Source organism: Microtus pennsylvanicus, chromosome 9 (genome assembly GCF_037038515.1).
Source record: "Microtus pennsylvanicus isolate mMicPen1 chromosome 9, mMicPen1.hap1, whole genome shotgun sequence".
In the NCBI taxonomy this organism is placed as follows: Eukaryota; Metazoa; Chordata; class Mammalia; order Rodentia; family Cricetidae; genus Microtus; species Microtus pennsylvanicus.
Window position 1 is genome coordinate 76,135,008 of NC_134587.1, and position 72,089 is coordinate 76,207,096.

Sequence of the window (72,089 nt, forward strand, 5' to 3'; positions counted from 1 at the left end):
ACTATGGCAGCAATGATGCTCTGTGACTTCCGAAGTTAAGTCAACAAAGGTGCCATAGCTTCTACCGAGTTGGTTTTTATAACTGTTCTCTTTACAGTTACAGCATAGAGAAGCTGTGGATTTCACAGTCCAAGAAAGCTAGAGGCAGGCTAGGTACCAGGGTAGTGTCCCTGAGAGGAGAGGCTGAGCCTTCTCTTGCTCACTCTCACCTCCTACAGTCTAGCCCCTTCCTTTGGCAGTTGGGTTGACCTCCAGGCCACCTGACCACATTCTCTTTGAGGCACAATACTGAATAACTGAGAAGTGAACCATACACTTGGACAATGCTCCTGTCATTGCCTCCCTTAGTGGCAGTTGCCCTGCAGCAGGGAGAATGTTGTCCTGATACCAGGCCCTCCCACCCGTACTCTCAAGAATCCTGGTCACCTGAGAGCCAGAGAAGAACCTCTGCCCTTGATCTGACCCATGTTCACAGCACAGACATCAGTCCCCGAGAAAAGACATCTGGCTCTTCGTTGTAGATCAGCTTTTATGTCTCAGCAGAACCCTGTGACATTCCAATCCAGAGAGGCAAAGGCTGAGATATGACAGGGGCAGAAATGAGGTCACTGGGCCAGCATCTGCTGCTGGGATACTCTGAGTTCTGCATTGGGAAGCGGACAAGGGGACCCTAGCCTACCAGCTGGACACACACACAGCAATAAAGTCAGACCTACAAGGTGGGTATACTCATTCTATCAAACCACAACTAAGAACGAGGTAAAAAGAGATGCTACTTACCAAGTACCCACTACTGGAAAAGTTCAGACCCAAGGTTTGTACTGGGCCTCCCCTTGGTCCTGTTGACCTACAGTCCCTCCGGACAATGTCATGGAAGAAAGGGTCAGAGAATGCCTGAGATGCCATCGGTATCCGGTTCTCTTTCTGGCCAGACCCTTTAGAGCCTACGAGTACTTACTGAAGATGGGATTCCAGGTCCCTCCTTGGAGAGTCTGATTTCCAAGACAATGGGGGATGCAGCTGGACTTTTCTTACTTTGAGACTCAAGGGTTTCTATGGCTACACACCGCCTTCATCCCATGATATTTCAGATGGAAGCAACTAAGAGGAGTTAAGAGGTAGGCCAGAACCGCATAGATGGTTCCGGCACCACATGTCCCACGTCATGCTAGCCACAGAAGAGACTCTGACTCTGTCAGCTCACTCCAACACCCACCTACTATCCTATGAGTTCTTGCCAAGAAAGGACCTACAAGAGGAGCTCTGTGAACATCTGTTTCCCTGTACTGGCTCTGGGGTAAAGCTGAAACCCATTGCTTAAATTCATCCATTTGTTGTCTAAGTGGTCCAACGTCTGCTGAGTCCACAGGTGTAGGCTGTGAACACACAGGTCACACCTACATCTGTGATGTCAAGCACTCTAGGAGACACGTCTCTCCACCATCTTGCTTCACCACAAGTCTGAAGTTCGCCGGGTTTGATTTGCTCTTGGGGCATCCAAGAAGGGACTACATTTCAGAAGGCTTGCTCGGAAATAATAGAATGCTAACACAGCAGAGAGAACCTTCGCCCTTTGACAATTTCATACTTTAAAAGTTTAAAGATCAGAGAATAGCACGCTTCAATAGTGAAGCCAGGCAAGAAGATGCAAGTGTGAACTGAGTGTCCCAGGGGAAATGGAAGCGGATGGAAACTGGGTTGGGTTTCTGTGGTAGGGAGGCAGAGAGAGGCTATCAAGGACAGACTTTGTCTCTCGCACCTGGGCCTTGCACTAGCGGGAATCACCCCTCCTCACCCCAGCCGCAGTGCCAAAGGGGGCATTTACATACTGCTGTAGCTTGGATCTTCATCATCCCCCCGAGGCCCATGTGTTAAAGGCTTGAGCACTGGCTTGGCACTGTTGGAAGCTGGTGGAGCCCAGTGGGAGGTCTTAAGTCACTAGAGGAAATATCTGCCCTAAAAGCAGATATTAAGGTTTCAGATCCTTTTCCTTCTCTCTGTTGTATCCCAGACATGAGGTGACCAGTCTTGTCACCTTCTCCCACCATTGTCCTCTGCCACATGTTCCATGGGTCCCTGAGAGGAACCCGTAAAATTTTGAGTCAAAAGAAACCTTTTCTTTCTATAAGCTGGCTGCCTCAGGTGTTCGTTGCAGTCATGAGAACTGACCATCACACATACAACACACTTATGCCACCACCGGTCCCTCTGACGGTGATGGGGAGGGGGGGATAGTGAATGATGGGACCCAGCACACCAGCCAGCCCTGGGAAATGGAATCTGGAGACTAATGTCAAAGGGAAAGGGAATGCTTGGGATCTTATTAGGAACAGTAGCAGCAACAAAGATTGGTTAACTGGGTGCTTATTGATTCTCTGGAAATGAATCCCCTTGGGCATGATAGCGCTGCTGCATCTCACATAGACTTCTCCACTGCCGGGGCTAATACTGGGGATTTCCTTGAAGAACATTCAGCCTTGGAGACAGGCCAGCTCCAGAGGTTGTTTTATGTTGTTTCTGGTGCAAAACTTGAATGCAGTTCCAGCCAGCCAGCCATGCCTCACACTCAGATGGTAGTGACCCAGTGATACAGCGACCCCACTGCAGGCTTGGTTATTTGGCTTGGGGGGTGGGCATTTTCCTTACAAGCATTCAACGTCATATTCCGGAATCATATTCTCCCACCCTCTGTGAAGAGTGAAGAAAAGAAATCCAGCCAGCATGCCATTGTTTTCATTTCTCTGCTTAAGGAAAACAAAACAACAAAACACTGGCGTGTACAGCTCTAAAGATGACATCATGCTGAACCTCAGAATGGAATTCTTTCTATCCTCTGCGGTAAAAGTTTAAAGGACACCCTGCTTAAAGGATGGTAGATTGCATCACTTTGAAAGATGCCCCCCAAGATTTGGACTAATAGCCTACCAGCCTCACCTTTACCCAAACTCTAGGATGGCAAAGATGGAGATGACTTAGAGAATCATGTCACTCAGAGGACCAAACCACGATGCTCATAGAAGCAGATAAAGCAATAAGTGATTCAACCCAGATGGGGACTCTTGTGACTCAGAGTTTGCAATTCATCCAAGAAATAACATTCAAACAGTTTAAGACTTTGTGCAGTTGAACTCCAAATCCCTAGGCCTTTCCTCCCAAGTCAAGTGGATTCGTTTCCTCGAGCCTCCATAACACGTGGCCTCCAATTTGGTGGCTGAAAGCAATGAAAATGTATTCTTTCCTAGTTCTAGAGGTCAAAAGTCCAAGCTCAAAGAATGCAACAGGGCCATGGCTCCCCGGAAGGCTCAAAGGAAGACTCCTTCCTTGTCTCTTTTGATTTCGGATAGTTCTGTGTCCTGTGGGCTGTGGTCATGTCACTTCAGTCTGTCCTGCTGCCCCCGTGTCACCTTCTGCCTGTCTTAGGAGGATGATTGTCATTCTATGTAGGATTCTGCATAATCCAGAATGACCTCATCAGGTACCACTCTTGACTATCTTTGCAATGCCCCGTCTTTCTGATTAAGGCCACATTACCTGATTAGGACATAAGCAAACCATTTGAGGGTCAGCAGACAAACCGGTCCACTAGGACAGAGTCAGAAGTGAGCAAGGAACCACACTGGGCCCTGCAGGTGGATCTCAGCAAAGTGATTTCCCTTTGTCTGATGTCTAAGGGGGATTCACATCAATGCTTGTTCTTTGCCTTTGTGGGCTAAGATGCTCCTTAAGTCTTGGGGATAGGCAACTATCAGGAATTCTCGCTGTTTTAATCTGTTATAGTACTGACTTGCATTCCGGCTTTGAATGGAGTAGAAACTCATCTATTTTTGATGGAGTTGAACCTCTTTCTGATTATTTAAGCCCCTCCCCCTGCCCAGCTGTGTTCCTGGCTGTCATCTCTCCCCCCACAACGTTCTGAATTCTGCAGACTCTTGGCACCTCCTTCGGGATTCTCTAACGCCTGTTTCTCAAGCTTCTGTCTTCGTCTGCACCATCCATCGAGAGGCCTTGTTCGAGCAGAGACCACTGGGCTCCGTGTTCAGTTTCTGATGCAGTAGGCTTGGAGGTGGGGCTAAAAGCTGACATTTTGATCAGAAAAAGTGATGATACAGTTGGTCCAGAGGCACAGTGAAAACCACCACTCCAACCCCATTCTTTGTGCTCTCCCAGGGGACTTCTTATTGTTCTCCCATCACACCCGGCTCAACTTCCACCTTTCTCTAGCCCTTTGGAGGGCCACTTACCAGCTATCCTGCATATCATATGTTTGCATTGTGATTCACAATAGTAGAAAAATTGCAGTAATGAAGTAGCAATGAAATAACTTTACAGTTGGGGGGACACCACAGCATGAGGAACTGCATTAAAGGGTCCCAGCATCAGGAAGGTTGAGAACCAATGCTGATTTAGTTCAGTCTTACACCTACAGAGTCCCACCTACTCATTCCATCCCTTGATGTCCATCTAAAACCTTTCCTCCTTTTCTCCACCCTCCTACTTCTCTAAATCAAAGCCAAGGACACCCAAATCACCAGGTTCACTCAGGCACTCTCAAAAAACAGGAAAATCCAGTCCCAAGTTGGGGAAATGGTGGGCACAGTGACAAGCCTGACTTTACTTGGAGAGTCCCACTTGACTCCTAACGTGGGTAGTCTGGGGCTGGCTCCAGTGTGGTCAGGGAGATTACAGAGAAAGCATCCAACCCCGCTTCCACCTACCTGAATGCCCATGCTCTGTCCTCACCAGCCCCACGTGCCCCCGTGTAGAGCAACCCCCCTCAAGGGCGAGCCTCCAGATGCCAGCAGACCGTTCTCCCAGGACATTGAGCAACATTTGGTGAAGGATTTCCAGCATTCATGTGCTCCCCAACAGCCTGCAAGACATTTTCTCTAAGGAATTTCAACACACATAACTAGCGCTTTGTTCCACTGTGAATGAGGGCTTGTCTGGGTGCCAGGGTTGCACCACACGGGAGATTAACAAACAGGAGCTCAACCTCTTAGCGGGCGCAGTTCAGTCTCTATGATCTTTCTTAATACTATGCACAAATGTCAAGCCACTCTAGAAAAAAAAACATGGGGGGGGGGTGTCGGGCCCATTCACAGACCTAATTAATGTAGATGATCTGACCTTGGAGATCCTCTTAATGTCAAGTGCCCATTGTCAATTTTGCTAAAGACGATCTGAGTGAAGAGTGGCTGTCGTCACCGCTCTGTTAATGATGTATTGATACTCAGGAGTTCCTCGCACATTTCCCTGATATCCCTCATACATGGAAATTTCTTAAATACGATGTCAAGTGGTTGCAGTAATAGTTCACATAAAGCTCGTGTGTGCCAAGAGAACAATTGACTTCTATGCGAATGGCTTGGGGAGTCAACTGGAAAAGAAGGGCTAACCTAGTACCGAGTTCACTGCACACAAAGACCCAGTTAAGGATGGCACAGAGGGCTTCCTTCTGTCACAGGCTCGCCCCACATATTGCCATATGGTCCTAGACAGTTTTAATAAGATAATCTGCATGTGTTTTCGAAGACTGTCAAAGAAAGAATCTTCTTTCTTATGGATCTTGGTGGCATAAACAACAACAAGAGTATTTCCTCAGAGTTCCAGAAATGAAAAGTAAAAAGTGTATGAACAGCCAGGATGGATCCTTCCTGAGGCCTCTCTCCACAGCTTCATGACGGCTCCCTTACCTTCATCCTCACGTGGTCTCCCTTGTACTTATCTGTGCTCTAACCCTCTCTTCTCTTAGGGGCACTGGTTACACTGGATCAACTGTAGAAACTTATTACATTGAGATTTCCTTTGTAAAGATGCTATGCCCAAATATAGCTGCATTTAGTACTGAGGGTTAGGACTTCAGCATACAAATCGGGGATCCAATTGAGCACACAGCAATATTCATGTAATCCATTGACCACATTTCCCTGAATTTTAGACACATTCAGATTTTTCTTTTAACATTTGTGGAATCAGGCCCTATTTGACAGTAGTATTCCGTTTGATTTTCAGGCATTTTTCTTTGTTAGCATTCCAGAAAGTAATGAATAATGTTTGAGATTTAATAAATTACAATAATCCTCATATTTCCTTTATACTGCATTAGATAATATCTTGATTCCCATTTTATAAACTAGAAAGCTGAGGTAGACAGGCTGGGCAGTAAGAGAGTCAAGTTTTACCACTATGTTGCTATAAAAATCATTAATTATTACTGCTTATTGAGTAAACTCACAAGTGACATGTATGTACCTGAAGAACACAGTGCCCTAAGCAAGTACTCCTAACGGCAGGACCATTCCCGCAGTAGTGTGTGACCCTGACACTTCCCTCATTATGAGCATATATTTTTAGTCTAGCAAAATATAATGGAAGCGTACCCATTTCTCATCTCACTACATGTAGGGTTCCCAGTTGTCTGCCAAGCATGCACTTGGAAGGATAACTAGTCTCCTTGCTTGAACGATGCTTTGTCAAGTACAGCAAGAATTCACTGTTGAGTGAATCACTTCCATAGCCAAACAGAAAGAAGTGGCTAAAGGTAGAAAATAAGTCTGTACCAAGGTATGGAACATTTGTGCAACTCTTGTCACTGGGGTGATATGAAGGAGGAGATGAGAGATTTGAAAAGGTAGAATTGTTTCTGTCTGTGGTGTGGGGGTTAGCATGTAAGAGGTGGCGGCCCTGAGCCAACTTGAATGTGTCTAAGCTTATTTTGTTGTTGGTCCTGTTGTTGCTATAACTGAATACCCAAGACTACTTAACTTACAGTAGGTAGTTATTTAACGAGGGTTATTATAAACCCCAGCTGGAGGGATTGTCTCCCTTTCTTCCTGGCCCCTACAGTCCTGGATACACCTGATACCCTTCCCTCCCATTTACAAATGACTGACAGCAGCATCCTTCCTTCCTTCCAATCTTCCTTCCTCAGCTCCCGCCACCCTCCACCCAGCACCAACCTTGTGTGCATCCTGGAGTTTATCCAGGGATTCATTGTAACCTTAGCTAAAGAATTCTGTGATGTTATATAGCCAGGACACTGTTGCGTCAACCACGTCCATTACAGCGGCCAAACAGAGAAGTGGGTACACACGGAAGAATTACTCCTCAGCAGTTTTCTAACCTAAGTGGTCAGATCAAAAACGGGTTACTGACCAACTCAGATCCTTCACTAGCCCCCTAGAGCCAGCCAGTCTATACCTGCCATTTAGACACTATCATGATATCTATTCTCCTACTGCAGAAGAGGACCGAGTGGAGGGTGTGAGCATTGGAGATTACTCCAAACACAGAGCCATAATCCTACCTATGATAGCACAGTGCTCAGCATCCTACTGGGCATACAGTAATAGTCATGTAAGAGCCTACAGCACGGTAAGGCTCAAGGATAACACGGCTCGGTGTTTGCAATGAATATAAAGTAAGGCGCTAAGCCCACCCCTTACTACTGATCTTGCGGTTAAGTTCATTCCACTTTGAGAATCACATATGCTTTCCTACTTACAGACATTACATTAATACGCTCGTGTTCAGGACCTTACTCCTCATGACTTCATGCCACTCTGTTCACTACCAAGAGATGACGGTGATCACCAAATAGGTTACTTTGCCCCCTGAGAGTGGTTCAGGCCACTGTGATTCATTTGCTTGTTTCATTCATTGAACAATGATGCTTGAAGTATTCACTTTATGCCAGAGTCTATTCTGGGAGCATGGGAAACAATAATCCAAATAAAATCCCTGCCATTGTGGAGGTTCTAGACTATCTAGGCAAGGTTGAAAGTGAAAATGGAAAGACAAAGAATAATCAATCTGATAAAGAACTATACAAAATATTAAAAGGAGAGAAGGGCTATGGAAACAAAACAGACAAGAAAGGAGATGGTGTGGATTTAGAGTCCATATAATTTTAAGTAGTGTGGTAGGAGTGGCATCGTGGGAAGCTATTTGAGCAAGACTTGACATTCTGTGGCGCGAGCCACTGGACAGTTGAAGCTGCAGCCAACTGAGGAGCAGGGGCTCAGAGCGAAGGGTCGAGAGCTCCAGCTGGGGACACGCTTCACACAGTGGAAAAGCCAAGAAGGCTCTCGGAGTCTGGAGTCCTGGGGGAGACCTGGGACAAAGTTAAGCATTTGGGTGCCTTCAATGTATAGATGGTATTTGTTTTGATATCAGTGATGTCAAAGGAGGAAAGGAGGAAAAATTAAAGCCACCAGAAGGAAGCAAGAAGAGAGGGAAGGAGACACCTATGAGAGAGGAGGCTGGAAAAAAAAAAGATTATGATAGAGACAGAAAGGCAATTAAGAGTTAGTGTTTCTGGAGCTAGCGGAGGAGATTGTTCCTGGGGTAGGGAATGACTTGTCTAAGTAATGTTGGCAACAAATGTTCAACTAAGATATGAGAAGAAGCAACGTCTCTTTATCAGATGCGCTGATGTGACTTCAGCATGGTCTCCCTGCGCAATGAGTACTGGGCACGAAAGCCTGTTTAGAAAGTTTCAGAGGTCGGCACTTACAGAGAATGGGTGCAGGAAATAACAATCAATGCTTTCAAAATATTGTCTTGCAAGGGGGCCGGTCAATGACCAGAGCAGGAGCTGCTGGGGAAAGGGGGGGGGGTTAGAAGGTTTTTGCTAATTATTTTTAAAATGGAAAATGTTGATACGAAAGGGGAAAGTTCTAGAATAATGGTCTCTAAAAAGAAAAGGGTGGTGGTGGGGTAACACTTGGTCAGTAAGCTAAAGAAGTGATGTGGTAGGGAGTCAGAGCCCGTGGTTGGAGAGGTTGGGGACAAAAAGCTCAGATGTGGGAGGGGTCAGAGAGGAGGGGGCGGGCATGTGACTTGACGACTCCACAACCAAGCTTTTCTACTTCCTCAGGGAGTCTCTGGTGGGAAGAAGCTGAGATGAGACTGGAGCCTCTGAAGAAAGAAGAAGCCGGTAACCAATTGGTTAAGATTGTGGGCGTGCCTGGGCGTGTCCAGGGTTCCCTGCATCCTGTTTCAGTGACAGCAATGAAGATCCAGATGAGGATTTAGGAGGCTTTAAAGGGAACCTAGTAAGTGGCTCTGAGTGCTTGTAGGAAAAGCAAGAAGGTCGAAGCAGGTCAATGACTTTGTTGAACAAAGACTATGCCCAAAAGATCCAAGGAGAGCCAAAGGTTTTTTTTTTTACCAAGAAGCAATCATAAAGATCAGCCATGGCGTATCATTTTTATTGTGTTTTTACTTATTTGCTTAGTGATGAGAGGCACACTTGTAGAAGCCAGGGGACAATTTGAAGAAGTCATTTCTCTGTTTCCACTGTGTGGGTTCTGGGGCTCCACTCAGACGGTCAGGCTCATTGGCAAGTGCCTTCACTCACTCAACCTCCGCCCACCCAGCATGGGAATATAAACTAAATATGGAGGGATGTGGGAGAGAGAGAGGTGGGAACCGCAAACAAGAGGCGGGAAAAAGTGATGGGAGGTTCTGGTAGGCCATGTACTCTTGGATTTGGGCTCCTACAGTGACGGAACAGGAAAAAAAGTGGAGGCGGTGATCTGAGGTTCTGAACTCAAAATAGAGAGGAATCATGGTCCGGTGCCGTGCACCTGTAATACCAGCATTACAGAAACAGAGGGGAAGAGTGAATTTGAAGCCAGCCTGACCTGTACAGTTAGAATGTCTCTTAGAATAAAAGGAGAAAGGAAAGGAAGAGAAGGAAGGATGGGAAAGACAGAAATACGGAAGTGTTGTGGTTATCAGTGTCTGGTTTGATCTGGAATGTGACATGGAAGGCAGCGGCTGTGTATTAGGAGTCAAGGCATTAGGAGCCCAGAGCTTTAGAATGAGCATCCGCTGGAATCCTAAAATCCCCAAATATTAAAATAGGAAAAAAACTAACGAGACTAATAGCAAACCAGGAGCTAAAGATTTTTAATAATAACAATTTTAATGAAACCAAAGAGAAGAAAGGAGGGAGAGCGAGTGCCATCATACTTTAATATTTGCAAGTGACAGCGGAGGTTAACGATTAGGTGAAATTAGCAGCTGACCGAACACATAACCAACTGGGAGACAAGCCTCTGGCCATGCTGTGAAAAATGTTCTCAGCTGGGTTAGGTGAGATAGGATGGCCCAGCCTACAGGGCAGCTCCTTTCCCTAGGCTCGGAGTCCCGAACTGAACAAAAGGTGGGAAGGAGCCAACCACATTTGTTCGTTACCCCGGCTTTCGGATGTGGAAGAACTGTGACGTGCCGCTTCAAGCTGCCATTGCCTCAACTCCGCTGCTGTGATGCCTGGAACCGGGAGCTGAAATGAACGCTTTCCCACTTATGCTGGTTTTCCTCAGAGTAGTTTATCATGCATCCAGAAATGCAACTAAGATACGGACTGAGATAACAGGAGCAAGCTGGTAGTTGATTCCAAGCTGACAGTGTTTGTGGAGAGACACTCTTTCACCTCCGGAGAGACCTCACCATCCACCAGGCAGGCTTCACTGGGTACAAAGGCTTTGCGGGGCAAATAGAGACCCTTTGATGGGTAGACGGGAGAGCACTGTCCCTGGAGGAGACTTGGTTCCAAGAGAAGACCCGGTCGTTGTGAGCATACGCCGCTGCTGCTGGCCAGGGATGCCAGAAGTCCGACGGAAGAGTTTAGAAAGGAAGATGTGTGAACATACTAGTGAACATACTAGGAAACATACTAGTGAATATGGGGCAGCGTGGAAAGGAGAGGGTAGGAGACGAGGGTTACAAATGAGCCTGGGCCTCTTACAGCAGCTGAAATAAACAGAGTGGCTAATGAAACCAATCCTGCTGGCCCAGCGAAAGCATTGGTGATGAAGCTGTAAGTACAGAAACAGAGTTCAGCTAACTCCTGAACTCAGAGACGGTTCCCAAAGTCTTGATGGAACTTTCAATTCCAAGTTGTCCCTTGAGCTTTGAGTTGGAAAAAAAAAAATCTAGAACAAGTTGTTAAAGTTAAATTCCCATTGCTGTGACCAAATAGCCGAGATAATCAGCTTAGAAGAAAGATTCGACTGGGCTCATGGTTTCAGAGATCCCCTTTGGTCTATGGGAAGGCAAGAGCCTCTGCTCACCTTATGTCAATCAGAAAGCAAAGGAAGAAATGGGGGCCCCAGTCCCCCATCTCTTCAAGATTATGACCTCCAATAATTTAACCTCTTTCCACTAGGCCCAGCTTCCAAAGGTCTCAGTCTCCCAACGGTGCCACAGGCTGCCAGCCAAGCTTTTGATAGAGTCTTTGTATGGCACCAAGGTTAAAAACCCTGCACCGGTATGGCTCTAAGACCTCCACGAAAGGTGGATGTTTTGTGTGAGCTTCATTTTGACTAATATAAAGGAAAATATCGAGTATTGAAGATGGTAAGGAGAATGAACCGCTATCAAAGCAGACACAGAACTCACAAAGAAGCCTGATGATACTGCTTGGTGATACAGTAGAGATCTCCCAAAGCACTGCCCAAAATAAATTAATTTTTAAAAATGACAGTGGTGAGAAAATGCTAAATGTTGCTTGTCTGATGGCATTTGAAACTTCCACGTGCTAAGATTTAGGAACAAACTTAAGAGACTCACATTTTAAAAGCAAAGGAGTGGCAACATGCTCCACACATGTGCCAGGCGATATCCTGAACGCTGTGTGCATATAGGCTGCAGAGCGCGCCAGTCGATGTCCTGAGTGGTGTGTGTGAATAAGGCACATGCTAGCACATGGCATTGTACAGACCTGATCTCTAACAGAACTGCTGCTATGCAATCAAAGGAAGAGAAGAAAATCTACATAGATGACAAAATTCTTAGCTCACCACACTTGTCAGAGTCACAGAATGACAGATCTGACAACCAGGGGCCTGGGAAATCATGTGGTCCAAACGGGCTCACTACTGCATTCACAGGTGGTTGACCTCTCGCTTACATCATGGTGTCACACGGAGAGTGCCCCCAAGTTGCTAATTCCTTTCGAGTGTATTTACGCCTCATTGTTAGACTACCTTGTAAGTTCCTGGGGAAAGGTTGGCCTTTGTACAACTCATGGTGCATGCAAACACCCAGGGTCAATAACACCCCGCGTCTGACCCCAGTCTGTGAACACGCAGCAATGCCTGGTTTTTTTTTACACTGAGTGTCTTCCAGGGTTCTCTCGAGAACCCACACTGCTAGCTGTTCAGCCTGCTTTCCTTGAGAGTTTTCCCCATAGCCTCTGCTGGTCATTTGGAGCCTTTTGTCTTCTGGTCATGTGAGATGACCTTTACTGGGTTCCTAGAAACCAGAAGGAGCTGAGGCAGTTGAGAGTCTTGGGCAGTTTCTGGAAGCCTAGGGCAGGTGGTGGCTCAGGAGACTCACTAGCCGCAATGATTTGACTTTGCTGTTGACATAGTATCCCTAATTTATAATGAGAACCCCTAAAAGTCCACACCTCACTTTGCTCAATGACTCACCAAGCAAGGGCCTTCAGTTCAGTGCATCCACAAACTCTGCTCTGAGAAGAATCCATGACTCCTTTTAACTCCAAATCACATTCTTAGCCACAGCCCAGGCCTCACTGTACACTGCCCCTTGCCTCTTGCTGGCCCTGTGTTTTGTATGTTGTATCTTAGAGCCAATGGAATTCCAGTGTTAGGAGCAGACACAGGAGGATCTGGGGAGCTTGCTAATTACCCAGCTTTTGGCAGTCAGTGAGTTCCAGGTTCAATAAGAACTCCTCTCTCAAAAACTCAGGTGATGAATTTTAAAAGAAAAAGATACCTGTCTTGACTTCTGGCCTCTGTACACGCATGCGTAGGTACATGCACACACATGCACAACACACTCAAATGCACATGAGTAGGGGGAAAGGGTTGCCTAGGGAGTCTGAGGAAAGCAATGATGATTTGAAAAAGAAGTGAATGGGAGGATTCCCACAAGGTCTCCAGGACAGCAGCGACATGGCCACTAACCAGTAACAGAGCTACCTAGGAGACAGTACTGTGCAAGGTTGTAGGATGCAGGATGCTTCAAATGATCAACAAATAAACTGTGGTGTTTGTCCCATAGCCAAAATGCCAAACCACGGGACCAAGCTGTACAATCTGGCCCACTCCTACATCTGATGACCTATTTGAAAAATATTTGCTTCCTCTTCCTGGGACCTTAAGCTCTAAAGCCGTAGAAGTCATGATTCCTCAGTAGACAAAATAATGGTCCCATTGAAGTAGAAGTTGAGTCGGCCATCTAGCTACTTTAGGCTCTTTGTGGTTATGAAACAATAGAATATAGAGAGGTGATTGTTACACATTGAAGGCAGAGAGCAATAGGTCCAGAATGCTGGGGACCCCGCGGGGCATCTCTTAAATGGATACCTCTGTGGTGACAATGACTGTACAACTTTGCACAAACAAAACCATCAAGAGCTAAGTCTGCAGTTTAACTCATCCACTGCATTACTGATTTTCCTTGTTGCTGCAGCAAAACACCGGCCAAAGTCAACTTCAGGGAGAAAGGGCTTATTCTGGCTGATGGTCGGAGGGGATGCTGTCTGTCACCTGCGGGAAATCAGGGTGGCAGGAGGGTGAGGTGGGTAGTCACATTGTATCCACAGTCAGGAAGGAAAGAGACAAATGGTGATCACACTTGGTCCTTTTCCCCCCTTTAATCTATCCCCAGCCCATGGGATGTTGTCACCCACATTCAGAATGGTCTCTCTGGAAATATAAGTGTGCCCAGAAGTATGTTGCCTAGGTGATTCTATATCCAGTTGACAAGGAAAATTGACTATCGTATTTACCAAGTAAGAACTTTATCCAACATGAAGCAGTAGCTGAGAACAGAGAAACTGGAAGAAGGAGGAGAGTGCTAGACTCTACATCTTGGTGACAAGTGCCTGAAAGGTAGAACTTAAGGAAGAGGGATTTATTCTGCCATTTCAAAACTTTCAGCCCATCATGGTCAGGAGAGTGTGTTGGAGCAGAGCAGCTGGTGGCTATGAATCTGTAAAACAGATTAATCCATTCATGAGTCAGTGACATCACAAGCCAGTCTCTTCCAAAAACCCACCTCTGACCACTGCTGTGTTAGGGACCAAGCCAGCTCTCGTTGGGGTAGTATTTATGATGCATTGCTCAGTATCTGTCATTCAACTGCACTTGTACCAGAATTTACAATGAACTGAGTTGTGTGGGAGCAAGGCAGAGTGCAAGGCAACCATTTTTGTGATATGGACCCAGGGAGAGAGAGGAATGGTTATTCATGTACTGGTAAAAGTGATGGCATTCTGATTGGCTTCCTAATCTGGAAGGATTAGTCCCCGTAAATACAGCGTAATTGTATAGCAGCCATGGATGCACTATGCAGGAGGAAGAGGGGGCAGCTAGCTCCCTTGGCTGCCCAGTGTTGCTGTATGGCTTTAGAAGTCATTTCTGGGAGCTCTGCCTACTCTAAAGCATGTCCATACACCTTCCCAGTGACCCTACTCACTGTACACTGTTGTGGAATATTTGTTTAACTAGGGAAAGGTGTGCTACGTTTGTTTTTGTTGCAGAATATTACTTCAGCTATGTAAAAGTGCATTACATTTGTTCATGCTGAATTTGTTTAACTACATAAAGATGTGTTGCTATTTCACCTTGCCTGCCTAAGGCATCTGATTGGTCTAATTAAAAGCTGAATGACCAATAGCTAGGCAGTAGAGGGATAAGTGGGACTGGTGGGCAGAGAGAATAAATGGGAGGGGGGATCTAGGCTCCAGGGAAGAGAGAAGAGAACAAGGGAGAAAGAGAGGCCAGGGCCAGAAGCCAGGCAGCTGCCAGTCAGTCAGACATGAGAAGCAGGAAAGTAGGACATACAGAGAGAGAGCCCCAAGGCAAAACACATATTAAACGTTAAAAATAAGAGCTAAGATAAGGTAGGATATTCATAACTAACAATACATCTCTGTGTCATGATTTGGGAGCTGGTTGGTGGCCTAAGAGAAAGCCTGCTACAACACGCTCTTCATAGCTATAAGTGTTCAAACTAGTTAGAGTGGGTTCTGCTGCAAGGACCTAATAATCCAACCCTGAGTGCTAGCCCAGTGTTCCCCTGCTCTTTCCATGTCCATGATTTAATACTCCATTCTTTCTTTCCATGTTCTTTTTCTCATCCATTCATAACTCAGCACAAGGTTAGGGAATACGCAACCCTCTGATGAACTCAGTGGTTTCACGAGTGAATTCCTTCACGTGGACCTTGGGTAACTGAGAGAGAATCCAGGCACGGGGTGGGGTGGGGAAGCACGAGAGTCTCACATCAGCCGCTGATGACATAAACTACCTACTGTGTCAGTTACTCAAAACCGTTTGCCCTACCTAAGATTGTCCTTGGGAATCTTTGACAAAGATGTTTCAAACTATCTTAATCCGTAATTCCTAACAGCTACACAAAAGGAGTGGGGAGAGAGAGGAAAGAAGAAGGAGGAAAAAGAGGAGGAAGAGCCATTAAGAAGGACTCCGAAGAGCAAGCAAGAGGGCAGGGAGTTGAGTGGGTAGGGTTGGGGGGAATCTGGAAGGAATTGGGGGAGGAAAGCCATGATCAGAAAACATTGTACAAAATACTCTATTTTTAATTCAAAATTGACTCGGAAGCCAGGGCAGTGGGGTTCACTGATTCTTAGATAAATCACAAACTCCAATGTACCTTGGTCCAAAGATGCAAAGTATTTCTGCAATGAGTCACAAGATAGGCTGGACATGGGTCATACAAACGCCAATCAACCCTGTAACACTGCTAACTCAGGGGCTTCCCACACACATTTTCTACAATATTTAATAGAAATGATATTTTCTCTGATAAACAGACTAGCAGTCAGATGCTCTGAGTTCTTAGGCTGGTCTTTGTCTCTTCATAAAGATGTTTTTCATTAGCAATATGTTGATGATCACTCAACGGAGCTGAGTCAGAGACAAATGGAAGAGGGGGTGGAAAGCTCTTCTGCAAATGTTCGAGTGGTGCTCAAAGGTAAGGAAGGCGTCCTGTGATCCTCATGACTCAGATCTTTCCCCCAGAGACTTCACAGTCAGGAGTCCCAGAGGGCCTGACTCATCCTGCCATCTTCCTGAGCCCAAGTGGCTGATCTGCTTCGGATGGTGCGGACTGTGGGGACTTTACGTAACTTCTAACTCTGGCTCTACCATCTGCTAGCTGTGCAACCTCAAGCAGGTGACCTCAACATCCTCATTGCTGAGGTGAGACAGCATCTCTTCCTTATGGAGGGGTCATGCGGGTGAAGTGAAATAGTCTATATATAAAGTATAATAGCCACAGCCAGGCAGCGGTGTCCTACGCCTTTGATCCCAGCACTCGGGAGACAGAGGAGGAGGCAGGCAGATCTCTGTGAGTTCAAGGCCAGCCTGGTCTACAAAGTGAGTTTCAGGGCAGCTAGGGTTGTTACACAGAAAAACTCTGCCTTGAAAAACAAAACAATAACAACAACAAAACCAAAAAGTGTAAGAGTCACATAAAGTTCAATACCAGCATGTAGCAGCCATTTAAAAAGAGCTGGGCTGGAGAGATGGCTCAGTGGGTTAGAGCATTGGCTGCTCTTCCAGAGGACCCCTGTTCAATTCCCAGCACCCATATGGCAGCTCACAACTATCAGTAACTCCAGTACCAGGACTCAAGTACCCAACACCCTCATGTGGATATGTGTGCAGGCAAAACACCAATGCACATAAACAATTTTTTTAAAAAAAAGCTGTCAATTTGACAATGTCTCCAAACTCTTCCCCAATGGCCAGGCCCTGTCACATGGTTCTGTCCTAGCCAACTTTAATCATCTCTAGGACCCAACCACAAATAAGGCTTCCAGTCTTTGTCCCACACTTTCAATGCAACTTCACAATACCAACCGACACAGACTCCTTATTTTTTATTGAGTAGAAACCAAGCAGGGATGGAGTGGGGAGGAGAGCAGAAATCAGAAGACAGTCTCAGCATCTCTCAGATGCCTCCCAAGTCCTCATCCATTACCTCTGATGGCAGTGTGACTGGGCTTAATAACTCAAAGAGGTGTGGATATTCCTCCAGAACAGCCACCTGCAGACGTGGCTGGACGGACTAGTCTGTACACATAGCTCCTGTCTTAGTGTTGCCTCCCTTTAATTGGACACTTTGAGTTACAGCTTTTTCAAAAAGGCCATTTGTTATTGTTATTAGTGTTTCTCAAAACAACCCCAATGCAACCTCTTTCTACAATTCCTATGTGTGGGTATCCATCTTTGATCATAAACAGTGCAAGGGTGTAGGGGCGTGACCTTGACCATGAGGAACAGAGTGTGACAGAATCGACAATTTTAATAAGTATTAAATTCTCTTTTCCTCTTTCCTTCCTTCCTTTCTTCCTTTCTTCCTTCCTTCCTTCCTTCCTTCCTTCCTTCCTTCCTTCCTTCCTTCTTTCCTTCCTTTTAAACATTTTTTTTAAATTTGTTTTGTTTTGATACAGGGTTTCTTTGCCAAGCCCTAGGTGTTCTAGAACCTGCTCTGCAGACCAGGCCCCTTTCCATTCCAATACCCAGCAACTACAGCCCAAGTCCCATCAGGCAACAGCACTGGAGCTCCCTCCCCAGTGCTCTCTCAGTCGGCCATCTGCACTGAACAGGAAGTGCCCACAGACACCACAAGCCTACCAGGCAGCAGTGAGTGGACATGCTGGGGACTGGCGTGTTGTTCAGAAGCTAACACACTGGTGAGTGTGAGGAGCTGAGGAAATCCGCTGTCTAGTCAGCCCCTCACCCGTGGAAGCCTTTCACACTTGTGACTGATTCTTGGCTGGCTGTTCTCCCAAAGTTCTCTAAACATCTCCCTGTCTCACTGGCCAGAGGTTGGTCCCTCAAGAATCCCCAAATCTGGCATCCTCGTACTAAGTGTAAGATCTGTGTCTCTTCAGCTCACACTGCTAAAACTCAGCCAATTCCCTACAGAAAAACAGCTGTGGCGTGGTATTGGTAGAGAGGGTGGAAGTGGGGGTGCGAGATTGGTTCCAAGACATCCCACAGATACCCAAATCCCGGATGTTCAAGTCTTTTACATATAATGACATACATGTGCATAAAGCCTACATACTTCCTTCATATACGTTAAATCATCTCTGGATTACTTGTAACACCTAATCCAAGTAATAGTATATAAAGAGTTATGCTGTACCAGGCGGGGAATGACGACAAGAAATAGAGGTGTGCACATGTCTGCACAGATCCAACCACTGTACTTACAACTCAACTACCTGACCCATGGTTGGTTGGATCTGCAGAGGCTGGATCTGCAGATACCAAGAGCCAACTCTAGCCCTTCTGAAGGAGTTGGGCTGGCCTCCATCACTTACTTCTGCTCCCCACTCCCCTACCCCACCAAGTATCTTAATTCTTCTACCTTGTTCTCAAGGATCCCCTTCTGAGTAAATGTAATCTGCCTGGAGTCCCTTGTGAGGCAGAGGCATGCCCAGTCTCAGCTCAAGGACTACCAGGACTACTTACTGAGATGCTAAGATAGCCCAGAAGTACATCAGGGCTTTGAAGGCAGATATTTAGAGAGGACTCACAAGGGAGGTAAGACTCCAGTGAGAGGCTGAAGTCGAATAGGTAGAAAAGAGGATGGATGAGTAAAGCAGCGACAGATTCCAGAGCTTCGTTCGGGGCAGGTTCTTCAATGGCTTTTGTTTCCCATGGTACTAAAAACAGCCTTGTGGTGCTTACTGTTAATCTGTCACAGGATGAGAAAACCAGGGTGTTGACGAAGGAAGCCACAGCCTTCATTTACACGGCCAATTGAGGTTCTTCTCAATGGAGGAGTCAGGATTGGGGGTTGGGCAAATGTAGATTGAAGAAACGAAGGCCCTGAGAGCCCTGGCATCTTGCACATCAGGCTCTGAGCTCCACGGTCCTGTACACCCTTGGGCATCATCACATCTACAAGATGGCCAAGGAAGGTGCCCAGTGCCAAAGTCCTAGAGTAGGCACTGGGTTTGAAACAACTGACAGCCTCTCTTTCTCTTCTTAAGTGATGTATTATTGTTGTGGATGTGTGCACACGACGTAGGCGAGGGAATGCAGGCCAAGTGCACGTATGGAGGTTGTGGGACCATATTGCTGGGTCAGCACTCTGCTTCCACTTTTACATGGTTTGTGGAGATTGAACTCAAGTTAGGATCTTGAACAGACTAGCACCTCTGCCTTCTGTGCTGTCCTGAAGGCTTCACAGCCCCCCCCCCCCCCTTTGGAGTAGAAGATCCTTAAAGAAAGTAAAACCGTTACTAATTCCGTTTCTAAATAAAAGAACTTTTGTCTTCGTCCTGGGATTGGTTCAGAGCAGGAGAGACCCCAGCCTCAGCTGTCTTTGGGATAGCTGGTGTGCCTAAGTCAAACTAAGCGTTGTCTTGCTTTGTTCTAAATAAACCACTAGTAGAAACACAGCTTGGCAGAAGCCAGGCAGTCGAGCCTCTGGGTTTCTTAGTCGTGGCTGCAGACAACAATGTCTTCACCCAGTCTTCTATGAATCGGTCTCATTCAGGCTGTCGGACTGGGAATGAGAGCAAGATGCGAAGATAAATAGCTAAGGCCCTACCTTTAAGTTATAGCAAATTCCTGATAGGTAGGTAGTTGGTGGGTGAGTAGATACGTAGGTAAGTATGTGGATGGATAGATAGATAGATAGATAGATAGATAGATAGATAGATAGATAGATAGACAGACAGATAGATAGATATTGATAAATATTCTCAGGAATACAGTGGCAGTGTTGAGTGTCTTACCCTATCAGAAGCACCCTGGCCTGCTTATACCTTCAGTTTCCTGAGAATCATAGTCCCACCCCAATAGCCACGTTTTACAACCTGGTATATCACGGGTTAAATAAACACGCATGACGAAACAAGGAAACAGTCTTTGCAAACCCTGAACACAGCTTTCTCTGTATGCAAACGAGCCCGGAAGCGTGGACTGACACAGAGGCGACCCTGTAATACAATCCCTTCTGTGCAAATGAGAATGTTTGCGTGGGGTAGCAGGCTCCTTGCCTGAGACTCCCATTCGGGGGAATGGAGTCAGGCCTTGACCTTTGACTACAGTCTGCCCAGAGGTCGGCAGCCTCTCAAGACCCAAGGACACCCAATGAACTGCTGATAGAAAGCCAAACTTGTGGCTGTTTGGGTTTTTGCTTGTCTGTTTATGTTTTATATGGCATAACGTTTAGCGTGCAAGACTGGGGTTCAGCAACATTGGTCGGAGGCTGACATGAGAATCGGGGCATCTCAGCTCTGAACTTGCTACCCACTCATTCCCAGGCAATCGCGTAAGCTCTTAGCACCTCGGTTTTCCTGTCTCTAAAGGGTTGGGGAGTGTTTCAATGCCAGCTCTGATGCCTTGGGACAGTACTGTGAGATTAAAAACATAGATCAGAAACCATGAGCTGCCAATATCACAAATGTGAGCAACTGTCCACTGTCTCTGTACTGGCGTATTTGAAAAAATTTCAAGTTGTCTGGATGCAATTCTGCTTGTCTCCTTAAGAGCTGATCCAGTGTAAACAAACACAGTACGTTTATCCTTGTCCTTGTACGGAACTTAATACAAAACTGCCTGGACGTCCGCATTCTTCCTCGCAGATAAGAACATCTGGACAGCAAAATTAGCTAGATAGGACAATCTGCTAGATAGGACAGCCCAGCAAAGAGACAGACCATGGTGTGGTAATTCTGCTAAGAGCGTCATTGGCTATGATGACCACTTGAACTTGCTCAGACACCAAACCAAGTGTTCAGACTTCATCACACCTGCACTCTCTATGAAGGCAGGAAACACGCTTAGTGGTTTGCTGTTCTTCCAGAAGTACTATGTCTTGTCTAGAAGAGTTGGATTTTAAACTGCTTTTTAAGATTACTCGGACTTGCAAAACTCTCTGCTCATCTCGATAATTCCCAGTCAAATAACTTTAAAATTTTTTTTGCATTATCTCTGCCTTGATTGGATGTTCTCCTTCTGACTTTGTTTTATTGTAGCTCTGATGAGTTTACCTCCACATCCAAGAGGGTAGATAGCTATCAAATACCCCTTGGAGATGCCCAGTGCATGCACACTCTCCAGTGCAGACACAGCATGCTTCTGCATCTACTCCAGCCACCCTCATCAGAGCCTGGTTTCGTCCTCTCTGTCTCAGGGATGTCCTCAAATGCCTGCTGACCACGTTTTTCTGTAAAGAACACCTCAGATCGTCACCTTCCTAATTCATCCTTATTCTAGATGCTGAGATTTGAACAATGCCATCTTCCACTCCAATAGAGCAGCTCCCTGTAGGTGTGCAGGGGCCTTGCGTTCCCTGGAATCTGCCTTTGGGATAGCTATGGCTTCCACCTGTGCTTTATTGCTTTGCTGTCAGAATCCCACCCCTTTCAACACATGGTGTAATTCCTTCTTCTCCTGAGAGGCTCTCGCAGCCAGAGCTGATCCAGTGTAAACAAACACAGTACGTTTATCCTTGTCCTTGTACGGAACTTAATACAAAACTGCCTGGACGTCCGCATTCTTCCTCGCAGATAAGAGCATCTGGACAGCAAGGGTTGCCTCTCTAGCCGTGACATTCAGCTTCTGAATTCATTAAGTTCCTCACTCTTTTTTTTTTTTTTCTGGGTGAGATCGCAGGAGTCCTGCATGGCTGAGAAGCTGAAATACCAAAGAGCTACCCAGACGTCCTACCTCGCAAGGACTATCTCTCTGATTCTTTCTCTTATGATGATGTTACTTCAGGACCCCAAAGTGCTTTTTCCATAGACACTTTGGCTGTGGCTGACTCCTTAGAAATTGTATTATAAAACCACTCTGCTCTGGCCAAACCGGGATACTAGTACAGCAGTAAGAGCTACGGGTTCACGTTCATGAAGGTATCCTAGCTGAAAGTAGAATAGGATGAGAAGCAGTGATAGCTGGCACATGTCCTTCCTAGAGCATTTGGAGAATCAAAGAATACCTTAATGTTGACTACCATGATTATTAACGTTGGCCAAATACACTGCAGAGACAAGGTCATGAAGGGAAGAAAGTTGATCAAGCAAGTATACCCCGAGTTCAGTAAGACTGTGCAGGGGTAGACATGGCCCTTGAACCTGGCATCTCATGACCAGTAGACCAGACAATGAGATTGTCACTTAGGATTCACCCACACCTGCTGGGCCACCTGGAGCAAGTCCTTTGGCCACTGCAAACGTTAGCTTTGCCATCTGCAAGTTAGCTCTGTCTTTTTGTCTTGCATATTCTGAGCCTGTTCTCATGCATGTGTGTGCACTTGCTGTATGAGTGACGGGAACACAAACCTTTTATTCTCTGACAAAAACGAATGGCTTACTGGAGCCAACTTCGTGCCTGCCTATGTGTGGTCAATGCTCACTTTAAAGCCCATTCATGCATGCTGCCCTTGTTATTCCACAAGGGATTATTCCATGAGTTTCTTTGTCCTGGCCTTGTTTCTGTTCTTCTCTTTCCCTTACCTTTGCAAGAAAAGGCTGTGTTGATCATATTTCCCAGTTCATCCGTAATGTTGCCATTAGTCCCATCTAAGGCCTCTCTGTTTTATATAATCCTGTAATCATCTTCTGGCTGCTATACTTCCCACTCCTGTTCCCTCCCCTACAAGAGTATGCATCCAACATGTTAACCACACATCATTTGGGTTAAATATGCTTTTGTAAAATGTACACTTTTGCTTTGTGTATATCTATTTTAAAATCTCCACCATAGGTCTCAGGTTGTATATTTTTACTTTCCTGGGGAAGCTGAGGGGGATGGATGCCCCCTCATCACATCCTCCCTCCTACCTCTGAGAATGACTGAAAGCCAAGAAGATCTGCTGGTCCTGTGCTCTGCACAAGATGAAAAAGCCCAAAGGAGCCACCCTCCCAGCAAATGGAAGGGAAACGCCGCGGAAAGACGGAGAGCGCAAACCTTCCTGCAGAACTCGCTACATCCAAATCCTGTTTGTCCACATTGTGTGGCTGCAGGCAGATTACTCAGCCTCACAAAAATCTCCACTTCTTGGTCTGTAAAATAAGGGGAAGAGTAAAACAAGAGGAGTGTGTGATGCCTGTGGATGATAGGCTCAGAACAATGCCGGCTAGCCCTGAGTAAATTCCGAATGAGTGACAGCTGAGGTTACTGATAAACACTCAGCAAAGCAGCCATAGAAGCCAAGTTCCCCCAGGTCTCAAGTGGGAGAGCTAATTGAGAAGGAACAACTAAGGAAAAGCTAAGAGCTTTAAAGATATGCATGCGCGCGCGTGTGTGTATGTGTGTGTGTGTGTGTGTGTATGAGAGAGAGAGAGAGAGAGAGAGAGAGAGAGAGAGAGAGAGAGAGAAAGAGAATGGAAAAATCTTCTCATCATTAACCCTTCAAGTCCCTAGGGTAAAAGGTCCAGCGTAAAATCACAAGGGTCAAAACTGGCCATTTCTACACAGAACAGTCTTCCAGGTCTAAGATCTTACTCCCCTTTCTCTTCCCCTTCCCTTTGTTAAAATAGGAACTTTGAGGACTATGTCTCAACCTAGCTTTCCTCACTTCCAAATAAAAGGCTCATGTACCTGTAAAATGTGCCATTGATCTGATGTCAACTCCGTCAGAGTGTTGTACCCAGGCCAGTTGCTAATACCATGTTTGCTATTCAAGGAAACTCAAAGCTACAGAAAGCTAATCAGTGCCTAAGAGGTATACAGGCCAACTGTCCTGCCGTTCCTTTACGTGTGAGGAAGCGGGGTAGATGAAGCGGGGTAGATGAAGCGGCTCCTCCCGTCATTTATTTTGAGCATCATGTGTTCCACTAGGATCACGTGTTCCACTAGGATCACGCATGTAACTCCATGATTGACTCTGATGTTGCCTCCAAGTTCACGGGCATCTGCGTGGAGACGGAAGTGGAAGTCAGGCTTGGCATTTCCATAGGGCCAAGAAAGTCTCCACAATCACATCTCAAATCACTGTCCTAGAGAGGCATAAGCTCAGTCAGTTGTCGCCGAGCCCCAAAGCCTCTCCCATCTCCTCACCAGTAACCTTTAAAGGGAAACAAAGATCCGCAGTCAGTGCCCTTCAGCCATGTGAACTCTGGACTGTGTGTCTAAGGAGCCTGGAGCCAGGTGAGTCACAAAAGTGACGCCCAAAGCCACGCCGATCAGTGAAAACCCCAGCCCCGCCCGCCCGCAGCATTAGCTCAGGGACCCAAACTGTTCTTCCTCAAAGAGATGGCTTTCAACAGGACTAATGATTCATGTGAGATGAGAAAATCTGGTATGCTTCTATTAATACCCTCCAAACTGGCTCAACTGCCCGTGCGAATGTTCACAGGCGAGATGCTATCTGCAGACTTTTCAACAGGAGGAAAATCTGAATTTTTCTTTTGTTTCTTCACATAATATTTGTACAGTTGTGTTTTCTGTTTAGTTCATTATGTGTGTGATGTGGGAGTGTCATATATCAATCTGTTGATTTCATTAGCTAAGCAATAAAGAAACTGCTAGGCCCATTGGATAGGCCCACCCTTAGGTGGGTGGAGTAAACAGAACAGAACGCCCAGAGGAAGAGGAAGTGAGGTCAGACTCCACAGCTCTCCAGTCCGGAGCAGACGCAGGAGAGACGCCATGCTACCTGCTCCAGGGAAGACGCACACCATGCCCCAGCTCCGACCCAGGATGGACTTAGGCTAGAATCTTCCCGGTAAGCGCACCTAGGGGCGCTACACAGATGATTAGAAATGGGCCAGAGCAGTGTTTAAATGAATACAGTGTCTGTGTAATTATTTGGGGCATAAGCTAGCCGAGCCAGGCGGCTGGGGTTTTTGGGGTTGTAGCCCCACCGCCGCGCTCCTTATTACTACATGTGTGTGTGTATGATACGGAGAGAGAGAGAGAATAAACAATTTGGCTTTGTATTTTTCACATTAAGGTGTGCAAAAATAATAAATATATAGAATCTTATGATTCCAGAAGAATTCAGAAATAGATATATTTGAAACTTTCATTTTCCTCACCGTTTGCCTGTTCAAGATGTATACTGAAATTTTGTCATAATTTTCTGCCTAATTTCAGGTTTTATAAGTTTCTTTCTATCCAATCAACTGCATTTATTAAGACATAATTAACCTATTTCCCCATTTAATCACCTAAGATATATAAATCTCTAATCACAGCTCTAGATCAGCTTGTAATCAATGTTATCAAACTGAATTAATTTGACTCTAATCAAAAGCAAAAATACCATGACATTCTAGTTCATGAAGGCAGTTTTATTTTCAGAAATGCATGATGCCTGTGGAGCTTTTTGAAAAAATAAAAATAAAAGTAATTTAAAAATTCTTCTAGCCACCTTTAAAGACCCCCAGGTCTCAGGTTCCCTAAAAGGCAAACCACACTGGACTGAGAGTCTCATCGCATAAGGGGCCAAACTGTAGAAGTTAAAAGGCCTTGATAGGAATCGGAGCCTTTAATTGGTATCTATTCCCCCCCCAAAAAATGTTTAAAGCTTAAACATGAGCACAATACTTGCCTTCTAATGTTTTCATTTCCCCATCTGAAATAAAAGAACATTTTGAACAAAGAAAAGTAGCCATCCACAGTTCTTCTGCCCAGCACTGGAGAACAATTGTGTAGGAGGGAAGCAACCTGTTTATTTTTTTCCTTCAAAGTAAGCCTTGTGGTATTAATAGTTCAGCATTCCTTCTGAGCCCCAGATAAACTCAAGCTGTTTGAGGATTTAAAAAATGCCAAAATTTCATCTAGACCAGATTAGTGCTATTTCATGTGATTTGAATTTAATAAAACCTGGAGTCAGCCTGGGGTGGGAGAAGAATTCAAGACCGGAGGAAGAAAATTATTTTCAATTATGGGTCAGTGAACAAAGTCAAAAGTTTTGACTCAAGCCCTCAAGAGAACCAATGTCTGTTTCAACTGAAAACAAAAAACAATTGGTATCAATTTGTGGTAAATTACACCCACACACTTTTTGCTTCTAGTTTCAGGCTAGGTGTTTGGTGTGGCCTCCCTTAGGAAACAACATATAGCTTGATAGCCGAGACCTAAGTTGATTTGACTAGTGGTTCTCAACCTTCCTAATGCTGCGACCCTTTAATACAGTTCCTCATGTTGTGGTGACCCCAATCATAAAGTTATTTTCATTGCTACTTAATAATTGTAACTTTGCTACTGTTATGAATCATAATGCAAATATCCAATAGGCAGGATATCTGAGACACCCTCTAGGAAGATCGCGAACTACAGCTTGAAAACCACTGGACTAGACAAATTGTATCTTTAATCAGGATACAAGTTCTTGATGAAACTGACTTAACAGGCCAGTTATATATCTTTTACTCTGGAGTTTCCAGCAAAATTGAACTCGCAGAAATGAATGAGATGTTGTTCACAATGCTCCCCTTAGGGTATTAATGTAGCTGGCTCTGTGAGGTTATAATCGCACAGAACAATTAATATCACTAAACAAACACAAGCAACAAGAAACCAGAGGCAGCAGGGATAGGCTACTTGTGCGGTAATCAACAGCACACACGCATTCATACTAAGATGATCTCTACGGTTAAGCACTGATGTTTTATGCTTACACTGCATTCCAAACTGATCCCAGAATGAGGGAGAAGGCTTCCAGACTATTCCTGTCTGTCACCCTAAAGCACTGGCTGGGAAGCAGATGTTGTGGACTGACAATACCACGTCCGTCTGTAATAACAGCCAGGTACTTGGGAAGCCAAGCAAAGATCAGGGGGCAATTAATTAATTAAGCAGCCGAAGATGGAAGGGATGATGGATGCACAGAGAATTTGGTATCTGAAAATTGTCCTTATATTTATCTATAGAGAGAGAAATGTGTGGTGTACAAGTGAGAGTATATGTGTGAAATGTGATATTTGTATGAAATGTGTGCTTGAGTGTGTGTGTGTATGTGTGTGTGTGTTTGCATGTCATAGTTCCTTTTAACCCACAGGGTTTTCATCCACTGGACCACTTCACTGTCCCTGCTGTCTGCAAACCCACACACTATACCCTATAGTCTAATCCAGAGACATTAGCTGACTGTCCCTGCTGTCTGCAAACCCACATACTATATATACCCTATAGTCTAATCCAGAGACATTAGCTGACTGTCCTTGCTATCTGCAAACCCACATACTTTATATACCCTATAGTCTAATCCAGAGACATTAGCTGAAGGCTGAGAGAGTTCCATTCTCAACTGGTTAGAAGTTCCTAGCGACATCTTTAAAAAATACCAACTGAAGGGAGTGCTCTTACATCTACACTAGCTGAAGGAACTTCATCTCTGCCACTCTGAAACTGAGCAGAAGAGCCACAGGCTGTTCCACGATACGATCTTTCATCGCCTCCCACTTTAGTTATGTGTTATTTATGATCACTGAAAACTCTTAGGTGTGAAGGCGGTTGCATTGACAACTGTCAGTTGTACCACGTAACCTCAAAAGCATTCAGCAGCCGTGAGCCCTGTGATATTTTGGATGTGAAGTCAATGACTGAAAATGATGATTGAATTGGTCTTTTTTTGGTTTTGGTTTTGGTTTTTAGAGATAGGGTTTCTCTGTGGCTTTGGAGCCTGTCCTGGAACTAGCTCTTGTAGACCAAGTTGGCCTTGAACTCACAGAGATCCGTCAGCCTCTGCCTCCTAAGTGCTGGGAAGTCTGGCATCAGCTAGCTGTACCTTTGAGGAAAGTAGAAAAGAAGAAAGGCAACAACTAGAGAAGTAACAGAAACTTAACAATACTAATATGAATCGCTAGACAAGCTGTTCTCAACCTGTGGGTCACGACCCCTTTGGGGTCAAATGACCACTTCACAGGGGTTGCAGAAGGCCATGGAAAAACAAAGCTGTTTGCATTATGATTCATGACTAGCAAAATTACAGTTACGAGGTAGCAATGAAATAATTTTCTGGTCAGGGGTCACCACAATGCGAGCAACTGTATTAAAGGGTCAAAGCATTAGGAAGGTTGGCAACCACGGCTTTAGACTGAAACAAACTGTGAAGTCCTCAGCATAAAGGATAAGCTGGCTGGCAAGATAACATCAGGTGAAGGTGCTGCTGCCAAGCCTGACAGCCCGAGTTCAATTCCCAGGGTTGACACAAATGTAAAGAGAACCACTTCTCACAAGCTGTGCACACTTCGGACGCCTGCGTGCACATGAAAATAAACAACTAAAATAAAGACACTATTGTTCTAAAGGACGAACAACGATCCACACTAAAATCTATCAGGCATTCCTAAAAACAGAGATGACAAAATTATTAGCAAAGAACAGAAGCGTCATATGTAAAGGAAATGAAACCAAGACAACTTGGAAAACTCAACAGCCACGCTGCACAGAAGAGACAGAACCGTTGCCATCTTCAGAGTTCTGAGGGAAGTGGTATTCGAACTAAAATCGTATTGCCAGCCAAACCATCAATCGATTGTGAAAATAAAGACATTTTCAAATACACAAAAAGCCTAGAATCCTATCATATGGTTTTTCTCTTGTTTCTAGAGGATATGGCCCAGAAAAATAACATGCAAAATAAGATAAAGAGGCAGGAGGATCAGGAGCTACAGGGCAGCCTCAGCTGCACGGTGAGTCATAGGTCAGCCCAGGCTACGTCAGATCCTGTCGCAAATGAACAAACAAAAAGAAAAGCATGTAAAATACAGGAAAGGGATGAGAAAAATTCAGAATACAGCAGGTAGATTAGAGAAAGAGTATGAGCTGGAGGGCTCAGGGAGAGAGACCTTTTGGAGCTCCAGGCCTGACCAATTATCAAAATATTTCACCAGTTGAGGGGACTGGAAAATATATTAAGTGCGGTAACCGAGACCCAGAAAGCAAACACCATGTGGTCTCCTTTATGTGGATCCCAGCTTTGAGTGCTGAGGTTTCTGTATGGAATCTGGTGATGCTGTACAGCTTGGGAAGCTAGAAGGGGCCTGTGAAAGGGAGGGAAGAAGTCGTAAGGGGAGAGTCACATGATATGAAGCTGGCTGGATGAAGAGGAAACTGGGAGTTAAAGGGTTAAGCAGGGATGGGGGCAGGGAGGTGGAGAGAGAAGAAGGGTTGGGTAGGTTAACCAAAAGAAGGACATATGGAAAACCCCTACAGAAACCCACTCTTCTAAGTTAAGTTACAAACAGAACTTAAAATTAGAAGGCGTTTGCACGCAGATATCCTGCACAGGCGGACGGACAATGTTTTCCCAGAAGACAGGAGCTATTAGATGAAATCTCAGTGGTAGGCATGTTCCAGAGGAAGGAGTTTCAAGCCTGGTGATGGAAACCTGGTCATAGGCCCAGGAAGTCACAGGCCCTAGGGAGGAACCTATTACTCTTATTTTGCTAAACGTATCAACATACCACATATCAACCATCCTTATGCCCTAAGTGAGACAGCTAATGCTCCCCTCCCCCACTGAGGCTTAGGGAACATCTCAGAAGGAGGGTAAAAGAGATATAAGAGCAAGAGGACTGGATAGAAATCTCAAGGTCCAAATCAGGTCCAGAAGGAGAGGGAGCACGAGCAAGGAACTCAGGACCGCGAGGGGTGCACCCACACACTGAGACAATGGGGATGTTCTATGGGGAACTCACCAAGGCCAGCTGGCCTGGGTCTGAAAAAGCATGGGATAAAACCGGACTTGCTGAACATAGCGGACAATGAGGACTACTGAGAATTCAAGAACAATGGCAATGGGTTGTTGATCCTACTGCACGTACTGGCTTTGGGGGAGCCTAGGCAGTTTGGATGCTCACCTTACTAAACCTGGATGGAGGTGGGCGGTCCTTGGACTTCCCACAGGTCAGGGAACCCTGATTGTTCTTCTAGCTGATGAGGGAGGGGAACTTAATCGGGGGAGGGGAGGGAAATGGGAAGTGGTGGCGGGGAGGAGGCAGAAATCCTTAAGAAATAAATAAAATTTAAAAAAAAGAAAATAATTACAGATACACAATAAAGACAGATGTAAACCTCTAAAAAAAAAAATAAGATCAAGAGGATGAGGAGGCATGCCGGGAAGGGCTATGTCCTGAGAAAGGGCATCACATAACCATCGCACTCATAAACTGCAGCTGTGGCTACGCACAACGTTGAATCAGCAAGGTCAGTCAACCTTCCCACCGGCAGTGCGGAGCGGACTCAGCAGTTCCTTAACAAAGAAAGGAGAAGACGTGAAGAGGGACAGAGGCAGGTTGAGGGCCTCGCCAGGAGTGAGAGGGAGGGTCTGGCGGGTTCTTGGGGGAGTAGAAAGAGAAACCTGGGGGTGCTTATGATCAAGATGCATTGTTCACATGCATGAAAATGTAAAAGATAAACAAAGGATATTCTATCAAAAAGATTTCACCATTTGAATGTGAAATGAGAGATGTTTAACAGAGCTGAATGAGCGTGAGGAAGGGGGTAAAGAAACAATGAAATTTAAAAACAAGGTAGTCTCAGGTCTCCGCACATGCATCATGTCACGCACATGGACCCACACGCATGGGAACATGCATGCATACATGCAAGTGCACACGAAGAAAGAAATGAGGCGGCAGAGGTGAATGGGGGATTACTTTCCCCCGGAGGAAGATGGCTTCTGAGACCACTGAGGAAGAAGAAGAAACTGGTGCACTTGGAAGTCAGCTCGGCACTGTCTGTGAGATCAGGGTCACGTATGTCCTTTGGCCAGCAACTCCGTTTGGGCAATCTATCCTGAAGAAACCCTGCTCTGTGTGTGCAGATGTGTGCACATTCTGTTCTCTGCAGCCTGTTCCACAGCACAGGACACTGGTGTCACACAGTAGGGTCCCCACAAGGAAGGGGATGCTCAGAAGCCACCACCTGAGAGATTCTGAATGATAATAAAAAAATAAAATAAACACATGATCCAGCTGAAAACAAAAATAAAAACAAGGTAATTATTATCTGCAGTAAAAATGGAAATTTCTAATGCATATAAGATGTAATTACAGCCTACTGATCAACTCAGAGGTAAACAACAGACACTGCCCCTATTAAACCAAATGCAATTTAACCTTAATTTTTATAAATTGCCAGTAGAATTATAGGAATGGATTCAAGGATGCAGAAAAACTCAGTATGAATGCTGCACAAAAACTAACAGTAAAGGAAACATCAGATATCATTTATAGCCAAGAAGGGAAATGCTGGAAAAACCAACTGAAAGAACACTCTAGGCGTAAGGCCTCTACACGGAGAGAGCACGGATTGACTGGGGAGGTGGGAATTGCTGCTTTCATTATTGGTCTTTAAATACAGTCTGATTTTTAACCAGATCAAGTGTAATACTGACACAAAAGTGGCTTTAAATAAAGACATCTAAAAGGGAAAAGATGAACACACTCTCGCGAGAAAGGCTCTAGAGTCAAGCATAGTGACAGACACTGGGAGTCCCCACACTCAGGAGGTAGACTTATGAGGATCATGAGTTCAAGGCCCTCTTCAGCTACACAGTAAATTCAGGAACAGTCTGGACTACATGAAGTCCTGTCTCAAAAAAAAAAAAAAAAACCAAAGAGGAAGAAAAAAAGGAAGATTCTAAAGAATGATTCTAGAAGTAATAATGCCAGCAAAGATGTCATTCATGCGTACTGTCTGCTATTGTTGTCCAAACACTTAATATAAACTCGCTTCATTAAATCTCATAATGTTTTGACAATCTGATCTTCTCGCCTCCACCTCCCAATGACTAGGATTGCAGGTGTGTGTTATTAACACGACTGAAACCTCATAATGCTCTCTTCCTCTTCTTTTAAGGACTGATTTTATTATTTTTAATTGTGTATAGGTTTGTGTGCCTGCATGCAGGCATGTGCATGAGTGTAGGCACCTCCAGCAGCCAAAGGCATAAAACCCCCTGGAGCTGGAATGAACAGATACTTGGGAGCCCCCTGACATGGGTGCTGGGAATTGAACTCAGGTCCTCTGAAATAACAACAAGTGTTATTAACCATTGAGCCATCTGGCCAGTTCCTCATAACATTCTTAAGAGTCCATTTCGTCAAAGAAACTGAGGCACAGTTAAAGCCAAGTAAGTTGTTTAAAATCCATGTAATAGTAAGCATGGTAAACACGTGAGCTGAGACAGAAAGCTCTGGAATCTGGGTGGGATACTACTAATTATTCTTTTAGAGAAAATTATTGCTTTTGTTTTCGATTTTGGTTCACTTGGTTTTCTTTATGGCTTTGAGACGTGGTTTCACTGTATAGCTCAGGGTGGCTTTTAGTTTGCTGCTGTATTGTCTAAGCTGACCTTGACCTCATGGAAAACCTCTTGTCTCAGTCTCCCCAGTGCTGGGACTGTACTTTTTCTTTTTTTCCTTCTCTCCTTCTTCTCTTTTATGCTTCATGAATAATCAATGATTCTAGCACACAAAAATTACATTAAAATTTAAATTTTAATTTAATAATTAAACAATTATTTAATTTATTTAAAAGATAATGTTTTATTTGTAAGAATTTTAGGGCAGGTATTTTTCTTATTATACATTGTTTAAGTTAGAAGATAACTATTCATTGTGAAAGAATTTATCTAAAAATCAGAAAAACGCAAAGGATAGTGTATCTACCTCCTTAAAACAAAATTTTGAGTTCAGCAGATCTCTGGAGCTAGACAGAGAGATTGGAAGGCTACTATTAAAAAAAATGTATAGCACTTGAAACCTTTTAAGTTTGAAGCTGTTTATCACATGTTTAAGTTAGAAGCTGCTTATCACATGTTTATCACAGCAAGCACACAATTCCTGTGCGTGAAGTATCATTTCCCTATCCGTGGTCGGCAAACAGGCGCCTCACACCAAACACTCAACGTGAACAAGGACCACAACTGTCCCACTCTTTACCGCCCTTGCGCCAGTTGGCCAAGTAATGCCGGGCAAACCAAAAGATGATCTGGATGCATACCCCCACCCAGGTGAGCACAATTTCCATCCATTTGTCAGAGACCTTGATCACATCTGATTCACATATGGGGCGATGTTCTATCTCCCGGGTCTTTTGCCAAAGCTGCACAGTTTGTTCAGACCTCTGAACGGTAAGAAGTGCTGTGAATGGGTTACTTTGCTGCATTTTCTGCTCCAAGAACATTTAAGGGAAAGACCTTGATGTTCCTTTATCTGTGCTACATGTAAATTCATTTACTGTGTATCAGGACACATTCAGAAGCATGCAGTAGCATTACCGTCCTCAGAGATGAGAGCGGCCACAAAACTTGCTAAATCAAACATTGGGATCCCACCCAGTAGGATTAACAGACGTCTCTAGGATCCAATGTGTTGTCCATGGCTTCTCTTGTCCCCAAGACTGAAGGTCTATACTACAGATTCAGACCTCTGAAATATTTTTCAAAGGTCAGATATCTTTTCATGGCAAGAGGTCTGAGAGCCCTGATGAGGAATGATCACCTCAAAGAATGGCTCAAGATGGGCCTTGCCTTTCATTAAAAATCACATATCCTAAAGATCAGGCTAATATTATAAGAATCGTCTTGGGGATGTAGGGACAAGTGCGGTGTTTAAATCATTTAAATGGTCCCTTAAGTTTTCCTTGGTTTAAACATAATTCCTTTACAAGTTGACGGCACTTCCAGCCTTGAAGGCTTCTGCATACATCTGATGGCCTGCAGTTTCCCCTGCCTTTGCAAGAACATTACTTATCTTCCAACAAGCCTTGACAGCATCGCGCAGTCTACATGTCTATGGGAGGAAATGGCTTCTGGCATAAAATATTGTTTTAAGCATTTAAGGCTCGCTTTGCTAATCTTTCATGTCTTAAAATTTAGGACCCCGCGTCGGCATTATAGAAGAGTGGTTGTCTATAATTTGCACAGCTAAATTTGGCTTTGGGGTTGTCCAATATGCAAGTATATTGTTTGGAATAATAGTTAATAACAAGTTTCCAAACAAGTCGGAAATAGAGCCACTATCATTTAAAAAGCAGGAGCCAAAATGCAACTGCCTCTCCGGCAGGATAACGAGGTGATGAGGAAGACCTCTTTCAAACCAATAAACCACACCATCCTTCAGTTAGCTTGGCGCCCGCTACCTTGAATGTCAAGTTGCTCACCCATCACAATGCGAGCGCTAAGAATAGACGCATTACCACCAGCAAGGGCTTGAGCTAAACAGCTGGTTCTTGTGTCTGAGTTCTTCAGGGAATGAGGACTACAATAGAAGCAGGCTCTGGCTCCGGTTGAAAACCAGAGCGAGCTGCTGGATTACAGCAGGCAGTGGCTTTAAGTCTCCCAAATTTGAGGTCACCTGGAATAGCTCCTTTGATGCTGCCTCTAGCAAAAGCTTTCCTGGACCCCTGCCACACAGGTTTTATCCTGGATATTGTCCATCCCTCCAGGGTCCCTTTCTATTCTTCTTGCTGAACTGGAGCACACAGCCCATTTCCTCTGGCCCCCTGCTGCTTTTGGCTTGTGGGAATGCCGGGCAAGTGACCAGAGGATGCTAGGAGAGAGAAGGTGGCCCACCCATTGCCCTGATGTGGCAGTTTCCCCTTACTTAAAGGTCAGCACACTTCCTTGGCCCCTGCTGCCAGAAGCCCTAAGCCCTTGTCCACCCCATGAACCTTCACACCAGTGAATGACTAGCACTGGTCCTGATGGAGAGTCTTGGGGCTGCCACCACTCCTGTCTTCCTTTGCAAACCTTCGTGGATGTTTTCCATTGCCCTTTGACTGTGTCATCACTTTCCTGAAGGCCTCTGACACTGCATTCCTCCTTATACACCAACGACTTTAAATAATGCAAAGTTTTAATTGGGATGTAAAATAATGGGTTTCACTGTGACATTTTCATACACACACACACACACACACACACACACACACACTGCTGTACTTTGCTCATATCTGCCTCCCCACTACCCTTCTCCATCCATGCTCCTGGGGTCTACTTGTCTACTTTCTTTCTATCCTCCATCTACTTTTATATCAGACAGATAGTTAGACACATCAATAAACATATGGACTGATGTTTAAACATACAGCTAGAAGGCTAGATTGCACACATGAGAAAAAACATGCAATCTTTGCATTCATGAGTCTGCCTAACTTCTCTTAACATGGCCTTCAGGTCCACTCATTTCTCCATGGTTCCGCTCTTCGGAGTCGTATACATCTGTAGACTCCATACCTTGGCTGCCATGGATAGTACTCCAGTAAGCTTGGCTGTACAAGCGTCTCCGTATTAGGTCCTTTCGGGGACATAGCAAGCAGCAGTAGAGCCAGACACATGGTAGCTGTTGGAGTTTTCTGAGGACAACAGTACTGATTTCTACAGTAGCCCTAACCGTTCACGTTCTCTCCAGCAGTGTATAAAGATTCTAATCACCACCTTCCTTCCAAGCCTTTGCTGCTGGCTTCCCAACAGCCAAGCTGCCTATGGGAAGATAGAACTTCAAAGTCCTCTTTGTTTCCATTTCTCTGATGGCTACTATCTATGATGGACATTTTGTTTTTTACTTACTTATTGGCCATTTTATTGTATGTGTATTTTTGATTTTTGATTTGCTTGGTTGGTTTTGGTTTTGAGATAAAAGTCTTATGCAGTCCTGGCTGACCTCAAATTTCACATAGCCAAGAAAGACGTTGAATTCCTAGTCCTTTTTCATCTGCCTCCTGAGTGGTGGGATCCTAGGCATGTGCTACCACTTCTGACTAGTCACTTGTGTTTCTTCTTTTAAAACCTTAGCCAGCAAAGTGACTCAGCAGATAAAGCGAACTGACACCCCCAGAACCTACACTGATGGAAGGGGGAAAAAACAACCCTACAGGTTGTCCTCTGACCTCCGCACCACCGTAGTGCAGCCTGAATGGAGGGGTGTATGCATGCGTACACATACACGCTCTAAATAAATTCAATAAATAACTGCTCAGAAAGGAATTTTCAAATGAAAACTGTCTGTCAGATGAAAGAGTGACAGCAAGCAGTCCAGTGAGGAGCAAAGAGGGCTGTGTTGCTGGTGATATTATTTGCAGATTTTCCGCTGGGCTCGAGGTACTGGTCTAGAAAAGCTGTATTTCTCCTTTGTGCAGAAGGCAGTTATAACCAGACTGTGACGGCAAAGCGAGAGGAGGGGCATCTCCAGGGAGTCTGGCGCCCTCTTTTCCTGCCCTTCCCAGGCCCTAAGCACAGGCCTAGAGTCATTTTGACCCATCACACAGAGCCATAAGCTTCCCGTTTGATGTCAGCTAAGGTAGTAGGGATGGAGGGACCTGTCTCACACTGATGATGCTCAGAAGTTAGCCAGGGCTGTGAGCTGTCTGTTGCTATTGCCAAAACTAGTCTGACTTTTAACTAAGTGCACACCTGTAGATTCTCTCCTGCCTAAACCCAGAAGATGAGAAATGATGTTGTTTCTGGAATTATAAAGTAAAAAATAACTATGCTAACCAAAATTTTCTTATTTCAGAACATGTGTCTTAGTTAGGGTTACTATTGCTGTAGAAGAGACACCATGACCATAGCAACCCTCAAAAAGGAAAACATTTAATGGGGTGACTTACAGTTCAGAGGTTTAGTCTATTATCATCATGGTGGGGTATGACTGTGTGCAGGCAGACGTGGTGATGGAGCTGAGGGTCCTACATCTTGATTGGCAAACAACAGGAAGTGAACTGAGATACTGGGTGTGACTTGAGCATATTTGAGACCTCCCCCACAGTGACACACTTCCTCCAACAAAGCCATACACATTCCAACAAAGCCAGAGCTCCCAATAGTGCCGCTCCCTTTGGAAGCAATTTTCTTTCAAACTACCACCACATGACAATAGATTTCTTAGCCTGTCCAGATGAAAACATCTTACCATCTAAGTTTAGACTGACTGTTGGTTCCAAGGGCTTTGATCAATGCCAACAAAGCCTTTTCTATTTGATGTGCTGTGGATCTCTGTGTATGCAGGTGTGCTTGAAATATGAGTGTAAGGGCATGCATTGTCTGCCTGGTTTGGCATGGTAAGAGAGATGTCAGGCTGGTTACAAGTGTGCAGCCTGATTTGTAACCAAACCCTGAGCACTTTGAAAGAATAATAAAATATTTTATAAGCTAAAAAATAACCCACCTGTCTGATTTATTCATGGATCTATTGATTGGGTTACTTGAATTCTAGACATTGATCGCAGGCAAATGCATAGTTGGGCAAACGTTTCTCTAATTTCGTAGGCTGTCTCTTCATACTGGGGGGGGATTTTCTTGGCAGAAGCTTCTTGATTCCAGGCCCTCTTTATCACCTCTTAGATTAATTTCTGTGCTATGGGAATGCTTTTCGGAACATCCTTGCTTACTGTTTGGTGTATTTCCCTATAACATTGTTAGACTCTCCATTCTTAAGTTTATGTCTTCAATCCATTTTGAACTGATTTTCCCATGGCCTGAAAGATCTGGATCCAGTTTCACTCTTCCTCGTGTGCCCACGTTTTTCCTCATACCATTTTTTAAAGAGGCTGCCTTTTTGTCAATTATGTTTTAGATCAGTGGTTCTCACCCTTCCTAACGCTGCAACCCTTTAATACAGTTCCTCATGCTGTGGTGACCCCCAACCATAACATTATTTCATGGCTACTTTATAAGTACAATTTTGCTGCTGTTATGAATTGAATGTAAACATCTGATATGGAGGATATTTGACATGCAACCCCGGTGAAAGGCTTGTTTGACCTCCAAAGGGCTTGTGACCCACGGGTTGAGAACCACTGTCTTTTATCAAAACTTAGCTGTAGTGTGATGTAGCTTCAGTTGTACAGGTTGGTGCGTCCTCTATTCTATTCTATTGGTCCACATATCTGTTTTGGTTACTATGGCTCCACAGCTCAATCTGAAACCAAGGCCTCCAGAATTGTCCTTTGCATTCAGGATTGCTTTGCCCGTTCATTGCCTTTCACATGATTTTTAGGATGTTGTTCTAGTTCTGTGACAAATGTCATTGCCAATGGGGACTGCTTTTGGTAACACAGCCAGATCACATCATTAATTCTGCAATCCACGGCACATGGGGAGTCTTTTTGGTTTTCGTTATCTTTGCTTTCCGTGTTGTAGAGTTTTAGACATCTTTAAGACATCTTTTGCCTCCCTGGCTGTTTTTGGAGCTATTTTGCACGGGAATTTTCCCCGATTCATTTCTCAGCAAGTTCATTGTTTGTATATGAAAAGGTTACTCGTTTTCTCATGTTCATGTTGTATCTTACTACTTTAGAGGATATTTTTAATCATACTTAAGAGTTCTCTGGTGTAGTCGTTAGGATCTTTTAAGTATAGGGTCATATCATCTCTAAGCAGGGATAGATTGTCTCTTTCTTATATGTGCCTTTTTTAAAATTTCTTTCTCTTACCTTATTGCTGTAGCTGAGACATCAAGCACCATATTAAAAAGCAGTGTAGAGAGTAAACACCCTTGCCTGTTCCTCAAGAAACCTCGCTCTTCCTGAGTGGAATGTTGGCTATGGGTTTACTATATACAGCCTTTTTTATGATGGGGTGTGTTCCATAACTTACTGGTCACCCAGGAGTATGTAGCTCAGTTTCCATTCATTTGCAGTTTGTTTCTCTTGACAGTGTTTCAATTTTACTCCACTATGATTATATTATTTCCATCTTCCTCAGTCCAATTTTTTGCAGCCGAGTTTGACTGTTGGTAGAGAGAGAGTTCAGCTTCTGTGAAATACAGAGGTTGGTGAGATGTTTGATTCTCTAAGAAACCTGATCTCTTGGAGTTCGAACCTAGCCTGGTCTACGTAGTGAGTTAGGAATAGCCAGAGTTGCATGGTGAGACACTGTCTCAAAAAGAAACAAGCAAATGAAAACAAACAAACAAAACCACTTCACTGCCTGATTTCTAGGGACTGGCTACCCTGACATCCAACTCCCATGTACCTTCTCTTCTTCAACCTGCTTCCCTCTAGTTAGGCCCTTTCTAAAGCCTTGTTTTCTTCATGAGTACTACCCACATGTTCCCACCTAGTACCCCACTTCTCTAGTGGCTCAGGTTGGTCTTTGATAATGGATTTTGCCAATGGCCTTTGCTACATCTCCTTTTGTCTTCACTGAAGCACAGAACATGGATCTTAGGCCATTCTGTGGACATTCAGCTTCTTTTTCAAGAATCTTCAGTGCGTTGAGGCAATGGCTTCAAGATCAGAAAATCTGACATCAGAGTCTTGCAGGATACAGGCCAGCCTCTTAGCTGTCTTCAGTCTGACTCAGCAACCTGCTCGTTTTTATCAGCTAACAAGAAAATGCTGAGGCCAAAGAGATTCCCTTGGCAATTAAAAGTGTGTACTGCTCTTAGGGAAGATCTGAGTTCCGTTCTCAGCCATTCCCACTGGGGGGCTGACAACTGCCTTTACAACCCCAGCTCCAGGGAGCACAGCACCTTCTCCTGGACTCCATGGGAACTGCATTCACAAAGGCATATTCCCACTCACAGACAAACACCTAAGCACAAGTAGAGGTTTTTAAAAAAATCCATCTTTTGGGAGTGCCTCGGCAGTTCAGAGCACTTGCTGCTCTTGCAGAGAAACTGGGTTTAAATTATAGCATCCTCATGCTTCATGGCAGCTCATAACCATCTGCAACTCCAGGGAGTCTGACACCCTCTTCTGACCGCCACAGGTACCAGACACACATGTGGTGCATACACACACATGCAGGAGAAACACTCGCACCATCAAATAAAACAAAAACTAAACCTAAAGCAACCATGCTTTTAAAGACATGCTTTTTTAAATCTAGAAGCAAGAAGAAACTTCTGAGAGTGATTTGTAAATTTGCTGCTCTGATTGTAAAAATAGCTTGAGTCTAAAGACATTCATTATTATATGTCAGATGTGTCTCAAGAAAGTTATGTTAAAGTCATGCAAGGAATGTTAAAAGGGAAAATATATATTGACTTGTGCAGCTATACTGCGCATTTTACTTTATATGATTTATATCTCAATAAAGTTTCAACAGCTATAGCAGAATGACAAATTGTGAACCCAGTTTGGGATTTTTTTATTTAGGAAATAGAGAGAGTCAGAACACTTTTGCACGTGCTAGTATCTTCATGCAATTCCTGGCAAAATAAATAAAAACCTAATGACAACCACCGCCGATGGTCCAGAGAGCAGAGAAGGGAGCTAAGCCACCCCACAGATCCCTTTCTCTTTCACCTCTGTGGAGATAAAAAATAAATGAAAATGACTTCAAGAGAGTTTACTGTCTGGATGATTGGGGATGAAATAGACAAAGGGAAGAGAAAAGCCAAACTAGGCAGTTCCTAGCCTCCAAAACATTTTGAAAGTACAAACAAGAAATGTGCGTTGAAAAGCTCTGCTGTGCTCGGGGATGATGTTCACATCCTCAAAACATGGAGAAGGAAGATCTGAATCATGTGTTACCAACCATATAACTTGTTGTCTGTCAGGAGTAAATGTTTCACAAAGCATTAGTCCCTCAGCACATATGGGGGATTGGTTCCCATGCTTATTACCCGCTCCCTTCCCCAGATACCCAACTCCTCAGATGCTAAAGCCCTCTCTACTCCATATATATATATATATACTTTACTAGTTATACTTTAAATTCAACAAACCCCAACATTGTGTTAAGTACTCCTGCTATGGTACCAAATCAACCAGATATTAGCACACATGAGAGACATGTATGTGCTAAGCACATTCACAGACTTCTACGAACCCAGGAAGGCATGTGTAGAAGATGAGGTTCATTCCCTCCTGGGGGAATTGGTAAGTTGTCAGTTCCTCAATGAGTAGGTCCAAAAAGATAGGACAAGCCAGATGACCCTGGGAACTTTAACTAATTCTCTAATTCCCTGACACACCCATACCACCAGCATCCACAACAGCTCGAAGGGAGATGGGCACAACTTATCTTCAGCCAGAGAGGGAGCTAACGTGGTCCCAGTATGGCCTGCCTACTCCTCTTGCTCATCTCTTAGGCAGTCCCAGGCCTACTCTAGATGGCAAGGCTCCTAGAACCAGGCCTTTCATCTCCTCCTTCCTACCAGCGGCCGCTCTCCTCAAGATTTGGTTCCATCTGCCTCAGTTTCCTAGGTTCCAGCTAAAACACTCCATTTGCCATGTGGATTCATGTCTTAACAGGCCTTACACTAGGGTGTCACTGTGTGTCTTCAAATAACAGACAGCCGTTTCTGTCTGCCTAGAGGCTACCAATTCATGTATCAGCAGGCCTTGCAGCCTCTGAAGCTTCTGAGGAACAACTTGCCTCTGCCAACTCCCGGGAGCCTCACACATCCCTTAGCTTGTGGCAGCATCACTGTCATTTCTGTCCCAAGTTGTTTTCGTCTCTACCTGTCTTTTCTTTTAGGGACAGCAGCAGCGTTGGAATGAGGTCCCACCCTATTGCAATATCATCACATCCTAACATGTGAATTTCCTGCTCAAGCATTGTTTTCCACATTCACAGAGATGTCAAGATGTCAATGTGTCTTCGTGGAGAACGGGGACACAAGGCAGCTAGGGCAGCCTGAATATCTGCATTTTACTGAAAGAGACCTGCATCATATAAACAAGTTACTTTTACTCATCAAAGCAATATTCTTTAACCTCCCTTTCTGCACAAAGATGAACAAAGAAGTGTAGAGGATAGAAAAACCACTTCCTTCCACCTTGGGGAGGAAGATCAGAGGCATGGGTGTGGAAGCAGAGACGGGCCACCTGGCTGTGGACCCGGCCCTACTGTGTTCCTTCTGTTACACCACACAAGGTTTCTGCTCTCCCAGTCCAATGCAGACTGCAGAAGGGTGCACTGGGTGGAATGCAAAAGGTGGCCTCTTTGGTGGGGACTCCAGCCAGGCTTGCTGCCACACCCAAGTCAGTTAACTCAGCATCAGTTTGTAGTAGCGGGGAAAACCCCCAATGTCGACATGTAATGATGATATCTCCATGCTGAAAAGGATCCTGAGATACCTCGTTCAACTCTTAGCTTACAGTCAGGGGGCAGACAAGTTACAGTACTTACCAAGAAGGAAGAAGAGTTGAAGTCTACCCTTCCTTCTTTCATATCTTCCAAGTCCTCATCGTTTCAAAGGAGGTTTAAGTGTTATGAAGACAGCATGGTAGCAGACTTTTGACGGTGGCTAGGTGGCCTATCTCTGCTTCTACATGTGTCAAAACTACTACTTCTATGGATATCCAACCAAGATCATCCGGGGTCTTGGGAAAGACAGATAGATAGAAGAAGAGGTAGATAAAAACATAGATAGATAGATAGATAGATAGATAGATAGATAGATAGATAGATAGATGGATGGATGGATGGATGGATGGATGGATGGATGGATGGATGGATGGATGGATGGATACACACACAGATAGACAGATAGATAGACAGACAGACAGACAGACAGAATCTTTGCAAAAATGAATGCAGTCTGGTCTCCTCCAATGGCTGATGTTTGTCGTCAACTTGACCAGAATGAATGATCCCTAGAAAACCAGTAGAGTGTAATTCTAGATATGTCTATGAGAGTGTTTCTAGATGTGATTGACATTAGGATAGGTGAACTGATGCGAGAAGATCTACCTTAAATATAGGCACCTCTGTCTAGTAACCTGAGGACCCAGATGGAACAAAAAGCTCAGAAGCAGAAGAGGCGGGTGACCCACACATGCAAGCTCAGTTCTGCAGACCGGGCATGTCTCGCTGCCACTGTCTGCAGACATCAGATTCTTCAGCCTTTGCATGAGAACTTGCACCAGTGCCGTGACATGGAGTTTCCAGACCTAGAGCCTCAGATTGGCCCTAAATTTTGTCCTGAGGCTTCCAACTTCTCAGACTGAGCAGCTCTGTGTCTTCTGGATCCCCACCCTGCAGCCCGCGATAGTGGGACTATTCACCCTCTGATCACAGTTGCTAATCTACTGAATCCCCTTGTATACTAACAGACATCCTACCGTTTTTGCTCCTCTGGAGAACTCTGGCATGCATCTGCCTATGAAGGCTCATGGATACAATGTGTTAAGACAGCATCAAGGATGAGACCAGGCTGTGAGGACCAAGCCCAACTCAACCTCCATTTCTGAGCTCCTACCACATTCTTCTCACCCAAGGCAAAATGTGCTGACTCAGGATGCTCCGCAGTCTGCAAGCTTACCCACCTCAGAAATTAGGCAACCTGGCTTCCTCCCGCCATCCTACACACATTCCTTCTTCAGCAAGCTGCCACCCTTCTTCCTGACTTACACTCTGTGAAGATCAGGTTATGCTCGGCTCTAAGTTCCTCTATACTGCATGAGGCAGTGACCTCAGACGGTGTCTTGCCCTGTGTGCCTCCACTTTACAAAACAGCTCCATTTTGAGTATGAATGCAGAAGCATGCATGATATCGTTGTGGACACGGACACACCACTGCCTGCCCAGCACTGCCCATGAAGTGCATGGATAAATGACTTGTTCGTGTATCTAAAATGTTCTACTTGCCCATCTCTCAGAGCAGCCTGGGAACACACAGGCATACAGTGCATTAAAACCACATCAGGTAAACTGGGCCTGAGAACTTGTCAAACACACTAGACCAAGGGAGGATGAAAACCCTCCTGTTATCACCCAGGATGCGCCTCAAGGAATCAGCGGGTAGAGAACGGCCTGCTGCCGAAGGGAACGAACACTTCCTGTGTCCTACTCAGATTGTCTTTTCCCATCTATCTAAGTCTGAACTCAAGTCTGCTCATCGCCCCAACTCCTATGCCTCTCAGTTCTATCCTTTGGTTATCTCTGTACCTCTTCAACTTGGGTTCATTGTCATCTCCTCTAAACACCTGCAGTGACCGACTCACTCCATCTGTAATAGCTCTTTGTCTCCATGCTCAGACCACCATCTTCTCAGCTCTGGATTCTGCTGTCTTTAACCCTTTTGCAGCCATTCTGTAAGACGCACAAGTGACAACTCTGTCTGAAGGGCGATGTGTGGTTAATATCAGAATCTAAGATTGGGATAAAAGTTCCTGGGATTACCTGTCAAGAGAAATTGGAACTCAGGGATAAACCTCAGTCAATAAAAAAAAAAAACCTGTAGATTGTGAACTTATTTTTACTCACTAAATTTTGACATCGTGAAAAGACACAAACAGGTCCACCAGCGCGTAGGGTGTAGCACACTCCCAACACATCTGTCCAGTTTTAACCATCTGCACGGCTCTCTCTAACCACATCTGTATCTGCTACTTTTCCACTGCTGTGATAAAACACCATGACCAAAAAAATTCATAGAAGGAAGAGCTCATTTGGGCTATGGTTCCTGAGAGATCATCATAGCAACAAGAGGCAGTCATGGCAGCCATGACCGGAAGTGGAGAGCTCATATCTTCAACCAACCACAAGCTTAAGAAGGGACAGCAAACAGGAAGCCACCCCCAGTGACTCACTTCCTACAGCAGGGTCACGCTTCCTAAATCTCTCAAGCAGTGCCACCAACTGAGGACCAAGTGCTCAAATTCCTTCACCAAAGGGAGATATTTCTCATTCAAAGCACCATTGCACTTGATTCATATCTTTAAGGACTTATCATGTGTTGGATAGCCAGCAGCCTCTGCTGAGAACACACTGTGTGCCAGGCCTGTGTAAACAGTGACCGTGAAAAGCATGACTTTTGACTTCTAGAAGTTTATACTATAGTTTGCACATGAGCGCGTGTATGCACATGAACGCACACACATACGGGGGGGGGGGGGGGGGGAGAGAATAACATAACCCCTAAAGCAATTACCACAACAAAAATGGGTTCCCAGAAATCCAGAGGCATCACCCCAGGTCCCCTGGAAAGTCAAGAAAAACTTCAAAGAGCAGATAGAATTGGGGCAAACCAGAGCTAGGGATGCACTTGGCTGCCAGAGCAACCAGGGCAAAAAGGCAGACAGGGCAGTGGTGAGTGGGTGCTGCTGGCAGTTTTCTGAGGGGTTGCTGAGTTCATTCCCTGGCACAGACAAAGGACTGGATGACCAGAAAAGACAGAAGACCCATTTGGGGAGAGAGGGAAAGTTAACAGCTTTGTCCCTGGGGTTGGGAGAGGCCTCAAGCTGGAATGAAGTCTGCTTAGCTGATACCGGCTTGGGTATTTTATAGGGCTCCTGGACAGCCCTTTTCCCCTATTGGTCCTGTTTGGATGTCTACACCATGAGTGTTCTTCATCCCTACTGCCCCTCCCACTCTCACCTCTCCACCCCCATCCCCCCAAACCGGCTTTCATTTTCCTTGTCTACCTATGTCCCTCTAACCTGCTTCACCGGCTTTCATTTTCCTTGTCTACCTATGTCCCTCCAACCTGCTTCACAGTGGTGCCGTAGCCTTGCTGGCAGGAGTTAAGCCATTCTAAAGAGAGGCACTTGAACCATCAGACTGTTGAAACAGTGTGTTCCAAAGGATTAAAATTTCCCCAGAAAGCCATGCTGGGGAGGGACGGACTGAAGCCTGGTACTAGCCAGAGGAGGGACACGTCTCACAGGAGGAGATTTTACACAGTTCTGACAAAGCAAGCCACCTCATAGGATGACCTGGAGCTGACGCGACGGCAGGACAGTGATGGGCAGGGCCACACTTTGCCAGGATCGCTAACTATTCACACCTACTGTCCCTCCCTTCAACTATAACTCCATGTTAGCCACATAGCCACAGACTTGCCAGTCACTGGGTCCCTTTGTCCCTCTCCCCAGTGTGACAACATTGAACAAATCTTTCTCTGTTTTTTTAGTATTAATCATCAATTTATTACTGAGACAAAGTGGTCAAACCTAGCTCATTGATCAGCACTGCAAGAGTCCAGACTTTGACCCTAAAAACTCTGGTTAAAGTGCCCATAAGAAGGGAGTCCAGCAGGACTTATTGTTATTACTCTATGGCCCCAGGCTCATGCCTCTCTACAGGACTCTATGAGGGACACGGTATTCCCTTGAAACATCATCATCAACAATAGCCACAAAAAGTAGTTCAGAAGCTTACGGTTTCATGATGAGGCCAAAGATATTAAAACGTTATACACCGTTTATGAGACAATGCCCCACCAGTTCACAGAAGGCGGTCAGTCAAAATGGCCTGATTCCATGTATGTTAAATTCACAGAAGATTGTAATCCAAACTCAGCTCATGGACTCTCTCTGATCATTCTAAGCATGGGGCACTATGACTTCTCCAGTAATCAGTACACTGAACAAAGACTGGAATCAAGGGAGGAGAAGGGCTGGGCCCAATGACTCATCCACAGCGTTCCCTAGAACCAGCGCTGGCGTGGCAGGGAAGGAGTCTAAGAGTAGATGTCACAATTATGTGTCCCTGTTGTCCCTTCGCTACAGTCTAACTTTCTCATCCACACGACAGTGTTACCTTAACAGATTCAGAAGTTCCCCACCATGCTGAAGGTGTGCAAGTCTGTGACCCTCTTCCCCAGCTTAGCCCATTCTTCCGAGGGTGTCTCTAGCCATTAGCTCAAATCCTGCATGGCTCCTTGGTGTTCAAGTTTTGACAAAACTCTTGAAGCCCAAAATTGTTCCATTACACAAAGAATGGAAAGCTAGCCACCAATAGGAGCCATTTGCTTGTGTACGATAGTTTGTTTGTGCTATAGCAAATAAAGCTTGCTTGAGGATCAGAGTGTAGAGCAAGCTACCAGTTAGCCACAGAGGCCAGGCAGCGGAGGCACACACCTTTAAGCCCAGCGGAGGCAGAGGCAAGTGGATCTCTGTGAGTTCAAGGCCACCCTGGGCTACTCTAGGTTGATCCAGTCTCCAAGAGAAAGAGCCAGGCGGTGGCTCACACCTTTAATCCTAGTATTTGGGAGTCACATGCCTTTAATCCCAAAACTAGGAAGGTGGGGACAGGAAGAGATATGAGTGGGCAGAAACAGGAATAGAAGACCGGAAGAGACAGAAGCTCAAGGCATTCAGTCTGAGGACTTGTAGAGACAGGATACCCCAGTCAGTCTGAGGATTTCGTAGAGGGAAGAACTGGTGGCTGGCTGATCTGATTCTCTGGTCTTTCAGCTTTCATCCCCTAATATCTGACTTTGGGATTTTATCATTAAGACAATTAGAAATCACACTACATGCATGGGCAAGAGAGGCCAGCCTAATGGAATTACAAGACGTGGGGGCGATTGCATGCTCTCAACTGTTTTAGGGGTGAAGGTACGGAAATGTGGCTACTCTTCTACTGTCTCAAACGGAGGAGCTGAAGAACTCAGGACTCCCACCAGTGCGCACAGGTGTCAACGGCCTTACACAGCACAGCGTTCCCATCCCCACAATCACCCATGCCCGGAGTGAAGAAGTCCACCCGCCCATCCTACAAATCTACAGGCACCCACCAAAACAGTCTCAACGCATTTCTTAGAATTTTGTACTTCGTGTCGTGCGACGTTCCTTTATATGACATTAACCTTTGATTATTTCAGTACAAATTTTTTCTCTCTCAAAATATTTCAAGTAACACTGATACTCTTAGGAGAGGTGACATGAGACCGTGTGATTCGCATCATATGTGTAGTGTAGGGGTTTATGAAGGCGGGTCCTTATCAAGAATGAGACACACACACACACACATCTGGTATTCTACACCAGCATGTAGGATAAAGTAGGAACTGCAATTTTTGCTATTGTTTAATCAGAAGGTCCCAATGACTGAAAAAGGGCAAACCAGAGGATGGCAAAAATAACTCGTCACGTGACTAGAAACGTATAGCCAAAGTAACCCAGATTTCCTTTTCATTTTTAGAAAGCTATTTTAAAACGCCTCATATTTCTCCATGGGAGCAAAAGAAACTTGCTTTCTGCCCTCTACAGTCTTAATAATTAAGCGTGCTGAAACGAACTGACAGTAGAAAAGATTTACATACGTTATCACCAGCATGAGCATGGGCCATCACATGGGTGAAACACACAGATGCTGTGACCCCCCCCCCCCAAGAATCAAAACTCGTACACCCTTCTTCACACAGGAGAGGGAGATGAAGCTACGGGGCATTATGAAGAAGGAGGAAATGATTTGTAGGATAGATGACTAAGCCGACCAGATAGGGCTTGGAACAACATTCCTCTGGGCTTGAGTCGTGTCTTCTGTAAAGTGAATTTAATCTTTCTTTTAATAACACTTCAGTAAGAGAGCTGAAGGCAATCATGTTCCTCTTTCAGGGTCTGACCTGATGCTTAGGTAGGTAAGGGGAATTTCACAAAAAGTCCCTCCCTATACTTCCAGAGAATGCGGACAGAGAGACCTCAGGCCTGCTTCTTAAGTTCAGCAACGCCCAAGCCCCATATCTTGGCATTTGTTTCCTGGGCCCCCGATTTCCTTTTGAGAAGCACTGCTCCACTTGGAAAGCACCTGAAAGCCCTTGGAGGCCATCGCCTTGCAGGTTGCCATTAATCCTGGGCTCTCAGATGTCCCTAAGTAACAAAGCAGCAGCGACATCCCAGTACTTGCTGACCCAGGTTCTCATCTCTACTGATTGCCTGGAAAATTCTACTAGTCACGTGGGTTCTAAACGGGTCTCTCACCTACTGCTCCAGAAGAACCATGGTTCGGAATCATTGGTAACACGTTGGTAGGAATGAGAAATGCAGATCACTCCAGAACTGCAAGAATCTGTGTGAGACAAGATTCTCTGCTGGTTTTTTGTTTGTTGTTGCTGGTCTGGTTCTTTGGTTTTGTTTTGACACTCAGGTTGGGAATCAATCCTAGGGGACTCCTTCTTGACTGTTGAGCCTGTCCTGCCTTTCAGCTCTCCCCAGCGATGCACCCCCAGGGCAGGTCCTCTTGCCTCTTGCACCCTAGCTAATGAAGTAACTCACCCCTTCACTCAGTTTAGTTCCCATAGCAACCTTCTAGGAAACACCATCATCCACAACTGTATCCTCGCTTTAGGCCAATACTCCCATCACAGCTTCCCCTGCATCCACGGAATATAAAGTCCATGTTTCTGTTCTCATCCCAAAGAAGGTACCAGATTTATTCCCTATCATATTCTCAATAGTTGATTGATTTAAATGTTATGTTAAATTTACTGCTCGAATTAGACCACAGTACTCTTCAGAAATTTAAGATATCGGTCCGATGGGTTCCTTTAAGTAAAATCTAAGTTCATCTATGAAACCAGCAATCTTCCCACTTTTCTCCTTTACATTTCCCACTTTTCTTTCCTTCTGGTTGAAGGCAAGAGCTAAAGCATCCTTGTTTTTAACTAACTCCTTTTTGCTGTCTATGGCTGAAAAAGTTTTGTTTGTTTAACCAAGGAACAAATCTCCGATTGCAAGGCCTGTTCTTATATAAAACTCACATATTAGAAATTCAATACTCCATTCCATTATGTAAATAAATTACATAAGATTTATATGTGGTTATCTTTATGTAATTTGTGTATCTGCTGTCTTATGTAACATGTTTGTCTTATTTGGGATTAGCGACATCGCTGTGTATTAGAAATCAAATACTCTAGAAATATATTATGCATTATATAACCAGCTGGAAATGTAAAATGAGATATAAAATAAGACAAGTAAGTCTGAGAGAGAGAGAGAGAGAATCCCACTTGGGTGTAGTGTGTGTTGGTCATCTCAGGACTCCAGAGGCTGAGGCAGGGGTAACTAAAACCCAGCTCTTTAAACAAAAAAGCTTCTTCTTTCTTCCCTAAACTTCCACCCCAGATCCCTCAAAAACTGCCTTCTAAATCTCCTAAGAAAACTACCAGATCTCCTCATATTCAAGAAAATTAAGATTTACAATCTCTACGATGACTATTTTGGTGTCTATTTCCAATATAGTATTCAGTAAGTTACACAAGATAGCAACATTTGCATAAAACAGGCTTCAGGTTAGATGATTTTGCCAAATGTTGGCTCTTGAAAAAATGTATTCTGACCCTGTCTCAAGGGGCTGGCTCAGCTACCATGCTTGGTGGGTATATCTCAAGGGTATTTCAAACCAGATTTTTTTTTTCAGTTTATAATGGTGTTATTGAAACATAATCCTATCTTAAGTCCAGGAGTGCTGGTTCTTGGAGACATAGACTTTATCCATCTTCCATAGTGTTCTTAGTGTTTCTAAGGGATTGGTCTAAAATATTCACATCTCATCCCTGGCCAATACCCATCAAAACCACGTCCCTTCCTATGAGCACCTATTTCTGACATCTGGGGAGCAGAGAAATCTCAGCAGATACAGATGTGGGCAGAAAAAAGCATATTCTGGAACCTGAAGACATGCTTCTAGCAAGTTCCAATACCGACTCTGCTCCCTCCAGCCTCCCAAAGACCAGGAATGCTGGACTTCTATTCAGAACAAACTGAGAACTATGCACATTGCCAGATTTCCTTTGAATTGAGGGGATTTTGCTGTATCAGCTGGGAGCTAACACTTCCGGTTCTTCAATGCAACCCTGCAAGTCCTGGGTGATCATGATGAACACTGAAATACCTGCCTCTGGCTCTTCCTGGAGACCTGGGCTCCTCATTACATGTGAGCGTATTCAATCTGGGCACAGTCATATGTTGCAGATCTAGCTGGCAGCCTTCATACTTTTTAAGATAACTTGGCACACCTCTGTTCTGCTCCTGAGCTAACCTTACATTCAACGTCAGCAATGGTGTTCCCCCTTTGGATAGGGAGAACCTGGCATTCCCAAGTACCTAGAGCTCCTGACTATGGTTTCTGGGGTGAGAGTGCTGTTTTTGTTTGTTTTTTATTTTATTTTATTTTATTTTTTTAAGTGTGCTGTTTTAAAAGCAGTTTGTCTTTCACAGTATTTCACAGTAAGTTTACTTTTTTAGGTACGAAAGGTACAATTTATAAAATCTCTTTGTTCATGTTAAATACAAGCTGAAGCATTTAGGGATAAAATATTTTGATGTCTGTAATTTATTTATCTTGTATGGGGGGGCAAACCTCATAAAATGTTAGCAATTATTTGGCCTTTACATGTAAATTATATGGGCACTCATGTCTTTCAGTGTGTCTAAAAAGGGAGAATTGTTGTGTTGTGCTTGTATTGTAACCTGAGCACCGCATGGAAGACGTCCCCAATGAGGCTTGTTCTCAGAAGAGTGAGTGGATAATCTTTGGCCTGGAACATTAAATAAAAATCTACATACTCTTTGGAAAGGGGGTCTTTTTATGGACATGAAAGCATTTGTTTTTCCGGGGTCAGGGCCAGGAGAAGGGAAGAGTGTGAGGTGCCAGTCCTGGAGGTGGTGAGATCTGTGGACATGCAGGCGCGAGTGGGACGTGAGATGACCCGTAGCAACTGTGCTGGCTGCTCATGGGGATAATTGGGGGGGGGCAGCTCTGTTACCCAATCTTCTGTAGAGGGTGTGTGTGTGTGTGTGTGTGTGTGTGTGTGTGTGTGTAATAATCCTTTTGTGCACTCAGTTTGGTTTAATAAAAAAAAAAAATGACTGACTGGTAGCTAGACAGGAAGTATAGGCGGGACAGCCAGACACAGAGGAGGCTGGGAAAAAAGAGGGTGGAGTGAGAAGAGTTGCCAGTGAACAGAGAGGAAACAGGAGGTGAAAAAATGAAAGCGAGGTAATGCCACATGGCAGAACGTCCTGAGCTATCGGTAGAGCATTTATAATTAACGTAAGACCTCATGTTGGTAATCTGGGACCTGGAGAGCAGGAAAGAAAAGTCCACCAATCAGTGTGTGGAGGGAACCTCTGCCACAAGGCTGCAAACCACTCCAGAGCACATGAACCAGGAAAGACGGTGCTACCAGGAAGGCCTTCCGCCGAATGCTTGGTGTGCTTGTACAAGGTATCTGATGGCAAAGCCTTCCAATTTCTGGGATGTCGGTTACTGTACAACCTACAGTAAGACCTCAGAGGAAGGGCTCAGGTAGGTGTCAATCTAGGCGGAGTAGGAACCGAGATCAGAGGAGCCAGGAGGCAGATGACACAGCAAAAGGCTCAACACCCAGCATGGTACCACCCCCAAACAGCATGAACTCAAAGCCGGCAGCACCTAAATCCAGTTTACTTGGCTGAGAGACAAACCAAGAGGGTGCCAGCACTCCGAACACATCTCCCGGTGAATAAAGGTAGAACTTTCCAACACACCAGGGGGCCACAGAAGCCCATCTGACATTCTACAGTAGCCACAAACTTATATTCCCATGTTTGATGAGGCATTGTTTAGATATGTCCTGGGTGTTTTAGCTCATCAAAAGTAGCATTCTTCCCTTTGGTACCTTCCCACGGCCCACCCTCTACGCCCCGATGCTTCATGCCAATTGTTTAATATTTCTCACTTGTTTTGTTTATTTTGTCAGTGAGGGCACCGGAGTCCGAAGTTCTCCATTCCCATTTCCATTTTGTCTCTTGCAAGAACTGAACTCAGGTCATCAGACTTGGTGGCAATCGCCTTCACTTCTCTGAGCCATCTCATTGGCCTTTATGCCAACCATGTAATTGCTTTCTTCCCATTGGTTCTATAAACAGTCTTACTCTCTATCTCTCCATTCACATGCACACAAATGCGCGTGCGCGCGCACACACACATACACACACACACACACACACACACACACACACACACACACACACGACTTTGAAGAGGGGGAAGAGTACGGAAACATTCAAAAGCAAACTCATCCATCTTCTCAGGGCAGCAGACAGGAGCCTGCCAAGACAAACTAACACTCTGTGTAGACTGCTGGGTGGATTTTCTTGGTGGTCTCAGTGCAAGGAGCAGGCATAGAGGATAGTGTTTAGCCCCAGAAAAGCCTGAACAGACGCCCTTCACCACCCACGCAAGGCTGCCCACCCCCACATTCTCTTAATGACTTATTTCCTCCCGCACTTCCTCCTGTTTGGGGATGGGCCTGTGGGGAAGGATGCAAATTTATCTAATCTCTAAAAAAAAAAAAACCCTTGTGGTGTGGTCCTTAAGTACCTCAAGTGGTTGGGCCAAAGGCAAGGAGAGAGCCTGAGGCAGTTTGAGTCGGTTCTGGTTTCCTTACCCTGCGCTTGCCTCCAGGGAACACTGTGTGTGGGGAGCGGGTGGGGGGGAGGTAGGTCGGGGGTAAAACCTCTTTGAGTCTCCCCAGAATAAAACTCCTGGGCGCACCTGTTACAGCCCTGACCCCGTTCCCAGCAGCAGAGGAAGTGGAAGCAAGCAGACAAACAACCCAGAGCACAGGTTTCTGCTCTGGGCCACATCCGCTCTTTCTCTCTCATCTGGGAGTGATTTGACTCAGCAAGAGACAGAGGCTACCTACACATCTGCCGCCCTGGGGCTTGTGGGTGGGAGGTAGAGATGATTGACAGCAGTGGGCTTCTTATACCCGCAAGTCCAGCAATGACCCCCTGAGGGCCAAAACAGTCCCGGGAAAGGAAACCATTCTGGGCCACCTCTGTGGCTGAGCTGTTTATGCCATTGACACCCAGAGTTTGGGAGATTGGCTGGGACACAGCACGTTCCCTTGTTGACGGTGACTGCTTGCTTCTTGTCTTCTTTTATTCCTTAAGCTATTAAGAACAAGCTGGTTGGTCTCGCCATGAGGACTCTAGCTGAGGCAGTTCTGCTTTCTCTAGCTTTAAGTGTCCAGTGGAGAAGCCACACTGCTAGGGAGTCAGTCAGGTTAACTCAGGGGGTTCTGCTGTGGTCTGCATGCCTCCCGTGAAACCAACCACATTCTGGTGAACAGCCAGCCTGCAGACTGTCTCTCTCAGCCTCAGAGAAGGCACCAATTCCAGGGTGTTTCCCTGGACTCAGGGAAGGCTGTGGAACTTTGTTACTGAGCCAACACCAAATCTGCCTGCATCTTGATCTTGGACTCCCAGCATCCAGAACCACGGGAAAACCATTTCCTGTTGCCCGAGCCACTCCATGGAGGTCTTGTGTTACAGCTGCTGTAGAGATCTGATACATCACTGTTTTACACTAGAGTCGTGGAAAACCCTTGCTCATGCTAAGTGTTTGACAAGGTCTTCACATCTGAGGAGCCAGACAGACAGAAACTTTGCCAGACTGAGGCTGACCTCCTAAGCAGCCTTCTCTGCCTTGGGCTAGTTCAGAAAGCAGCCTAGACTGTGTTCCTTTATCTTGGGCAAGGTTACAAAGATAATGACAGGAATGTGCGATTTCCTGCAAGCCCCCACCTTCCTTGTCACACTTGTTGTTAGTAAACAGTTCATTTAAATGGCTTTCCCACCACCCCTCCCTTTTGTAAAACTGACTGAGTCTCCCAGAGGTGGTGGTGGCTCACACCTGTAAACCCAGCACTCAGAAGCATGCAGATCTCTGAGTTCAAGGTCAACCTGGTCTTCAAGACCAAGTTCCCTGACAGCCAGGGCCATACAAAGAAACCCTGTCCTGACGAACAAAAAGTAAAACAAATCAATTACTCTGTGACGTTGGGGGGGGGGTGCTACCTGGCATCCCTCCCAGAGAAGAGTGAGTTGTTCACGGAACAAGTCTGTTGTTTAACCCAGCCTCCGAATGCTTATTTTGCTAATCTCAGGGAAGGCCAGCCTGGTCCACAGAGCTAGTTCCAGGACAGGCTCCATAGCTACAGAGAAACCCTGTCTTGGATAACCAAAAATAAATAAATAAAATAAAATAAAAGCTCTCAGGAAATTGCAGGCTGGGGTGAGAATGGCCTGACCTTGGTGCTAGAAGAACCTGTCTCCCATGAAAAGATTTTCCTCACAATTCTGACGACGTATGTCACAGCTAAGTCTACACATGTATGCTTCCTGGCTTCTCTTTCACCTTCCTTACACATTGGAACACTATAGGTAAGGCAGGTAGAGAAACTGAGGCTTTTGTTTTCTTTCCAGTTCTGGCCCAAACTGTAACCAAACATGCTTCAGACTCCTTCCCGCAGTCATTTGGTAAAGCCTTAAGCAGTGGCTCTGAGATTCCTGTGGTGTGTGTGACTGCACTGAGCAGCAGTTGGCCTTGCCTTGTGGGCTCCTGCAATCCACAGCCCCCTGCTATAATTCGGGTGTGACCTCCTGTGCTAAGAACTTAGTTCCCAAAGTCAGGAGTTAATGGCAGTTGGAGGCAAAGACTTTGGGAGGTGACTGGGTCATAACCCCAGCGAGTGGGCTGATTCCCAGACTGTAAAAAGCAGTGGCTCTCTCTGACACCTGTTCTGCCTCAACATCATGGAAGGGTGGGGAAAGAAAGCCCTCCCCAAATCAGCCTCCAGTCTTTATAAATTATTCACCTTGGGTATTTTGTTATAGCAACAGGGAATAGTCTAAGACGGACTCCTGTCTGGTCTTGCGACGCTCATCTGAGCCTCTGTTCGTGAAGGGGAAACGAAATCTTCATTTTGCTTTCTCGTGACATCATGATTTCTTGCCCATATCTGTCGAAGTATTTGTTTTCTCCAGACACTATACGATATTCTCAACAAGCAGAGACCTTCTCCCATTATTCAGCTGTTCTGTCTCCCAGCGTATGTGCTACTGAGCACCACAGGCCTGAACTAAGTCTTAGCATGAAGTACAGGACTATAAAATACAGAAATTATATTGTATAGCTTATAATCAAACGGTTCATTTTAGTATATTTGATTAAATAATATATATTGTATAATGTAGCTAACTTCATTCGTTTTGGAGCTCTTTTCCTGTACACACTCGTCACCATCCATGTGATACATTTGATCTGCAGAACCTTGCCGGGTAATTTAAAGAATATGACTTGTGACCAGTATCCTCCCATGTTCCCACCCAAGCCATTTTGACCATTTTTTAATTCTGATCCTGAGTTTGACTCATTAGATTATATGAAGAAGTGAAGCTGTATGGTGAGTGTACGCAGCATTTTTCTGGATCCTCTTGACTCCTTTTCCCTCCTTAAATGACCCAGGCAGGGTAGCACATGCCTCTAATCCCAGCACTCGGAGGCAGAGGCAGGTGAACCTCTGTGAGTTCGAGGTCAGTCTGGTCTACAAGAGCTAATTCCAGGACAGGCTCCAAAACTAGAGAGAAACTCTGTGTCCAGAAAAAAAAAAAGAAGAAGAGGAGGAGGAAGAGGAAGAAGAGGAGAAGAGGAGGAAGAGAAAGAAAAAATAGCACAGAGAAACCCTGTCTTGAAAAAAGCAAAAAAGTAACTCTAAAGTCTTTAAAGCAAACACACACACCTCAACACCTCACATTCTAATTCTACTGGACAACATTGCTAAACAGGAACCACTGAGACCCAAGACTTGCTGTAGGCTCCATGGAGAGTCCAAACTCAAATCAGTGTTTGGAAGCCTGTGCAAGACTCACTCAAGGAGGACAATTGCTATTGAACAGAGAACCAGCACTGTGGGCCATGACTCTGAAAACATTTGTCCCTAGCCCAGGTTTTTATTTATCCCTTTGTATCCGAGAAGGAACTGTGCAGAGATGAAATCAGAATGGATGGAGGGCCAACAGAAAACCTTATCTTCTGTGAGTGTAACCTCTGCCTAAGGCTTTCGGTCCATTCCCTGATGGTTTAAGCAGTCATGAGGGTACATTTCATGCCCACTGCCATGCCAGAACATACATAACCAAAGAAATTAATAATAATTAAAATAGCAGAGACATGCATATGAGAAATAGCTCCATTCTGATTTCTTTATCAAGAACAGTTAGAGTGTCCAGCTCTCCACTGAGCCTGAGCCATTCAGGGAAGACTACTGTCTACTCAAGCCTAAGACACCTTGCTCTGCTGGAGGCCACCGATGCAGCATCTTCAGTAAGCCTGGTAGAAATTCCCAGGCAGGAAGAAAACAAAACCCACTCCGCAGGCATCAAGTTCAAACATCACTCAGGTTCTTTCCGGAGCTCATTTTGGAGTCTCACACGTGACTATCACAAAATAATTGATTGGTTTCGGTCAAAGGTCGGGAGCAGAGCATGCTTCTAGACTCACCCCAAAAAGATGTTAAAACAGTTTTTTTAAAAAATCGGGGGGAGGGGAAGATAATAAAAAATAGATTTGTGAGCTCAAAAAAAAAAAAACCCAAAAACAAACAAAAAATCCCACACAGCATCTTTTAGCTGTTGATACACCTCTAGAAATTTCAGTGTAATATTTACCAAGATAAAATAGGAGTTATGACAGCTGATTATGTTTAAAGATGAATATTCATGAGCATGCGTGGATGTTTACGAGAGATTGCATTTTCTGTTTCGTCCTGAAAAAGCGGTGGAGCTCAGTGATACTTAGAAACACTGACTAATCTTTCTTAAATACTTAATCTCTTAGGAGCGACCTTCATTATCTTTTATCTCCCTCACAAGGGCTCCGTGAAAGAGGCTTTGTCAGTGAAAGGGCGCTTGTGTGATGGTCACGGAACATATGTCTCAGTAATCCAAGGACAGAAGTCAGTTGTCCCATCTTAGAAAGGAGCCCTGACAACCTCCCTGCACCCCGGGCACACCATTTGGTCGCCGGCCGGCCCTGTGGGCCAGCATTCTGGCCAGGCGCCTGGGCTCGGAGCAGCAGTGGCAGGCTCCCTGGCCTGAGTCAGCAGTCTCCTCTCCACAGAGCAGATGGACCGGCCCTCAGGGAAAGGAAGCTCTTCTGAGAGGCTCCTGTCTTCATTCTTCCCAAATGGGCTTTGCTATAAAAAGCAAATTAAACAGCCATTGTTCCTCTCCTCCATGGAGCTGGCATCCGAACATCCTGCCTAATACCAAGGGCTCCCGGATGTTTGCTGCTGGCCTGGCGACGCCTGCCACTGCTAACAGCAGTAACAAAAAAAATAAAACATGTCTTCCACTTGGGAATGGTATTTTTACTGAAGACCAGGCCTTTCTTTTCGGTGGTGTCTTTTTTTTTTCTTTTTGCTGTGATATAAACTGCCACAGCCAAAGAGACCTTTCTTGTTGATCCTGGCATCTTTTTCATGCCTCCCGTGGGCCTTGCAGATAGAGTTAGGCCCTAAAATCATAGGAGATCTTGAAGACCTGACTCTTAAACTTGGCCATTCTGGAATAGTCTTCGGGAAGTAAAACACCATCTGTGTGGCAAATGCATTGTGCCACCTTCAACCTAAAGCACAAAACAAAAGAACAAAACAACCTTGTTTGGTTTTTGAGATAGTCCTGACTGTCCTGAAATTCACTATGTAGACAGGCTGGCCTCGAACTCACAGAGCTCTGCCTGCCTCTGCCTCTCACCATGTCTTTCTAAAATGACACAGCTGAGAAAAATATAAAGATGTGGTGAGTCTTTGGGTTTATTTGTTTTTCAACACGGGATTTCTGTTTCTCTGCATCGCCCCTGCTGTCCTGGAATTTGCTTTCTAGACCAGGCAGATCTTGAAGAGATTCGCCTGCCTGTGCCTCATAAGTGTTTGAGACTCAAGGGAGAAAACCAGAAGTCAATCACAGACAGTTTTGTGCCTTGAAAGAGACACAAAATCAAAACTGGGGGCAAAGGAGAGAAAAGAGGCAAAGGGCGAAGGTGGCTCATAACCAGTAGTTCAATTGTATAAAAGTCTCTTACTGTGTTCCCCAGGATGGGGGCTGAGAAATGGCTCCGTGGTTAAGATGCTCTTGCAAAGGACCCTAGTTCAATTCCCAGCACCTGCCTCAGGTGGCCCACAACCATTTGTAACTCCAGTTCCAGAAGGATCCAGGCCTCTGGCCTCAGTGGGCACCAGTACCCAAGGGCACATACACACATGCACATAATTTAAAAAGAAAAGAAAAGATCCAATAGGGCTATTCAACCTAGAAAAGCATCTAAGCGGCTTCTTTGGGCATTATCAAAATATAATTCAGCAAGTTATAGGACAAGACAGCACTGCTTTGTCTGGTCACACGCACATATGGCCACACAATCTATTAACCACAGATTTTAATTGCAAATATAATTAGTAACTAACCAGAGACAATGGGAATGAGCAACACACGTCGCACTTCCATCAACCCAAGGCCAAGGTCTGTCACCTTAATAAACACCTGATGCCTCCAGATACAACACGCTGAAGAAGGACAACTCTGTGAGACGCAGGTCCCAGGAGGGAAACAGCGACTGAAGAACAGGTTTTTTATTTGCCACTTAAGAGTTTCAAAGGGCCTTGCCCATCCTTCAGGGTGAAGGATGAAAGGGTATTTCAAACACTGTTTTCTGAAAGATACCGCTTGTGTTACCAAAAACGTGTGGTGGGCAGTAGTCCCCAAACCTGCTGAGCTGGTGGGTCCTGGAGCTTTCTAACGCCCACTCTCAAATTCGGGTTTTCAGAATGAAGCTGTAGTAGTACACACTTCCTGAACTGCTCTGTACTTGGTCAAGTGGCCTGATTCTCAGAAGGGGGAGAGGAGTTTCCTGTAAATAAAGGACCAAAACAGGAAGTAAGCCAGCGAGTGTATAACAGAACCGGGAGGGTGTGGGAGGGTGGGAGAGGGTGGGAAAAGGCTCCTCCAGGGGGCATTTCATGACATTCCAGCTGGAGCTCTGAGGCAGCCAGGGTTTCTCCTCTAAGCAGTAAGGGGCCCGGGTGTAATGGTACCAGTCAAGACCTCTGTGTGGCTGCTGACCTCTGCCTGGTGCTGTAGTGTTGGCTCAGCTTACAGAGCGGGAGATGCAAATTTTATCAGAGTCCTGTGGCTGCTGCAAAAAATTACCATGACTTAGTGGTTTGAATGTTAACAACTCCTGAGGTGGGGTTCTAGTTCCAGAGTGGATCCATTGCATGCAGAAGGTCCGGGTTCCATCCCCAGCACAATAAGTAAACAAATTTAATTTATTTTCTCGAAATCAGTTTCTCTGCTGTTTCTGCCTTCTAGAAGCCGCCTTCCCAGGTTAACTCACGCCTGCCTCTTTCATCTTCAAAGATAACCATAGCAGATTGGGTCCTTCTCATGTTGAATCACTCTGACTCAACCACAGTCTCCTCCTTCCACTTTTCCTTGTGTCTGTGTGGTACCAGTGATGAACCCAGGGCCTGAGCATACCCCAGGCAGTCTGAATTGCAAGCCTTTTGCCTTGGACTTCAAAATACCTGACATTACTGGCCTGCACCACCAGGTCTTTTTCTCTCTCCCTTTTTTAAAATTGTTTTTATTGAGCGATGTATTTTTCTCCATTTTCCCTCCCCTTCTACCATCTCCCATGGTCCCCACGCTCCCAATTTACTCAGGAGATCTTATCTTTTTCTATGTTCCATGTAGTTTAGATCCATGTATGTCTCTCTTAGGGTCCTCTTTGTTGTCTAGGTTCTCTGGGATTGTGAATTGTAGGCTGGTTTTTCTTTGTTTTATGTCTAAAAGCCACGTATGAGTGAGTACATATGATATTTGTCTTTCTGGGTCTGGGTTACCTCACTCAATATGATGTTTTCTAGGTCTATCCATTTGCCTGTAAATTTCAGGATGTCTTTTTTTTCTGCTGTGTAGTACTCCATGTGTAAATGTACTACATTTTTCTTATCCATTCTTCAGTCAAAGGGCATTTTGGTTGTTTCCATAGCTGAGCATATGTCTTTGTGGCACGATTGAGCATCCTTTGGGTATATACCCAAAAGTGGTATTGCTGGGTCCTGAGGAAGGTTTTTCCTAATTTTCTGAGAAATCGCCACACTGATATCCAAAGTGGCTGTACCAGTTTGCACTCCCACCAGCAATGGAGGAGTGTTCCCTTTACACCACAACCTCTCCAGCATAAGTTATCATCAGTGTTTTTTATCTTGTTCATTCTTACAGGTGGAAGATGGAATCTCCCGTTGTTTTGATTTGCATTTCTCTGGTGACTAAGGATGTTGAACATTTCCTCAAGTGTTTTTCAGCCATTTTAGATTCCTCTGTTGAGAGTTGCCTGCTTAGGTCTATATCCCATTTTTTTTAAAATGGATTATTTGAGCCGGGCGGTGGTGGCGCACGCCTTTAATCCCAGCACTCGGGAGGCAGAGGCAGGTGGATCTCTGTGAGTTCAAGACCAGCCTGGTCTACAAGAGCTAGTTCCAGGACAGGCTCCAAAACCACAGAGAAACCCTGTCTCGAAAAATCAAATAAAATAAATAAATAAAATAAAATAAAATAAAATGGATTATTTGTTCTTTTGATGACCAATTTCTTGAGTTCTTTATATATTTTGGAGATCAGCCTTCTGTTCAATGTGGGGTTGGTGAATATCTTTTCCCATTCTGTAGGCTGCCATTTTGCCTTGTTGACTGTGTCCTTTGCTTTACAGAAGCTTCTCAGTTTCAGGAGGTCCCATTTATTAATTGTTTCTCTCAGTGCCTGTGCTAATGGGGTTATATTTAGGAAGTGGTCTCCTGTGCCAATGTGTTCAAGTGTACTTCCCACTTTCTCTTCTATGTTTCTCACACTTTTAAGGATTTGCTGTCTTGATGGAGAGCCCACCTGAGTGTTAAGGTCAGATGGTTTGCAGTGTTATCTTTCCCCACAACCTTTGCCATATAACAGAATACTTTCGGCTTCTGATGATTAGGGCAGGATCATCTTTTGGGGGCAGAGGGGGCTCTCATCAGCCTACCACAGAAGCAAACCAAAATAAAAAGGTCTGGGATAGGGAACCATGCTTTTAAACACATATGGAAACATCCAGTAATACCAGGTCATCAATGATTGGTTCTATGATGTCCAAAGTGAAGAAACCAAGATGAGGGTGTTCACAGTGCATGGGGGAAGATACCTTGAAATCAGAGAAGGAAGGAACAACCCAAAGTTCAACACCCCCTCTCCTTTTTTAAGACATGGCCTTAATAAGTAACCCAGGCTGGATTTTAACTCAACATCCTCCTGCCTCCACCTCATGAGTCCTAGAATTACAAGCATGCGCCACTGTGTCCAGTTCACCTTCACCGACTGTAGTAATAGGAAGCGGCGGGGCTGCATCCCCAGCACCCCGGCTGCCTGCTAGCTTATGCCCGAAATAACAACACACAAACTGTATTCGTTTAAACACTGTTTGGCTCATTTCTATCTAGCCTCTTCTAGGCTAATTCTCACATATTAATTTAGCCCATTCCTAATCATCTGTGTAGCACAGCTAGGTGCACTTACGCGTGTGCCTCAGAGAGCTATCGCATCTACCTGGGATGGCATCTCTCTGAGCTCACTTCCTCTTCCTCCCAGCATTCTGTTCTGTTTACTCCTCCCACCTATGTTTTAACCTATCAGGGCCAAGCAGTTTCTTTATTGCTTAACCAATGAAATCAACAGATTGATATATGACACTCCCACATCAACCGACCTATAGACACTGGAAAGGACCTTGAAAAATCACATGCTCCTTAAACCACTGTGTCCCCCGTTTCCAGACTGATCTGGTATAACAGAAAAGTAGCTGGGCAACCCCAGCACTGGAAGGCAGCAGGAGAATCATGAGTTTGAGGCCAGCCTTGACTACACACGAAGTAAGGCTCCATCTCAAAAGAACAAAGCAAAACTAAAACCAGAGAACAACGGGAGGAGGGGCCCCCAAACACACCGTCATCTGCTTCAGCTTTCCATTTAAAGCCAGCTGGCCTTCAAAGCATCCCTGGTTTTCACACTACTTGATCCTCACCCCCACACTCTCTGTCTCTGTGTCACTGTTAAAAAGAGTTCTTTAAGGCCCTGGCGGCTCCTGAGGCCAAGTTCTCATCTGTACCAACAAACGCACCATTCCCCCCCCTCCCACAAGAGAAAAAAGAAAGCATGAGTGCACACTCGCACATGCACACGTGCGCATGAGCACACACACACACACACACACACCAAACTGTACCCCCATTAGTCTATGTACTAAAGGGACTTGGAAATCTAGCATATGTCTTGTACCTGCTGGGGTTACAGTACACAAGAGTACACTGATATCCATTAAAGGAGTTATCTGTGTATCTTTGCACACTGATTGATACCCCTGGACTCTTGGGTACCCACTCCATCTTCTCTCATGCATCCTTCTGGCCAAATCTCAAGAGAGAGGTCGCATGCTGTTCTAGTCTGGCTTCCTACTGCTGTGATAAAGACCCTGACTATAAACAACTTGGGGAGAAAAGAGTTTACCCAGAAACTCCTGCCCAGGGGATGGCACCGCCCACAGTAGGCTGGGCCCTCTCTTATCAATCATCACTCAAGAAAATGCCCTACGGATCAATCTGATGGATACACTTTCTCAGGTGAGGGTCCCTCTCCCCAGATGACCTTGCCTGGGTCAAGTGGACAAGAAACACACCAGCAGAGAGGCGTTACCATCAGTCAGGCAGCTCGGGGTACTGGGAGTTCCTACAGAGTCAAGATGGACCCTGGAATTGGGATGTCCTCACTTTGTCTGGTCCTCACTCACTCTTGATTCACTCTGGGTGCTGCCTCCAGTTTTTTGTAGATAGGGAGAGTCAAGCGCTACTCCATGGTAAGTTTCCTCAGTGTCCTCCTCCTAACCCACTTCATCCATTTTGCTCTGAGCCATTCTCACCCCACAGCTTCAGGTCTAAGGCACTTCCCTTTCTCAATGTGACTTACTCCTGTCCCCGAGTGGCAGCCCAAACTGCTGGTCACACAGCCATCGTGAAAAGTCCCCAATTATTCATGCCCTTTTCTTTCTCCTTGTTCATTTCAAGCACATTTTAAATTTTTACCCAAAGTGTTCTCATGGGAAAGTTCTTTACCCCAGGCACCCACCCACTCCCCCTCCTACCCTTCCCCATCTGGTCAACTCCTCTCATCATCTAAAAATGCCATCTGTCAAAACTGCTGTGTTACAAGTAATATACAAGTCACTGTGGAGTGATGAGGTATTTGATTATCATCCTAGGTAGCAGTTTTTCCTAAATAAAATGGAAAGAAATGGCCAAACATTATAATTCATGAATGTGAATTCAGCGGAAACGGGGCCATGCTAATTAATATCAGTGGAGACCTTTCCTTCTTCCAGCCAAAGAAAGAGAATAGGTCTCCGGGAGACTCTCAAGCCTCCCAGCTCTCCTAGTTGCCCAGGTGTGTAACACCTCCCCTGTGAGTATTTGGAAGGGAAGGCTCTGCCTTTGCAGCGATGCTGGGGAAAGCCCTGGGTTCAGAGGGGCAATGAAAAGAAGCTGCAGAGCAGAACCAAGATGCGAAGGAGAGAGAGCCGACAGCATTCCCTGCTGGAGCACATGGGTGAGGACGCGAAGGAGAGAGAGCGGATGGCAGGAATGCCGGAGCACACGGTGAGGACAAGGAGAGAGAGCCGACAGCATTCCCTGCCGGAGCACATGGTGAGGGAGAAAAGCATCCTGAAGAGCAGGCGAGATGGTAGAGGGGCTGGAAGGGTGGGCGCCTGATGTCTTTCAATGCAGAAGGAAGGCGAACAGTGTCCCCCAGAATCTTGCTTTGGTTAAACGAGGGTGTTTTCTAGCTTTTGCTTGAACGCATCCCAGCAGAGGGTACAGAGGGGTAAAACTATCTTGGTGTTTGTTGACAGAGGTTTCTGTCTGGCCCAATCCCGCAGCTGGCCTACATTAATTATAAACCAATTGGTCCATTACATCTGGCCGATTAGTTCAGGCTTCTTATTAACTCTTACATGTTAAATTAGCTCATAATTCTTGACTGTGTTAGCCACGTGGCTCGGTACCTGTGATCAGTGAGGCGTTTTCCTCTTGCTTCCTCTGCGTCTGGGTAAGGTCTACAAACTGACCCTTTCCTCTTCCCAGAATTCTCCAGTTCTCATCACCCCGCCTCTACTTCCTGCCTGGTCGCCTTGCCTATACTTTCTGCTGGCTACTGACCAATCAGAGTTTTATTAAAACAATATAAGACCATTGTGCCACAGCATCTGGGCTCTAACTTTATAGGCTTATGGGATAAACAAATGGGGAAACCGGGTAAAAAAGAAAGACATGGGTTAGGGACAGAGCAAATAATGTCTTTAAACAGAAACTGCAGAAACTGATGAAGCTAAGACTTGTATGATCTCTGAAGCATCCCACTATATGGAAATTCTCCACTGTTACGATCCTTTTTTTTTTCAGTTTTTTTTTTTTTTTGACAGAGTTTCTCTGGGTTGCTTTGGAGCCTATCCTGGAACTAGCTCTTGTAGACCAGATTGACTTTGAACTCACAGAAATCCGTCTGCCTCTACTTCCCAAGTGTTAGGATTAAAGACGTGCACCACCCCCCAGCTACATCTTGCCGTCTTAGCAACTGTGATGTGGTATGTATTATTTAAAACTCCAAAGACGATGATCCTGAAAGAAATACATTATATGTCCATTTTACAGCTGTGGAAATTAGGCATGATAACCATAAAATCGTGATAATGCCAAGACTCAAAACTCAGCCAAAGCCCATGCTCTGACACTCTTTGAAGAAAAGAGAGGACCAGAGAAGTCAGTGCTCTGATTTGACAGACTTCTGGAGGAAGACACTGGGTCCCGCCACCTGAAATCAATGGGGATTAGAGTTTCAGTCAAATAAATGCTTTACTGTGGTATCCTTTGATTTATTTTTTGTTCTTTTTAAAAAAAATATTTATTTATTTATTTATTTATTTATTTATTTATTATGTATATGGAGTTCTGCCTGTATGTCTGCCTGCAGGCCTGAAGAGGGCACCAGATGTCACTGTGGATGGTTGTGAGCCACTATGTGGTTGCTGGGAATTGAACTCAAGATCTCTGGAAGAGCAGTCAGTGCTCTTAACCGCTGAGCCATCTCTCCAGCCCCTTATTTTTTGTTTTTACTTATTATTTGTTTGTTTGTTTTTAAATGTGAGACAAGTCTCACATATTACAAACTGGCCTCGAACTCACTACATAGCGAAACGTGGCTGTGGAAGTCTGTTCTTCGAGCCTCCGCTTCTGAGTGCTGGCGTTTGTGGAGCTGGAGTTGACTAAAAGGCTTCACACAAGCTCGCTAGGCACTCCACCAAAGCCGTCCATTGTTCCTTTAAACACTGCTATCATTGAACCATTGTGTTCACGATCTAACGATGGTAAGTTCGGATGTTTCAACATTCTGAATACTCAGAGTCAAGTCCAACCCAAAAGGAGGGTTTCTTCAGCAGCTCCTGAACTGAATGTTTATGATGGACCTTGAAACAGACGACCAGAGTTAGCAGTCCTAGCTGCACACTGGAAGAGATGGCCCCTCTATAGGCTGCCCGGACTGATCTTGAACTCCCGGACTGCAAAGATCCTCCTTGCTCAACCTGCCAAACAGCCAAGTTCACAAGCAGTCTACTAGGTCAATGCACTGACCTCCTGGGGTGATCCTTCAACTAAACGTCACGCTCCTTCCTGGGTCTTCCGTTCTCTGAGTCCGGAGCAGGGCTCAGAAATCTGCACTTTAAAAGCTTGCTCAGCTGATTCTTGATGTGCAGCCAGGGCTGGTCCCCACACAGACACGAGATAAAAACAGACTTCAGATTCCCTCGCTGCTCTGTCACTCACAAACGCAATCACAATGCAATCAAACAGAGCCGCAAATCCCCATCCAGAAACCCTTCCAAAGCAACACAAAGCAATCACAGAATAGTTTGCTAAAATGAAGGCCAATGCTAAGCATAAACTAGGGCAGGAAAACCGCCAGATGTGAATATATTAAGCTTTATTTTAGGGGATTGCAATTGGAAATTGTTTTAACCACTGAGTGTGGGCGGGCGTTGTGAGGTGGCAGATGGCAAGCGACATTGAAGAGGAAAGAGGCTGGGTCTAGCAATCCCACCTTAATCCAGCCCTACCTCTCTCTGGTCACTGTAGTTGGGAGCACTGTCTTGTTTCCTTGGTTCAACTGCACTCTGGCTATACCGGATCCATTCTCGTTTAATCCGGGGTTCATCCTTTAAAACAAATCGGATCTCTGATGTTACCATTTCTAACTGTAACAGCAATATCCCAAATGTACCGTGCGTCTGTTCCACATACAGAAACTTGGCGCCACCCCTGACACCAGTCTTGGAGAAGCCCTGAGTTTTAGTTTCATTCTGTAGTGCCAAGGATGGGACCTCGCACCTCGTGCCTGCTAAGCATGTGCTGGACCACAAAAGCCGCATCCCTGGCCCAGCTCTGACTTTTCAACCTAATTGCACAGACTCCTAGGAGAAAATGGAAGCCTTGTCCATAGCTGTAAAGAATCAGAAAGAACTGACCTGTAGATGGCCCATGTGGTCTTAGTTTATGGGAACCCAAGACAATGTTTCAATGCCAGCAATCTCCAAAATATACCACTGTACCTGCTACTGAGTCTAAACTCTGGTCTCCTCAGAGTCACTCCTAAAGGAGTTTTGTTGTCCTTCTGCCGTATGAGATAGCAGTTGGAAGGCACAGGCAAAAGGATTTTGAGGACAACCTGGGCTGCACAGACAGGACTTTGTCTTAAAGTAAAACAAGAGCCGGGCGGTGGTGGCGCACGCCTTTAATCCCAGCACTCGGGAGGCAGAGGCAGGCGGATCTCTGTGAGTTTGAGGTCAGCCTGGTCTACAAGAGCTAGTTCCAGGACAGGAACCAAAAACTTCGGAGAAACCGTCTCAAAAAATCCAATAAATAAATAAATAAAACAAGAGTTTGAGATACACAACCCGGAGCAGAGGAAAAAGCATCCAGTCCAGTGATGTAAACACAGAAGGTCGCACACACGCCACAGATAAGATTCTTAAGCCCACCGCACAGTGCATTCTGGGACAGCACTATCTTCACCGGCCTCTCTCCGGCTAGAGTTGCCCAGGCTGCTAGGGGCTATTAGAAGTCTCATTGCAGAAGGGCATTGAGCTCAGGTGCAGAGGCAGCTGTAGGAGTCAGCCTGACACTCAGAGAGAGGCTGGATACAAGAGCGCCAGAAAAGAGGCTGGACATCAGACAGAGCTTAGTCCATTCTGGGCATTGTGAGACTGTAGAATGAGGGAATGGGAAGGAAGTCCCAGGGACCGTCCCTGAGGCCAACGTGCAGACCTCAGCTGATGTGAAGTGGGGAGCGATGGGATGAGGTGGTGCGGTGAAGGGCTCAGCACCAGAACTGAGGTGAGCAGATCGTTCTGACAGGAGGATGGACGGGAAGAGACAGTACGTTCATCAGAAGAGACTTCTTAGGAGGTTAGGAGACTGTGGCTACCAGCACGAGATAAGGGGGAAGTGCTGTGCTGATACAGGCCTATAGATCACGTAAGTCCCCTGTGAGGCTCGGTCAGCAGGACTCAAGGGCTGATTTGATTGGACAGCGGGGGGGGGGGGGGTATGATGGTAGAGACTGAGAGCAAGGCGATTTCAGGTGACTTAAATGCCACTGTCTTGAGTGGAGGGACACTGAGATACTTTTAGCTTTATTGCCTTGGGTACCTGTGACCATCCAAGTAAAGGTATTAAATCAACCAGTGGTTAACAATTTGGTTCTGTCACCTGTATGTGTGTCTCCCCAGGTGGCAAGAACCACCCCTGGAGAATTCCCTAGGTAAGTACAGTGAAGCCAAGGCCCAGGGGCATAGCTGGTAATATCTCTAAGTCCTGTTCCCCCAGTACTTCTTCCCTAACACACTCATCTGAAGCAATGGTCATTTTCTGCAATGTCAATACTCTCGGCATGGCCAAGTCCAAAGTGTCCAGCTGAGATCACTGGGTATGGAACTGGGATGTCACAAACAGAGTCAGTGCTCACAAGGTGATTAAAACTGGTCCCATACACTGCTGCGTACACCCATCACAACTAAAATAAAAGGATTCTCTAGGGCAGAATCCAAACCACCAGCCCTCTGAAACTGGGCTGAACTCTAGCTAGTCCTAAAAGGTGAAGAATACATGTATATATACCTACATATGTATATTAGTAATATATGTATACATATACATGTAGAAGCTAAAGGAAAGAACTTGAGGCAAGGCAAGAGAAGAAAATAATTCAGTGGGATATCTGAGAACAAACCCAGACATCCTCAGGACTTCAAGGTGAGGCCCAGACACAGCCATCTGAATGTGTCTTACTCGGTTACAGACCAGAGAAGATAAGAGAAAAGCCACATCTAGCCAGGAGGGTTTGCTCTTCCCTCCTATGAGCTGGGGCGTAGCTCAGATGGCAGAGCTCTTGCTGTGCACAAAGCACAGAATTTGTACCCCAGAACTATACAAACTGGGGATGGCTGGGCAGGCCCTACACCCACAGCACTCGGGAGGCAGAGACAAAAGGAGCAGAAGGGGAAGCCCCCCACAGCTAGTTTGAAGCTAGTCCGAAATACGTGAGACCCTGCTTCAGAAGAAAAAAGAAGTTGTAAGACTGGGGACCCTGAGTTCAAAGCCCTGGCACTGCAAAAAGTACACATGATGTCACTGAAGGACCGTGAGCGCTCACTGTCCCTTTCCTAGGGTAGGAAGCCCAGCATATTCTAGGTGCCAAAGCCACACGGCTTCCGGTGACCCTCCGGTCCAGCACTACCTTACACTGAGAAATGAGGGATGAGCGGGTCTTAAGACATACTCACCGCCGGCACGTTTGTTTAAAATTCTGCCATTTGAGCTAAACTGAAAACTCTCTGAGGGGACAGCGCTGAGATGGATTAGCAGGTGACAGTGTATGTCACAGAGCCTAATGGCTCGAGTGAAAGGAAAAGACTGAAGCTGTCCTCGGGTCCCCACATGCCTACCCTGGCAAATTCACAAGGACACATTCAAAACAAACACGCTAAAATGTAATTTAAACCTTAGAAGGAAAACATCCGAGACCAGCGATCCTTGAGACACCTCTTTGCCAGGACAGCCGTGTAGGTAAGTTTAGCAGGTGCCTGGCACCTAAGAGGAGAGACACACACGTTAGTCATCCAGATGAATTTGACTTCCTCCAGTGCAGGTGCTGTGGCTGTCCAGGTCACCTGCTCAGACGTAATAGTAAAATCAGTCACCCCTGGGAGTGTTATCAACTACAGCCTCCACAGTAACTCTTTCTCCAGACCTGCACCGGCTTCCCCGAGATGCTTTCCCAACACGGTCCTAAAATTTAAGTTTTAATAAAGGCTAGTAGGGAATTTGAAGTATCTTCAATTCACAAAAGCACCTGGGGCTTACAGGAGAGAGAAACAAAAGCTGTAGGAGTCTAGGGCAGGGCGGGTCTTTCCCCAGTGTGGCCAGGAGTGAATCCCGCAGCTAACAGTCAATGAAGGGCTGGGGGTGGAGCCAGCAAACGCGCTCTCTGGTGACGCCGGGTGATGGGTGCCTGGTTCAATCCCCGTCACCGCTAACAAACAGAAGGTGCAGTTCGGGGGAAGAAAGGCATTTCTCTCAGCCTACCCCTCAAGGAGGAAAAAAGCCCTGAGGATCCGATCCTTCCTCTGCTCTCCAAGATAACCCGAGTCCCGGTGTCCCACCTCCCATTTACGCAAGTTTCTCTCCACTTGGAAGGTTACTCTAAAACCACACAGAGAACGCTTAGATAGACCTTCAGCTCTTACGTGCGTGTTCTAGCAGGGGCTGGCTCGGTTGCAGCATTTGAAAATTGCTCTGCAGCTCTGCGTTTTCGCAATAACTGCAAGTATCTGGGCAGAAGGCAACAGTCTGCAGGCATTCCAGCTTTCCCTCACCCGCAGTCACTCACCCACTGCATCCCCTACCGTACTTGCCAGCCGGTGTGTTTAATACAAAGCCCAGGTGAAGCCCGAAAAATTCTACCTCCGACCGACTGAGGCAGAAGACGAAGGTTCTAAGTTTTGAAACGTCCTACTTTCCTGATGCCTCAAACGGTCCCACAGACAGACCGTGCGCACCTCATTCAGACTTCCAACACGCAGGGGCCCCCAGTGTGATAACGCCCTTCTGTCCCTGCCACAAATGTCCCTTTCTGCTTGCTCTTCACTGATCTAATCTAGTCAGACATTCAAAAGAATCAGGGAAGGTCCCTCAAGCCTTAGGATATGTGGAGTCCCCAACTTCCAACAAAAGCATTTGGCCAGGGTCCTCTCCTCTCCTTCTCTCCCCCTCCCTGCCCTCTTCTCCCTCTCTTTTTCTATCCCCGCCCCCCAGCTTTCTGGGAGCCCCTTCCACGTGGCCCCAAACTCCAGGGTCTTTGGTGTATAATCAGTTCTTTAATCTCATCTACCTCTCACAGAGGAATTTCGCAAGGGGGACTTACTCCGCCATTTACAACACAACAGGACTCGGGTTGCCTCCTCGGAAGAGAACCCCAGGGATTTTCCTCTCTAGTCCACTGTTCCTTCCTCTCCCGCTCCCCCACTGAGGGGACAAACAGGAAGGCAAACAGGCTCCTGCTTACTGGGGCTGAAATGAGAACCTTCCACCGTTGCCTTTGACCCTTTCCGCCACGTGCCCACTGGCTCGTAGTCTGAGCTCGCGGACCCATGGACTCTACTGACTTGGCGAGAGCAAAGCCTCCTTTATGCAGACTCTATGCCAGCCTAATGCTCGGATTGCCCTACACACCTGCTAGAGAACCTTCGCACGCCTCCGACTTTGTGGTGTTGTTTCTTCCGCACTTGCCTCCTTTTTCTGAGATGAAAGAACTTTGCGTGGCTGCAAATTCATTGGTTCGGGGGCACTGGCAACTTCCACAGCTGTCAATCAATGAAAAAGATAGCGAGCTGTAGCAGAAAGACCAGGGGGAAAGTAGCGCTGAAAGGGGTTACAAGAATAGTCTCTGGATAAAAGGAAGTCGCTCAGCATCCTAAGACGTTCTGTCCACAGCTGCCATTCTATGAAGGTAAATCCCCAAACACTTAGACTTTTCTAGGCAGGGTTTTTCTGTGTAGCACTGGCTACCCTGGAACTCACTCTGAGTGGGCCTTGAACTCAGAGCTCCTCCTGCCTATGTCTTCTGAGTGCTGGGATTAAAGGTGTGCACCACCACGGCCCTACCCAAAACACATTCTGGTTTAAGGAGTGGCGCGAGTTTCAGTACAGCCAGGACTACTTGGAGAGACCCTGTCTTAAAAAACAGGAAAGAAAGAAAGAAGGGAGGGAGGGAGGGAGGGAAGAGAAGGGGAGGGAGAAAGAGAAAAAAGAAAGGAAAAAGGGAGGAAGGAGAGGGGAAAGAAAGAAAAGAGAAGGAAGGAAGGAGGGCTCCATGTCAGCCAGCTCTTCTAGAAACTCCAGCTTCCTGCCCCCTTTTCCCAACTGGACACTTCCCATCCGGCAGCCTTAGAGAGACTTACCGCGCTGTAGGAAGAGTCCTAGAAACACAGGATGAGGAGCTGCCTTCCTC